Source organism: Gossypium arboreum, chromosome 7 (genome assembly GCF_025698485.1).
Source record: "Gossypium arboreum isolate Shixiya-1 chromosome 7, ASM2569848v2, whole genome shotgun sequence".
NCBI lineage: Eukaryota > Viridiplantae > Streptophyta > Magnoliopsida > Malvales > Malvaceae > Gossypium > Gossypium arboreum.
Genome location: NC_069076.1, coordinates 16,422,228 through 16,494,316, shown reverse-complemented (window position 1 = coordinate 16,494,316; position 72,089 = coordinate 16,422,228). Strand labels below are relative to the sequence as shown.

The 72,089-nt window shown below is 33.5% G+C and overlaps 2 protein-coding genes and 1 non-coding gene across 3 annotated transcripts; all 3 read left to right on the top strand.

Annotated features, from left to right (window-relative positions):
• The first annotated feature begins 12,693 nt into the window (after positions 1-12,693).
• LOC108484882 (cytochrome P450 714C2-like) lies at positions 12,694-15,180 on the top strand. Its single transcript, XM_017788770.2, has 5 exons — positions 12,694-13,316; positions 13,445-13,671; positions 13,788-14,035; positions 14,105-14,462; positions 14,571-15,180. Exons 1-5 carry the CDS (start codon positions 13,025-13,027, stop codon positions 14,994-14,996), a joined length of 1,551 nt encoding a protein of 516 aa, XP_017644259.1. The 5' UTR covers positions 12,694-13,024; the 3' UTR covers positions 14,997-15,180.
• A 39,334-nt stretch (positions 15,181-54,514) lies between these two features.
• On the top strand, positions 54,515-58,232 carry LOC108473118 (cytochrome P450 714C2-like). The gene is made up of 4 exons (XM_053030482.1): positions 54,515-55,169; positions 56,944-57,185; positions 57,255-57,612; positions 57,721-58,232. Exons 1-4 carry the CDS (start codon positions 55,161-55,163, stop codon positions 58,144-58,146), a joined length of 1,035 nt encoding a protein of 344 aa, XP_052886442.1. The 5' UTR covers positions 54,515-55,160; the 3' UTR covers positions 58,147-58,232.
• A 9,432-nt stretch (positions 58,233-67,664) lies between these two features.
• LOC128295742 (small nucleolar RNA R71) lies at positions 67,665-67,771 on the top strand. Its single transcript, XR_008286300.1, has one exon. It is a non-coding gene; the product is annotated as a small nucleolar RNA R71 (small nucleolar RNA).
• Positions 67,772-72,089: the final 4,318 nt, after the last annotated feature.

Genomic DNA, 72,089 nt, shown 5'->3' with positions numbered 1-72,089 from the left:
ATCGGGCCATAAAATTTCATTCAATTTAAAACCATTCATACACATGCATATCATCCCTATTATGGGCCTACGGGAACCAAAACATACATTGGAAACGGATCGGGACTAAACCGAGAACTCTCAGAACTTTTGCAACACTTAGAAAAATTTCTTGTTTTGGAGGGTCACATGTCCGTGTGGGTAGGCCGTGTGATCACACACGCCCATGTGGCTTGGGACACACCTGTGTCCTCAGCCCGTGTAACTTTCTGTTTATGATGTCATCAACAAAATAAGGTCACATGACCAAGTCATACGCCTATGTGCTTAGGCCGTGTGGCGAATTAAATTCCAAAAATCAGGTGCAAACTTCACACGGCCTGGGTACACGCCCATGTCCTGAGGCCATGTCCTTCACACGGCTGAGACACACGGCCATGTCTCTGCCCATGTGTTTAATACTGAGCATTCTGTTTTACCTAATTAGGGTGCAGAGGATACACAACCAGAACACACGCCCTTGGGGCAAGCCGTATGTCACACATGGTCTAGACACACACCTATTTGTCTACTGTATGGACAACTTTGAGGCTATTTTCCAAGCCTTTTGTCACCCTCGTTAACACATGCACACTTACACATCTCAATGACATACTACAAGGCATAAATGAGCACTTACACATTCATAAACATGGCTCATACATGTCAACTTCTTATCAATTTATACTTGCTTAAGACTCCATATTTTGTTTAGACCAAGCTTACCAAATCTCATGCAATATGTAACATCAATTTACTTCTATTTTATACATTCATGTCTTAGTTGTTATAATGCCATTTACTCACATTTCCATTATCAAACATCCATGATCATATCCACAATTCATCCATGCCAAATGAATTTAACCATATCATGAGTGACCTTAGCACATGCATGCATATATGAATAGGATTACATCCCCATAATTAATATGAGCCATATCTCATTGCCATATACAAAATTAATCATCAAATCATTATAAGCCAGCACATTTGGCTAAACTAGTATGACATATAACAAAAATACCAAGTCTCTATACATGTCATACTCAAAATGTTGAGACTAACTATACCCAAATGTCCAATTGATAGTGTGATCGAGTCTCCGACATCCTTCGATCCCTGAGCTAGGTTGGCGATACTATAAGAAAATGGAAAAGAAAAGAGAGTAAGCATAAAGTCTTAGTAAGTTTTCATGTAAATAATTAAAAACATTAACCATGCAATATTATACACATAACATAATAATATTTATCACAATGTCATCAAGTATCATAGGTACACTTTAAGTCATGTCATTTACATAATGTGCATTAAAACTCATGATCATAATTCATTCATTCACTTCTTACCGAGGTCTCATGGATTCATAATCTCAATATTTATGAGCTTTGTGCACATACCTGTACCCTTTCAATATGATCATACTTTATCATCTCTTTGACATAATCTTTCAATTACCAGTTGAACCACTTGGAATACTAAAGGATACTCGGGAATTCTCATGCACATAGTATGATGCCAATGCCATATCCCAGATATGGTCTTACATGAGATCATAGATCGAAGCTGATAGTCCAGCTATGGTCTTACATGGGATCACATATCGATGCCAAAGCCATGTCCCAGACATGGTCTTACATGGGATCACATATCGATACCAATGTCATGTCCTAGACATGGTCTTACATGGGATCACATATAACCCTAATGTCATGACATTCGTATCATAGTTATTCCTAAGATTCAATCGGGATTTCGAGATATCGATTTTTCACCGAATTGTTATCGAGTCATCATTAATCAAATCCATAGAGATAGATATACATTTTAGGCAATATCAAAATATCAAATACATAATAACATGATGTTGAATTATTTACACACGAACTTACCTTGGTACCAAAATATGGCTAATTTTTTGATTTAGTCCACAACCTTGTTCTTTCCTCGGTTTAGGTCTGGACTCCATTTTTCTCAATTATCAAGCTTGAAAGTTGAACAAAACCCTAGCTATGGCTTATTGAGATTTTTAGCTAAGGTAGGAGAAGATGGATAAGATTTTTGCTTCATTTTTCCCTTTTTATTCTTTCAATAACCAAATAATAAAAATACCCTTAAAGTCTTTCTTTCAAAATTTTCCTATTCATGCCCATTTTTGTCTATAAATATAAAAATTGGCCAAATTGCTATTTAAGGACCTCTAATTAATAATCCATGGAAATTTCATGCTTAAAGCTTCTAGAACTCACATTTTGCAACTTTTGCAATTTAGTCTTAAATGTCAAATTGGACACTTTATCAATAAAATTTCTTCATGAAATTTTCACACAAGCATAGAATCATATCATGGACTCATAAAAATCATAAAATAATTATTTATACTTCAAATTTTTGGTCTTGAAATGACTATTCTGACTAGACCCTAATTCGGGATGTTACATTTAAAGTGAACACGACTGCAACTAACTCAATGTAATGCGTTAAATAATTTCTTTCATGTGATTTCAACTGGCGAGAGGCATTAGCTACCATTTTTTCGTCCTACATAAGCACATAACCCAGCCTGTTCAACGAGGCATCGCTAAAAACTGTAAATTCATTTTCGGATTCAGAATGAGTCAACACTAGAGTTTCGGTTAACATCTTTTTCAAATGATTGAAACTTTGTTGGCATTTATCAATACAGACAAACTGAACATCTTTCTAGAGTAATTTCATCATCGGTAAAGCAATAATAAAAAATTCTTTCATAAAGCATCGATAATAACTTGCTAAACCTAGAAAACTACGTACCTCGATAACATTTCATAGAGGTTTCCAATTCACAATGGCATAAATTTTATGCGGATCAACTTGAATACCGTCTTAGAAATCACATGCCCTAGAAATCAAATCTTAGGTAACCAAAACTCACATTTGTTAAATTTTGCATACAACTGCTTTTCATGCAGAGTCTGCAACACAACTCTCAAATGTTGATCATGTTCGATTTCATTCTTTGAGTAAATCAACATATTATCAATAAACATGACCATAAATCGATCTAGGTGTGGCTGAAATGCTCTATTCATCAAATCCATGAACGCGAAAGGGATATTCGTTAAACCAAACTACATAACAAGAAACCCATAATGGCTATACTGAGTTCTAAATGTTGTTTTCAGAATATTTGGTTCTTTAACTTGCAACTAATAATAACTCAATCGTAAATTAATCTTTAAAAATACAATTGCTCCTTTCAACTAGTCAAACAAATCATCAATTTGTGGTAGCGAATATTTATTCTTTATCGTCACTTTATTCAACTAGTGATAGTTATTACATAACCACAGACTGTCATCTTTCTTTCTAACAAATAAAACAAGGGATCCCCAATGTGATACACTTGGTCAAATGAATCCCCAATCTATCAATTCTTGCTACTAGGTTTTTAGCTTTTTTAATTCTGTTGGTGTCATTTTGTATGACGCTATAGATATCATAGTAGTTCCTAGTATAAGGTCAATTACAGATTCAACTTTTCTATTTGGCGATAATCCAGGTAATTCTTCAGGAAAAACATCGCAAATTCACATATTGTTGGACCCTAATCTATTTTCGATTCAGATGCTCGAGTATCGAAAATGTATGCCAAATAAGCTTTAGCACCTTTTTGTATCAATTTCTAAGCAGTAAGAGTTGACACTATGCTAGTAACATGATGCAATTGTAAACCAACTAAAAATCTAGCTAAGGCAAGTGCACCTATCAATTAATAATATAGCTACGGTGAGCAAATATATCGTTTCCATGAAGACTAAAAGTACTAATAATTATTGTATTTCTATTATTTAATCGATAAATTAGAGTGATTAATTAAAATTAAAATTAACTAAATTAATTAACTATGAACATAACAAAAAACAATTCAGGAAAATAAATGATTAACACTAAGAAGCAAAACAATACCCAGGAAAAAATTCGCCTAGATTTCATCTATCATTATCAATCTAAATTATGCAATTTCTTCACTTAGTATCTTGATTTGTAGAAATCCCTAAATTATACTAATATCTCTCTTCAAGAATAAGAGCAACTGACTCTAGGTTGATTAATTAAAATTTGTTTCTAATTAAAACCCTTATTATCGCATTAGCTCGATCTATGGATTCCCCTATTAGATTGACTCTAATCCGATAGATTTATGTCATCCTATTTCTAGGATTGTATGCAACTCCACTCGATTACTCCAGATCTACTCTTAAATAGGGTTTATTCCTCCTCTGATTTAAGCACATCAAACATGGATCAATAGTCTAAAAATATCAAATCAATAATTAAGCACACATAGTTGAGAACAAGAACTAAGTTTTTATTGCATAAAATAAAAATCAAAAGATAGAATTCATCATAGGGTTCATCTCCCCTAGGTATTTAGAAAATTAGTTTATACTTGAAAATAAAAAAATCCTAGAGATAGTATAATCGAAAGAAATAAAGAAATTCATGATAATCTCCTGAGAAATCAAATTGGAATCTTCAATCTTGACGAAAATTTACTTCAGAATTGACTTTAATGGTGTTTTTTGAGTTGTTTTTCTTGAATATTTTATGACGGCTCACTCCTATCTTCTTATTTTTGTCATATATAGGTCTCATAATGTCCAAAAAACCCTAAAAATTGCATTTTTCCTATTGTTCAGAATACAATTGGCGAAATCGACACGACCTACCACATGGCCATGTGGCAACCCAAGTGGCTCACACGATTGTGTCCAGGTCATGTGGCCCTTGTACCTTGCTCTAATTTTTTTTATTTTTGCTCATTTTTCTCCCAAATACTCTCCTAAGTATAAAAACATTAATTTAAAGGATTAGAAGCATAAATTTACCATTAACATTGAATAATCACCCAAAAACACATTAAGAATGTGACTAAAATATGTTACTTTTAGCACCTATCATAACACAATAAAATATGGTAGTTTCAATGCTAATCAATTCACCGCTCGGACATTTCAAAACAATCTATTTTTGTTTGCAACTAACAACTATATCATGAACTGTTAGCTAATCCATACCTAGAATAATATTGAATTTATCAAATGACAACAATATCAAATTAACGGGAAATTCATAACACTAAATTTTCAGTAAACAATTTTTATAGTCTTTACTAACTATCACACTCTAACCTATTAGATTTGACACCCTAATATCAAATTCAGTCAACTCTACTGGTAAATTATTTTTTGTAGCTAAAGTTGTGTGTGTATAAGAATGTGTTGATCTATGATCAATCAATGTGGTAACAGTAACATTAGAAAGAGTAAAAATACTAGCAATGACGTTTGGTGTCGTAGGTTCTTCTCTAGCTCAAATCGCATAGCTCTAGTTAGAGATTGACCTTCAGATTTAATAGTTGTATCATGCCCTTTATTGCAACCAACTCTGAAGCATTTCTAGGCCTTAATTTCTTACCCCTTTGAGAAGTAGTCACTAATCTGCCAGTTTGTTCGAAACCCGTTTAAGCTTTATTTAGACGATCTTTCCCAAAATGTTCTACTGAACCACATCAGAAACAAGCTCCTCTTTTTGATATACAAGCACCAAAATGAGTTTTTCCACAAAGTTCGCAGGCAAATATGTTTGCATTTCGAACGTTACGAGCACTCGCAATCGAAGTAGCTTGAGTTTTTTACAGAGCTTGTTTAAACATACTTTTTCTCGTATTCCCAGTAGTAGGAATAGACTAACTTTTGAACTCTCTCTCGATTTATTAGGTGGAGGAGTCGAGAAATTTATAGACATACTCTACTTGCTCGAACTTTCATTCTTAGCTTTTGCTTTTTTCTTTTCATTCCAGATCACTTACATCTTCTGAGCATGCTCAAATAGTACCACAAATTCTTTAATATCTAGTACTCCCACCATTCTCGAATGTTTTCATTTAATCCCCATTCAAATTTGGAATATATCTCAACTTTTGAAGATATTTGTTCTCGAGCATATTTACTTAAATTCACAAATTTACACTCATATTCAACAATCGACATGTTTCCCTGTTTCAGATCCATGAACTCACGTTTCTTGCCTTCCCGATACAATTTGTAGACATATTTATTTCTGAACTCAGCTCAAAAGAAGTCCCAAGATACTCGATCCCTTGGAACTACCGTTGTTAAGGTAACCTACCATTGGTAAGCATCTTCTTTCAAAAACGAAATAGCACATTTTAAACTATCTTCAAGTGAGCAATTCAATTCATTGAAAACTCGTGTATTTTCTAGCCAATACTTAGTTTTGGCTGGGTCATCATTATACAATTCTCAGAATTCTTCAGCTCCATATTTATGGATTTTATCTGTAGGAGATCAATGAATAGTTACTTGATTTATGTTCTAAAGACAAACAGATGCCGGAGAAGGCACGAGATGCGGTGGAGGTTATGAAGCCATGAGATTTTCTTGCATAAATAGTACGAACCATTCATTCATCAATTGGAAGAAGCACTACAATCATCACTTCTCGATAATAAAAATCTAGATATACTCTGACTTGGTCCTTGAATGGAAGCTGGAGCATGACTTTCAACGTCATCATATTCAACACGATTAGATTCATTTGACATCGTAAATCTATAAGAGAAAACATAGTTAGATCGGTTTAGAAGCATAACACAAAAATACATGTTATTGTCGCATGTATTTCTAGACTCAATACACACTAAGTTTAGTCCTAGAATTGACTAAATTGTAACTCTGATACCACTAAATGTAACACCCTATAACCGGTCCAGTCGTGCTACCTAAGTTATAAGATGTTATGACAATAAACTTTGAACAACTTTCAATAAAGCATTTAATAACGATCAAATAATTCATTATAAATCATTTTAATGCTAATCAATCAATTTAGGGCCTAAATCAAACTTGCGGAACATTTAAAACAAACTGGGATCAATTGTGGGTTAAATTGAAACTTCTAAAAAAATTAAGTAAAATGTACAAATAGGAGTCACACGGCCATGTGAAAGAGACCAACTCGTGTGGCTACTAAAATACCAAAACATGATTTTTAGCTTGCACATAAACATTCTATATACATGCCACAAGTAACCCAACTATAAAAATTTAAAAATCTACTGAATCAAGTGATTGTAGGTGTAAGCTCCTTGTTGATTTGATCAACACTTCTCGAATGTCCATAATCTACAAAAAAATTAATATACGAAATACTTAGTAAGCTCATACAATTTAAATATCACTTGCCTCTAATCCTATCATTTACAAAACTCAAATTGGGATACAATTTAACCTATCAAAATTCAATCCACATCATTAAAATAAGCAACATGCTTGAGCTCAATCATATGAACATCTATAATAATTTTCAATTCCAAGTAAATCAACTATAATACCATAATCAAATCATATAAATTCTTTAATCAATTTCACAGATAAGTCTCCAAGACTTTAAAGGCAACCTTCCTGATGAAATTTCGTAAAATACCTCAATATACAAATGAAAACAGTAGTGTCTGGTTACCTAATAGAGTCAACCTATACAATAATTTGCCTGGCTAATGTTTAATATTTTGTATTCTCCAGTTCGCAACAAATGTAGTAGTTAGAAGCCTAAATTAGTATTCTCCAATCCACAACATATAAAGGAGCTGGTAACCTAAATCTATATTCTCCAATCTACAACATATGCAGGAGTTGGGAACCTGAGCAAAAATCACAAGTCTGTATACGAGCATTTACTAATTTCGTCGGGACATACTGAGGTACATTATAAATTCAAACCAAAAGCAATAAATATCAATAATCTTAGTATAAAAAATAAAAATAAATGAGTAGCTTCATAATATATGAACTTACTTCTCAAACTGGTAACGATTCAACTATCAGGGACTAATTGACAAAATTTCATTTCCTTCATACATCATTCGATCGCTGTTATTCTTGATCTAAAATATAATTTAGTTTAGTTAACCAATCCAAGAAACATAAAACAATATTTAAATCTCATGTCCCAATTTAATTTCATTTATACTAATATCTCTCAACTTTTACATTTACCACAATTTAGTCCCTAAAACCAATACTATTATAATTCTCACATTTGAGTTTCAATTTCAAAATCAACCTCAATTTAGTCCTCCAGTAGTCCATTAATACACAAAAATTTAGAATTTTCCTACACATTTTGAACTTATTGCATTTTAGTCCCTATGTTCAAAACTAACAACTTTTATTTTACAAACGAGTCCATTAACATATCTAAGCTTCAAAACTAACCAAATAACCACAAAAGCTTTAAGAAAACATCAATGGAAACTTTAACAAACTTAAAAACTTCACAAAATAGTCCTTGGGTTAGCTGAATCAAGTTCCCTAGATTCCAAAAACATAAAACTTACAAGAAATGTGCTTAAATTCACTTACCAATTGAAGAAACAAAGCTGAAAATAAAACCCTAAGCTTCCCCTTAACATATGGCCATGGAAGAAAAGAAAGATGATGACAATTTGTTTTTCTTAAAACAATTATAGCATTAACTAAGTTTAATCATCCTTAACAAATAGATAATGTCATCATCCATTAACTAATGTAATTACAATGGCCCATTTGCTTAATGAAACCCTTAAACACTAAAAAAATCTATAATAGTTCACTTTTGTTAAGTTTACAATTTAACCCATTTTTCTTAGTTAACTATCTAAATATAAAAATTATCGGACCAAATTTTAATATGACACTAATATAACTCCGTAGATATTAAATAAATAATATTTTGTAACTCATACAATTGTGGTCTCGAAATCCTCATTGTATGAATGGCCTTATCCTTCTTTATAATAGTCACTTTGATGATGAATCATTCAACCAAAGGCCTATGCACTTTTCTAACTAGCTTAACATAGGAATAATCTTCACTAAGAGCAATGCTTGATTTGTTATGTCACATAATTTTGCACAGAAATTAGACAAAGATTTGTTCTTTGGTATCCTCGAGGTTTCAAGCTTTGCTAACAACATTTGTAGCTTGGACTGCTTGATAATCTTGGTTCCTTTATGAGCAGTCTCAAGGACAATCCAAGCTTATTTAAAAGTAGTACACTTGAAGACATATTGAACTATTAGAGGTCTACTTCATTAAAGATCATATTGAGGGCTTTAGCTTTTTCATTGGCCAGCTTGTCCACATTACCAGTTCACATGACTTCAAGCTTTGGGGTCTTCACACAACTCATGTCAGTTCTTAGAGGCTCCTAACTGGTTAATATTAATTGCCAAAGTCTCTCATCCATGAACTCAATGAACATCCTCATTTTTTCCTTCAAGTATGAATAATTCATGCCATCCAATGTTGGGGTTTTTGATTGATGCTCTTTCCATCTTTTCAGTAAATCAACGATTGGATCTTTACTTAGTTGATTAAGTGGATAGCTCTAATACTATTTGAGAGTTTGCTGAATTTGCCTTCTAGTTGCACATTCAGTTGCAACTGGCCTTACTAACTAACAAAATAAAAATGTGAGATGGACATAAAAGTTGGTTACATATTTCAAAAATGTCCTATGTTTATGGGGTTTTATCGAAAGAGTAATCCATTATTAATCTATAGTACAATATGTGATCTAAGTTCAACTCACTCACCAAGTTGTAACCACACTCCTATACATCAACTAGATCACTCTCCCCATTAAGAATTTTCCCTTGAAAGCTTAGTTTTTAACAGAGCAATTAGAGCAATTTGTTTAAAATAATTTGCACTAAAATAAGTTTCTACAACTAAAAATGATAAGCGCTCTCAATCTCGTATATTACGTAATAAACAAGATTTTTTATATAGACATATATTGGCTTCTCAAAATTAGAATAAATGTGAATGTCAATCTCTTTTAATTTATCTTAATCCAATCTTCAATATAGAATCAAATAAAAAAATATGTTCTAGGAATAAACTTCTTAAGAAAACAAATCTCTAAATAAGAAAAATCAATCACATTGAAAATCTTGAAAAGTACTTGCTTGATTTGATTATTTTTTTTCATATTTTAACGTAATAAAATGATACAAAAATTCTCCATATATATGCATTAAAATATTGAAAATATTTTATCAAAAGATATCAATTAAGTTGCGTAGTCATTCAAATACAATTTAAGTTGCAACCGGAGTTATATCTTACAAGTGTAAGTGACATAAACACTTTAGAATTGAATAAAACATTCATGTTGTAGTGTTCATTTCGTTATTTATAATCGTAACTTTTTTCCTCATTGAAAATAAATGGCAATTCAAATTTCTGGAAATGAAATTATTCGGCTCTTCAATTTTCTTCAGCCACTTCACCTTAAGTTTTCTGCTTCGTTTCTTCAAACATGAAAACGAAAATAAAGGAAAATATCCGGATTTAAAATTAATTATACACTTTTTATATTTTTTATACGATTAATATTTTAACGATTTAAGTATTCAATAAATATTAATGTATACATATTTTAAATTGATGATAGAAATATAAAATTGATTGAAAAATTTACATACATTATAAATATATTTATATTGGTATATTCGACTATTGAATCTCACTCTTTTTTTTTATCGTTGTTTTCATTTAGATGGAAATTTTCTCATATTTATATACGCAAAAAAAAAACTGAATTAAAAATATGAAGTAAAACTCAATTCGAAAGATGGAAAAATGAAGAAATAGAAAAATAAAAAAGATGAAAATATAAAATTTCATTGTGTGCTTGGCAGAAAAGATCAATTCATTGTTTAGTAGAGTTGAAAATAAAAGTAAAGAAAATAAGATCATTAAAAATTCATAATTTTGAAATACCATACACATTTTTTAATTTTTCTTCTTTTACCATTCAAATATAAAAGATTAATTCTTATGCTTTATGATAAAAATAATCATCTCTCATACTTTATTTCTTCTTCTTTTTTTTTTCTTATCACACTTAAAATTTATTTTCTTCTCACATTTTACTTTCACTTTTCATCTCATCTCAAGTACAGATAACCTGACCTAAGAAAATTGAAGAGCCTGATAAATTCATTTCCAGATATTTGATTTGGCATTAGAAGCATGCTAATTAAATCGACTTTGATCCCAAAAGGAAAAAAACGCAAATTAATTAATGTATACTTAATTAAGTTAATTTGTCACCACCTTAGCTTTTAACCTTCTAAGTTCAAACATTACCAAATATAATTAAAAATAAAAGAAAAAATAGGTAAGTGTTTTACCATCTGCAAATGCAACCTAAACAACTACGATATTATGCACAGTTTATATAAATCAATTACTTATATTATGAATTTTCATTATAAACATTTAAAATTAATTTATTTATCAAATTACTGTAAAAGATAAAATTAGGAAATAAAAGGATGTATTTAAAAGCTTAAATTTTATTTGTTAAGATTTAAAAAATAACTAATAGAAGCAGTAGTTAAGTTTTAGGATAAATATAAGCTATACATTAACTTTAATTTAATACGCAATTTGATATTTAAATTTTGATTCGTGTAATTATACACATTAAACTTTGATTTTGGTTCAAATGTGTGCATAAAATTTTTATTTTAATTCAATTATATACATTTCAAAAAATTATTATATCGATTTATTTTATATTAGATAAATATAATTATTTGTACCTATAATATGCAAACATTTAATTGTGTTATACTGATAATAATATTAGGAATTTGTGTAAATTAAATTAAATCAAAATGCCATGTATAAAATTACACAAATTTAAAATTTATATATAGCATTGTACATTAAACCAAAAGTCTGGTAAAATTTTAAGATTTATCCTTAAATTTTTTATTATTTCAAAACTAGGTTATCATCCCTTTTCCAATTTATACTAGTATGATTGTTCTCATTCACACTTGCTTGAGTTAAATATATATATATATATATATATATATATATATATATTGCTAATTATTGAGTAAAAATTAAAGGTTACAATATGTTCTAAATTTTTTATCATTTATATATTTAGAGTTTAGTTTTTATATTTTTATTTTTAGAAATTTAGTTCCTCTATTTTTGAGTTTTAAAATGTAAATTTATTTGTTAATATTGTTAAAATTTATTTGTTAAAATTGTTGGTGTGACAATTGAAAATTAAAAAAAATATAAGAAAATGACATTATAATAGACCTAAATTGAATAGAATATTTTAACAATATTAACAATTTTTAAAACTCATATCAATATTTTAATTAAAATAAAATATTTAAACTAATTAATAATATTATAAAAATTGAGTTATCAAATTATTTCAAAATTGAAGTATGGAGTTTAAATCTTAAATTTGAATCATTGAAATATAATCCATAATGTTAAAAAAATAAACCACGTACAAAGCAATGATGGGAGTTTAAGCTTTAAGGTCGACATTGTTGACTACGGCTCGACCTTTTTAAACAGCCATTAGTCATTTAGCACTTGGTAGTGGCAGAAATAAAGGAAATAACCCCGAACTTAGTGCTCTGTTTTTTGTCTTTTGTTTAAAAATGAAATTAAGTGAGAAAAGAAAAAGAAATATCTACGAGACCCCATTGCAGTTACATTAAAAGTTAAGTAATTTTCCTCCCGTTAAAAGAAAAGTTAAGTAATCTTCCAAATTCCAACAAATAATTAATATTAGTTTTTTATACACTACAAGACTTTTAGACCTTGAATCCCAATAGCTCGTAACCACTTCTTTTTTGTGTTGTTGGCAACAAATAATTAAGCAAAACTTCTCACCTTCAATATGGATCTTAGAAAGCTTCAAAACCATGCTGCCTTTCATGTTACTGTCCCTTAGAAAAATGGTTTTCTCAATACATTGACCACAAATACCATACATTAGAAGTCTTACATACAGTTCTTTCTTTATGTTTTTTGGCCACCAAACCTTCCTACTCCTTTCCTTAATTTCCCTGTATATAATTCCCTTCGTGTCTAAACAACCTCCAAAGCTATCACCACTTCCAACATGGGACTTACAGAGTATTATGTCAACATTTTTGTTTCTCTTGTGCTGCTTGCTTTCCTTGGATTGATCCTACGTTTGTATCATGAGTTGGTGGTGAAGCCAATGAAGCTCCGAGCAAGATTACTCAAGCAAGGCATCAAAGGACCGCCTCCGAGTCTGCTAATCGGAAACATAAGAGAGATAAAGAAGGCACAATCCAGCATTGTTAAGGTTCCTAGCATGCATCCCCCTGCCACTCACAACTGCGGTGCGCTACTCTTTCCATTCTTTGAGCAATGGAGGAAACAATATGGTATGTATAATAATGTATTGCATACCTCTTAATTCTATGCGTGTCGGTGTCTATAATGAAATTTAGGAGTATTCATTTACCAAAATAGTTATCACTGATAGTGGTGGAGTAATTTCATTAAATTTCAGGTCAAGTATTTGTGTTTTCTCTTGGTAACACTCAAATATTGTTCGTGAATCAACCTGATGCTGTGAAAGAGATTACTACATGCACGTCCTTAGCCTTGGGGAAGCCTTCCTATCAACAAAAGGATCGTGGTCCTTTGCTTGGTCAGGGAATTCTAACTTCAAATGGGGCAATATGGGCTCATCAGAGAAAAATTCTTGCTCCCGAATTATACATGGACAAGGTTAAGGTAAAAATATATATTAACATATGATTCACTAAATACATCAAAATGATTATGATTACAGATCTACATACAGTACTAGGTGTATATAAACATTAATACAAAGATAAAACCTCTTGTAGGGAATGATGAACCTGATTGTCGAATCTACATTTACGCTAGTAGACTCTTGGAAGACCAGAATAGAGGTCGAGGGTGGACTTGCTCACATCAAAATTGACGAGTATATGCGAAGCTTCTCTGGAGATGTCATCTCAAGAGCCTGCTTCGGAAGTAATTATTGTAAAGGAGAAGAAATCTTCTTGAAGCTAAGAGCTCTACAGGAGGCCATGTCCAAGAAAGGTTTATCCACTGGCGTGCCTGGAATGAGGTGAGCATTCTTTCGCAATTTCAAAGTCCTATGGAAGCAATTTGTTTTAAAATTTTTGGGTTATTACAGATATCTTCCCATCAAAAGCAACAGAGAAGCTTGGGCACTTGAAAAGGAGGTGCGTGATTTGATATTGCATGTGGTAAAAGAGAGAAAGGGGGCAGCAACATACGAGAAGGACTTACTGCAAATGGTGGTTGAGGGAGCTAAAAGCAGTGACCTGAGTCAAGAAGCCACCGAGAGGTTTGTAGTTGATAACTGCAAGAACATATACTTGGCTGGATATGAGACTACTGCCGTTTCTGCCACCTGGTGCCTCATGCTTCTAGCTGCCAATCAAGAATGGCAGGATAATGTGCGGACAGAGGTGGTTGAAATTTGTGGGGGTCGTACTCCGGATGCTGGCATGCTTCGTAAGATGAAACTGGTATACGTATATATGTCCAAATAATTAATTATTAGATTGAGAGTTATTATGGATATTTATATAAATAACTATTAATCTTGAAATCCTTGTTTTGCATGTGTGATGCAGCTTACTAAGGTAATTCAGGAATCATTGAGACTTTATCCGCCAGTAGCTGTGGTGTCGAGGGAAGCCTTGGAAGATATGAACTTCGGAGAGATTTTTGCTCCCAAGGGTGTAAATATTTGGATGATGGTGTTGGCATTGCACACTGATCCTGAAATTTGGGGTGAAGATGCCTATAAATTCAACCCGAATAGATTTGCAAAAGGGATAAAAGGTGCATGTAAGCTGCCACAAGTGTACATGCCATTCGGGGTTGGCCCCCGGGTGTGCCTTGGACAGAACTTGGCCATGGTTGAACTGAAACTACTAATGTCTCTCCTTTTGTCTAACTTCTCCTTCTCCCTTTCTCCCAACTACACACATTCGCCTGTTCTAAGATTGGTAATAGAGCCAGAAAATGGCGTCCATCTCTTGGTAAAGAAGCTGTGATTCGAGAGCTTTTAGACAATTAAATGAACTCCGCCAAGCATTTCCATTTCATTTGAAACAAAATAAGAGAGTTAGGCGGAACCCAATGTATGATGTAAACAATCTATATTATTGTTTTCATTTTCTTCTTCAGTACCCTTTAGTTGGTCTATATGCCTATGGCAAAAGAGATGAATTATATAAATCTTTAGTTGGTCTATAGGCCTATGGTCATCTTATTCAATTGTTAATAATCAATAAACATCTACATCATTCAATCCTTCTTCTCAAATAAAACCAGTGCACCTCATCGAGATACACTAAGTGTAATAAACCCTCTATCTTGTAACTGAATCTTTAACTCTTTAAGTTCATTTGGTGCCATGTGATAAGGCGCAACAAACACAGATGGAATATCAAGATAAAGTCCAATTCCAAACTCCACTTCTTGATCCGGCGGTATCAAGATAGCCCATGTCCTAGGTCGTGTTCACTTAAAATAATTTAAGAAACTAGTCATTTTCTCAACCATTCCTTTGGACCCAAGTCAAACCATTTCCAACCATTTTTACCTATTCAAAACACATTTAAACATGCCAAAATATACCAGTTCAAATACAACCTATGTGCCTAACCAATGTGTCACATATGACACCACAATTCAATGGGAAACATAAACCATTCATGTAATTCATTCAAACACCAGCAATTACCATAACTTATACTTACCTAAAAACATAATAAGCTAACCAAAACTTGACCGACGTTCTAACATTTAATACATCTAAGTTTCATACAATCTCATTCACAGCCAAAATACCAAACATGATTTTTAGCTTGCACATAAACATTCTATATACATGCCACAAGTAACCCAACTATAAAACTTCAAAAATCAACCGAATCAGGTGACGGTAGGTGCGAGCTCCTTGTTGATCCGACCGACACGTCTCGAATGTCCACAATCTACAAAAAAATTAGAATACGGATAAGTATATCAAATATTTAGTAAGCTCGTACAATTTAAATATCACTTACCTGTAATCTTATAATATCCAAAACTCAAATTGAGATACAATTTAACCTATCAAAATTCAATCCACATCATTAAAATAGGCAACATACTTGGGCTCAATCATACGAACATCTATAATTATTTTCAATACCAAGTAAACCAACTATACTCCTATAATCAAATCATATAAATTCTTTAATCAATTTCACAGATAAGTTTCCAAGACTTTAAAGGCAACCTTCCCGATGAAATTTTGTAAAATACCTCAGTATACAAATAAAAACAGTAGTGCCTGGTTACGTAATAGAGTCAACCTACACAATAATTTGCGTGGAAAATGCTTAATATTCTATATTCTCCAGTTCGTAACATATGTAGGAGTTGGGAACCTAAATCAGTATTCTCCAGTTCGCAATATATGCAGGAGTTGGGAACCTGGACAAAATTCACAAGTTTGTATACGAGCATTTACTAATTTCGTCGGGACATACTGAGGTACATTATAAATCCAGACCAACAAAAATAAATATCAATAATCTTAGTATAAAAAATAAAAACTAATGAGTAGCTTCATAATATATGAACTTACTTCTCAAACTGGTAACGATTCAACTATTAGGGACGAATCGACAAAATTTCTTTTTCCTCGTACGTCCGTTGAGATTCTTGATGTAAAATATAATTTAGTTTAACTAACTAATCCAAGCCCAAGCAACATAAGTCAACATTTAAATCACATGTCCCAATTCAAGTTTATTTATACTAAAATCTCTCAACTTTTACATTTATCACAATTTAGTCCCTAAAACCAATACTATTATAATTCTACATTTGAGTTTCAATTTCAAAATCAACCTCAATTTAGTTCTCCAGCTGTCCATTAATACACAAAAAATTAGAATTTTCCTACACATTTTGAACTTATTGTATTTTAGTCCTTATGTTCAAAACTAACAACTTTTATTTTACAAACGAGTCTATTAACATATCTAAGATCAAAAACTAACCAAATAACCAAAAAAGCTTCAAGAAAAGATCAATGGCAACTTTAACAAACTTAAACAGTTTCGCAAAATAGTCCCTGGGATAGCTAAATCAAGCTCCTGAAATTCCAAAAATATAAAAATTACATGAAACAGGCTTGAATGCACTTACCAATTGAAGAAACAAAGTTGAAAATAAAACTCTAAGCTTCCCTCTAACATATGGCCATGGAAGAAAAGAAAGATGATGAAAATTTGTTTTTCTTAAAATAATTATACCATGAACTAAGTTTAATCATCCTTAAAAAATAAACAATGTCATCATCCATTAACTAATGTGATAACAATGACCCATTTGCTTAATTAAACCCTTAAACACTAAAAAATTCTATAATAGTTCCCTTTTGTTTAGTTTACGATTTAACCTTTTTTTTTCTTAGTTAAATATCTAAATATCAAAATTATCAGAAAAAATTTTAATATGACATTCATATAACTTCGTAGATATTAAATAAATAATATTTTCTACCTCACACATCAAAATTGTGGTCCTGAAATCATTGTTTTTGATACCACTGAAAAATGGGTTGTTCCAAAGTTCCTAAATCCTCATTGTATACATTAATTTTAATTTTAAAAAATAAGTAATGTAGAAGCCCAAATTGCCCGGGCCCGATTTCATCAAAACCCAACCAAACCTCTAAACCCACTAAAACCCTTAACTCATGACCCATTTACATCTACCCAAACCCATTACAAAACCTAAACATTAAACCCAATTCAAAAGCCCATTAAGCCCCCCAAAAAAACCAAACCCAAGAAAAAAAAAAGAAAAAGAAAAACCTACCCCAAAAAAACCTAACCCAAAAAAAAAGAAGAAAAAAGAAAAACCTAACCAAAAAAAAAAAGATAAAAAAACCTAGCCACCTAACCACTTTCCCATTTGCCCAATTTTTCCTCCCATTGTCTACCACCACCACCTACAAAATAGAAAAAAAAATAGAAAATCATGTAAAAGATGGCTATAAAAAGCCATTCAAAAATCATGTAAAGAAAGAGGAGGGATTTTGAAAAGATTGAAAAAAAAAAGAGGAGACAAACACAAAAATCCCTTCAAATTTTGAACACAAAAGAAACATCAATAAAAAGGTTGCATTTTTTCTTTTTTTCCTCTTCTTTCGAATCTTTTTTCTTTCTTTTTTTGTGTTGTTTTTTTCTTTCTTTATATATACATATATTGTTAAAAAATTACCTTTTCCGCCACTGCAGGTGCGGTGGTTGTGATGACGGCGGCGACCGACGATCGACCGTGACCGACCCCCCCTTGGCCGGATTTCCTTTCCCCTCCCTCTCTCTTCTTTCCCCTTTTTTTAGGTATTTTATATATATTATGTATATATTTTTAATGCCATTAGTTATATATTTCTTATGTATATATTCTTAAATACTATATATATATATATATATATATATATATATATTTTTTTAAATACCATATTGTGTATATATTATTATTACAAATTATTACTATTGCTAGTATTATTATAACTATTATTATATTAATGTATATTTTATGTACATATGTATATATATATATACATATATATATATATTTGTACATATCATTATTTTATATTATTGTTGTATATTTTTATGTATATATTTTTTATATACGTTTCCTAATATTTTCTTTTATTGTAGATATTATTATTATTATTATTACATACTTTTATTATATGCATATATATATATATATGTATTTTATGTAATATTATTATTTTATATTATTATTACCAAATATATCATTTTTCCTATTTTATTATTAGTACATGATTTGTTTTTATTTTGTAAATATCATTATTATTGTTATTCTAATATTCTAGTATTCCATGTTAATATTTTTCATTAATGATATCATTTTTTTTGCGTCCTTTATCTATTTTTAATTTCTCACTTTAGGAATATTTTTTCTCATGTTTTAATTAATTTCAAAAATAAGGCAATGTACCGATTTAATATTAAGCTATCGATTTCATCGCTATGTTGGGTGAAATTCGTCGGCTTGTGTTAAAAAACGGGACACCCTTTCTAAAAAAATCGAAAACTAAAAATTCTCATTTTTCAATCGGATCACGATTAAATATTATATTGAACTCGTATTTTTGAAAATCAAGTCAACACATGTTTATGAGATACCAATTTTGGGCGTCACGAGGGTGCTAATACCTTCCTCGCGCGTAACTGACTCCCGAACCCCAATTTTTCTCTGGACTTTTGACGTAGACCTAAATTCGGCCCTCATTTTTGTACAATAATAAGTTTTCTTTTTCTAAAAAAGGATGGTTTATTAGGTGTCCGGTCACACCTAGAAAAAAAGATCGGTGGCGACTCCCTTTGTTAATAAAATCGAAAGTTGGTTTTCAAGTATTTAATAAATCGCCACATTTAGCGACCCCAAACCAAAACGAATTTTTTACGTCGCTACAGCTGGCGACTCCGCTGGGGACGCTTTTTGAGAGTCGAGTCGAATTAAACTCACGTTGTCAAAATTTTCAAAGTTCCTTGTTCAAATTAACATTTAGTCGTGATCCTCAAATTTTTTGTTTTCAAAGAAATCATGCATTTGCATCGTGTTGTATATATTCTAACTTGTTTTATCCGGTTGTTTTTCAGCTTTAAATTTTTGTGATTTTAGTTTTGGTTTAGTTTTTTAAATAAAACGTAAAGGTTTGCAAGTTTCTCCCCACACACCGTGCACGTGCATTTTTGTTGCATAACATGAGCTCTCTACCCGGGCTCCGTCCGTTTAAGTGAAAGTAAACGCTACGCCTTCGTGAGTTAACTCGTCCCTCCGCACAGGCTAGTGAATACTTTCGGGTTACATATGACTTATGCTTTCGTGAGTTAACTTGTCCCTCCGCATAGGCATAAGTAAATGTAATCCCTCGAATTGAACTCGTGAGCCTGTGATAGACTATGACCGAGGCTCCGTGCTAATCTTAGCAGATGATAGTACGGGCAATTCGAGTACCTATCTAGAACCAAAACCGCATATAATGAACCATACGAGCCACCTAACTAGAGCCATGCCGAACCTCTGTCCGTTTAGTAGTCCCCAAAATAAGTGCACGGGAGGAATGCCTCTTGCCTTTTGCATTTTCACTTTCTATATAAGAGGATCGGGTGCATTTAATAAACTAGGTCGGGTAGTTCGATTTGTTGAAGTTCTCTATGTTTTTTGCTGTATTAAATTACTAATCAAGTTTGTTTGCCTTTGCTTTATTGTTTTCATCATGCATTATAGGCATCATATTAGGAAGGTGTTGATTAAAGATTGGTTGCCAAAACGGGTTTCTAATAGAGGAGTCAATTATACGAGTGACCAAACGTTGTGTAATACTCTTTTGATTAAGGAAATGCCTAAACAGGGCTATCTTGAAATTAACACCAAATTTTTGCATATTCATTCATGATCGACATCCATTTGACATTCATGCATTCATTCATGCATTCATTCATACATTGCATATCCCATACTCGGTCATTGAAGATAAAATATATAATTCGCAGCTTGTAATACCACAAGATCGGAACCACGTCATCCGTATAAAACTCGCCGACAAGCTAGAGTAATGGAGGTGAATTCAATGAGAAAATTGAAAGATTGAAAAGGTCGAGAACCGAATGGGAGCCTATGGAATTCCTCCTTTGTCAAGAACATTTACGTCTGCGGGAATGATATACCCGAGCGGGACAATGCACAAGGCACAATGTTAATGATCGAAAAGGGTTTTGAACATCAAGATAAATTTCATTGACAAAGGAGTGACACAAGTAAAGATGTCTCAAGGATACGCCTTTGTCCCCCTGGTTTCATGTTGAATAATTGGACTGCTGAGAACCTTCTTGTAGTTTATAAGTCTTCAGAGTAATGCTCAAACATTAACATTCTATTATGTCCTTAGATATAATAGAATTCTTTTGTAAGAGCTTGCATTCGCTCTTTATCATTCAAATGAATATCAATGACGATGCATTTTGTCATGATCTTTCGCATTATCACTAATTTCATAATCATTTTCTCATTTCATAGCCTGTCCTTACATTTGCCTCATGCCATGCCATAACATTTCGTTTGTTGGTTCCAATACTTGGATGCCCCTCTATAGTCTCTTTTTTTCATTCAACTTTCAGGTGCTCAGATGTCAACAGCATGAACAAACCCGTTACGAGTCTTGAAATCGATTTTGAGAAGGCTGTTTGTTTAGGAGAATTTGAAGCCGAAGAAAATGCTGAATACTATGTCTCGTCTCCTGACTTGCTAAGAATGGTGGAACAAGAGGGTAAACAGATTTTGCCTCATTAAGAATCCGTTGAAACAATAAATCTGGGAACTGAAGAAAGGAAACAAAAAGTGAAGATTGGGACTTCTATTTCAGGGGGCACCAGGCATAATTTGATTGCTTTGCTCCTCGAGTACAAAGATGTATTCGCATAGTCATATCAGGACATGCCAGGATTGGATGAAGATGTAGCGGTCCATAAGCTCCCATTAAAGCCAGAATGCAAGCCCATTCAACAAAAGCTAAGACGGATGAGGCCTGAGATGTTGTTGAAGATAAAAGAGGAAGTCAAGAAGCAATTTGATGCTGGTTTCCTACAAGCCTCCGAATATCCAGAATGGGTGGCTAACATAGTCCCGGTGCCAAAGAAAGACGGCAAAGTACGAATGTGCATGGATTATCGTGACCTGAATCGAGCAAGTCCTAAAGATAATTTTCCCTTACCACACATTGATACGTTGGTGGATAACACAAGAAAACATTCATTGTTTTCTTTCATGGACGGATTCTCGGGTATAATCGGATCAAGATGGCCCCGAGGATATGGAGAAAACTACCTTCGTAACAATGTGGGGAACATTCGCTACAAGGTGATGCCATTTGGGTTAAAGAATCTTTGGGGCAACATATCGAAGGCTATGGTGACGTTATTCCATGACATGATGCATAAAGAAATAGAGGTCTACGTCGACGATATGATTCTTGAATCCAGGGAAGAAGAGCATGTAGTGAATCTCAAGAAGTTGTTCGACAGTGAGAAAGTTCGATTAAAGCTCAATCCACCAAATGTACGTTTGGGGCTACCTCGGGGAAGTTGCTAGGCTTCATTGTCGATGAAAGAGGTATCGAGGTTGATCCGGATAAAATAAAATCCATTCAAGAGTTACCATCTCGCGCGCAAAAGGAAGTTAGAGGATTTTAGGAGATTAAACTACATCTCCGATTCATTGCTCAACTTACCAACCAATGCGACCCAATCTTCGGCTTCTTCAAAAACATAACCCGGAGATTGGAATGAGGAATGTCGGTGGCCTTTGATAAGATAAAGCAATATTTGTCTAGTCCTCCGGTGCTAGTACCGGCAACTCCGGGGAGACCATTGATATTGTATTTGACCGTGTTCGAAAATTCAATGGGTTGCGTACTGGGGCAACACGACGAGTCAGGAAAGAAAGAAAAGGCGATCTACTACCTCAGTAAAAAAGTTCTCTAAATATGAGGCAAAATATTCGTCCATTGAGAAATATTGTTGCGCTCTGGTTTGGGTAGCTCAGAGACTCAGACAATATATGTTGTATCACACGACATGGCTAATTTCAAAGCTGGACCCAATAAAATACATGATGGAATCGCCGGTACTATCAAAAAGAATAGCACGATGGCAGATCCTCCTTTCGGAATATGACATTGCCTATGTAAGTCAGAAGTCGATAAAAGGGAGCGCAATAGCTGATTTCTTAGCAACTCGAACGACAAAGGAATATGAGCCTTTAAGATTCGATTTTCCAGACAAAGATTTAATGTGCATCACAAAAATAGAATCCGAGTCATCAAAAGAGAAGTTATGGAAGATGTGCTTTGATGGTGCGTCAAATGCTTTAGGGCATGGAATTGGAGCAATCCTGGTATCACCAGACGGGAATCATTATCCGTTCACTGCAAGACTGAACTTCTTCTGTACCAATAATATCGCAAAATATGAGGCCTGTATCATAGGGCTTCGTGCAGCTATCGAACGAAACATCGAGATCTTGGAGGTGTACGGGGACTCAGCCCCAATGATTTACCAAATCCGTGGAGAGTGGGAAGTGAGGGACTCAAAATTGATTAAGTACAGCAATTTAGTGGCTGGATTGATCAATGAATTCAATGAAATAACTTTTCATTACTTCCCACGAGAAGACAACCAACTGGCTGATGCCCTGGCCACTTTGGCTTCAATGTTCAAAGCAAGTAAAGAAGCAGAAATAATGCCCTCAAAATGAGCATATCGAGGTCCCCGCACCTTTGTTGTAGCATTGAGAAAGAGGCGGATGGATGACCATGGTTCCATGATATCTTAGAATATATCAAGAATCAAAGCTATCCGAACAAGCGAATGAGAACAACAAAAGAACAATCGGAAGAATGGCGCGGATTTGTTCTTGATGGGGATATCCTGTATAAAAGAGGAAAGGATCAAGTACTTTTGAGATGCGTGGATGATGTTGAAGCCAGAAAGATACTTGAAGATGTCCATGAAGGAATCTGTGGGACACACGCCAATGGTTTCAGCATGGCCAGAAAGATTATGAGACTCGGTTACTACTGGTTGACGATGGAAAGCGACTGCATTAGTTTTGCCAGAAAATTCCACAAATGTCAAATCTACAGCGATAAAATTCATGTAGCCCCTTCGTCCCTTCACGTCATGACTTCTCCGTGGCCTTTTTCTATGTGGGGCATAGATGTCATAGGGCCTATTTTCTCGAAACCTTCTAATAGACATCGATTCATTTTTGTGGTCATTGATTACTTCACAAAATGGATAGAAGCCGCTTTGTTTGCCAATGTGACCAAGACTGCAGTTTGCAGATTTTTGAAGAAGGAAATCATTTGTCGATATGATTTGCCTGAAAGAATCATTTCAGATAACGCCATGAATCTGAATAACAAGATGATGAAGGAAGTATGCGAGCAATTCCAAATAAAGCATCATAACTTGTAACACCCCTTACCCGTTACCGTCGCCGGAACAGGATACAAGGTATTACCAGAATATAACACATACCATTAAACATAACCGAGATATAAATATGTCATCCAATTTGATAGTGCATCGTATAACATATGTCTTGAACAATATTAGCCAACTTTAATGGCTTGTACAAAGTAGCTGGTCGAGTACTGTAACTAATATTTTAAAACTAGACAAATATGACACGTAACAAAATAATTAAGCCTACTATACATGCCATAATTCAAAACGTTTAGTTCAAATACCCTAAAGTATGATAGTGCGGGTAGATCTTTACGATCCTTAACTCCTGAGCAAGCCGAAGGACACTATAAGACAAAAGAGAGAAACAAAGTAAGCTTATAGCTTAGTAAGTAAGTATGTAAATACTAATTAAAGAATCTAACATGTTTACACAACAATTCAAGTATATCATATTTTTAATTTTATTGTATACTCCAATTTGATCAAGCTGTCCCTCCTGCATCATGATCACTAAATAAATCATAACTCAAGTTACGAAACTCGAAATTCAAATCTGTAAAATTTCCCTGAATCTAGACTCATAAAAATTTTTACTAATTTTTTTATATAATTTTTAGTTCAGCCAATTAGTACAGTTTATTAGTTAAAGTTTCCCCTGTTACACAGCTCAACTGATCTGACCTCTGTTCATTACGAATTTAATTTCTCTTAATACACAATTCAAATAACCATGAAACCTGTTTCATTTAAAACTAGACTCAATAAGTAATTTATGAATATAAACTATATTTCTTAATTTGTTTTGTACAATTTTTAATGATTTTTAAAAGTTGAAACAGGGGATCACATAGTCATCCTGAACAGGTGTCACACAATTGTAAATATCTTGAAATATAGAATTCCTTTTCTTTCTATATTTCTTTTATATGAAAATAGACTCATTAAGCTTTAATTTAACATCTCATTCAACCTCTAATTAGATTCCTTCTATTTTTGGTGAATTTTCAAAATCACGTCACTGCTACTGTCCAAAACAGTTTCAATGCTAATTTCACTCTTTCACACATTTTTTATACTAACCTCATTTTAATTTACATATATATATACCACAAATCATTTTGACCACATTTCATGCATCACAAGTGTAGGTCCACGACTACAATGTCACCACAAAACCATCCCGTTGAACAATTCGGATTAATCCTCGATACTTGATGGTTTCAGCACACAGCCCCACCATAATATTTCATTTAATTCGGCTCTCTTGTACACATGGTGAACACTTAGTACCACTCATGCGACCTAGCCGATTTGTCTCGTAGCTCTCTTGTCTACATGGTGTCCTTCACTTGGAATCACGCATGCGACCTAGCTACATTTATCTCTCACGTAGCTCTCTTGTCTACATGGGATACATCCCGTATCACACATGTGACCTAGCTACTATATAGTATCTCGTAGCCTTCTTGTACACATGATGTGCACTCGGCACCATACATGTGACCTAGCTACGTACCATCTATTTTATTCGATTTTTTTTTTCCGAATGTTCAACCGGGATCTCTCTCTCTCTATTATTTATTTCCATTCTTTCAATAGTCTATTTATACTTCAACATCAGCTAATATATATAAAATAGGCTGAAATATAAAAATATAAATGAAATTTATGTATTATTTACATACAAACTTACCTCGGTGCAAAATATGGAAATTTTGCAATTTAGTTCAAAACTTTCTCCTTTCCCCGTTCGAGGTCGATTCCACGCCTTTCTTGATCTATATCAACATATTTAGCTCATTTAACACTCAAACTATTTATTTTAATCCAAAAATCACATTCTACAAAAATTACATTTTTGCCACCTAACTTTACAAAATTACAATTTTTCCCCAAGGCTCGGAAATTTAATTTCAGCCCTTATTCTTATGTTTAATGACCTACTGATCATTTTCTCTTCTATGGCAACATCAAATTCTCACTCTAACACATAGTTATGCACAATAGATATTTTTATCGATTATCTTGTTTTGCTCGTTTTCATTAAAATCGCTTAGAAAAGATCGTTCCCTAACTTCAAACATTCATATTCTACCATAAAACAAAAAATACATGCCTATCATTCATGGGTAAATTTTAAACATAAACTTAATTCGAACTAATGGTAGAAATAAGTAAACCGAAGCTACGAGGATTTTAAAATGTGAAGAACATTAAAAGCGGGCTTGAATTCACTTACTATGAAGCTTGAAAGTTGAAGAAACCCTAGCTATGGAGGAGAGAAATTTTCAGCAGCAACTAATGAAGATGATAACCAATTTTGTGTTATTTTTCCCATTTTATTTCATTTAATATACAAATGACCAAAATGCCCTTACTACTAAACTTTCAAAAAATTCCCTCAATGTCCAACTTTTGTCCATAACTTAAGAATGGGTCAAATTGCTATTTAAGACCTCCTAATTAATATCCCAAAGCAATTTCATACTAAAAACTTCTAAAACACGAGTTTTACAATTTATTCGATTTAGTCCCAATTCTCAACTTAAGCGCGAAATGCACAGAATTTCATCACGAAATTTTCATGAAATCATGAAATCATATCATAAACCCCAAAATAATTATAAAACAATTATTTCTATCTCGAATTTGTGGTCACAAAACCACTATTCCGATTAGGCCCTAATTCGGGTTGTCACAATCCTTCCCCCCTTTAGAGATTTTCGTCCCCGAAAATCTTACCGGTAAAGAGGTTCGGGTACTGTTTCCTCATAGCTTCCTCGAGTTCCCACGTAGCCTCTTCTATCCCATGTCTGTGCCACAATACTTTCACTAAGGCTATACTTTTATTTCTTAACTGTTTAATTTCTTGAGCCAAAATCTTTATTGGTTTCTCCTCATAGGTCATATCCGGTCGAATCTCAATTTCTGTTGGAGAAATCACATGTGAAGGATCAGAACGATAACGTCGCAACATTGATACATGAAACACGTTATGAATTCTTTCTAATTCTGCCGGTAAGGCCAACCGATATGCCACTGGCCTAATCCTCTCAGTAATCTCGTACGGCCCAATAAAACGCGGACTCAACTTGCCTTTTCGGCTGAATCTCAGAATCTTTTTCCATGGTGACACCTTCAAGAACACTTTATCACCCACGAAATTCAATCTCTTTTCTTTTAAATCGCATATGACTTTTGTCGATCTGAAGCAGCTTTCAAGCAATCCCGAATTACTTTTATTTTCTCTTTGGTTTCTTTAACTAGATCAACTCCGTGAATCTGTTTCTCACTAAGTTCGGTCCAATATAAAGGAGTCCGACACTTACGACCATACAAGGCTTTGTACGGTGCCATTTGTATACTTGACTGATAACTGTTATTGTAGGCAAATTCAATCAAAGATAGATATTTCTCTCAACTACCTCCAAATTCTAAGACACAGCATCTAAGCATATCCTCGAGTACCTGGATTACTCTTTCCGATTGACCATCTATTTGTGGATGAAACGCGGTACTAAAGTTCAATTTTGTACCCAAAGCTTCTTGTAACTTTTTCCAAAATCTCGAGGTAAATCTCGGATCTCTATCTGATATTATAGACATAGGTACTCCGTGTAACCTCACAATTTCAGCAATATATAATTCGGCTAATTTATCAAGTGAGAAATCGGTACGTCTTGGTATAAAGTGGGTGACTTTGTTAATCTATCAACTACTACCCGATAAACATCCTTCTTTTTAGGAGTTAAAGGCAAACCGGTTACAAAATCCATGGTAATCTTGTCCCATTTCCACTCGAGCACCATTATCGGTTGAAGTAATCTGAAGGCACTTGATGTTCACTTTTACTTGTTGATGATCAAACACTTGGTTACAAATTCAGAAATGCCCTTTTCATACCGCCACCAATACAACTTTTTAAATCATTATACATTTTGTGCTACGGGGTGAATCGATAAATGACCACTATCGCCTCATGTAATATTTTATGAATCAATTCATCATTTTTTGGTACACATATCCTGTCTCGAAACATCAAACAATCATCTGGTCCAACTCGAAAATCTGAGTCATAACCTGATTCGCATTGAGTTCTCTTGGTTCGCAACTCACTATCATTCTTTTGAGCATCACAAATCAACTGGAGAAATAACGGTTTAACCCTCATCTCTGCTAAGATTGACCCATCATCAGACAATGCTAACCCCGTATTCATGGCTCTCAAAGTAAAAAGAAATTTCCTGCTCAAGGCGTCAGCAACCACATTTACTTTTCCCGGATGATAATCAATCACTAGATCATAATCCTTTAATAATTCAAGCCATCTCCTCTGTCGCAGATTCAAATCCTTTTGATTCATCAAATACTTCAAACTTTTGTGATCAGTAAAAATTCGACATTTTTCACCATACAAATAATGTCGCCAAATCTTCAAGGCAAAGACAATAGCGGCCAATTCCAAATCATGTGTAGGATAGTTCTTCTCATGCGGTTTTAAGCGTCTCAAGCATAAGCTACCACTTTACCCTCTTGCATCAACACACATCCAAGGCACATCAATGATGCATTACTATAAATTACGAACTCCTTTCCGGCTCAGTTGTACTAAAATTGGTGCTTCATCAATCGTGCTTTCAACTTTTCAAAACTCTGCTGACATTTATCAGTCCATTCAAACTTAACATTATTTTCCAACAACTTAGTCATAGGAGAGGCAATCATCGAAAATCCCTCAACAAAACGTCTATAATACCCGGCTAAGCCTAAAAAGCTTCTAACCTCGGATACATTCTTGGGCGGTTTCCAATCAATGATCGCAGAAATCTTGCTTGGATCCACCCGAATACCATCACCTGAGACTATATGTCCCAAAAATCCGACTTCACGAAGCCAGAACTCACTTTTACTGAACTTAGCAAACAATTTCTTTTCTCTCAAGATCTGCAATATGGTTCTCAAGTGTTCGGCATGTTCAGACTCATCTCGAGAATAAACTAGAATGTCATCTATAAACACTACTACAAACTTATCCAAATATGGCCGAAAGATCCGATTCATTAAGTCCATAAATATAGCTAGAGCATTTGTTAAGCCGAAAGGCATCACAAGAAACTCATAATGTCCATACCTTGTCCTAAAGGCAGTTTTCGGCACATCCGACTCCTTAACTCTCAACTGGTAGTAACCAGACCTCAAATAGATCTTTGAAAACACTGTGGCCCCCTTTAACTGATCGAATAAATCATCAATCCTTGGCAATGGGTACTTGTACTTTATAGTCACCTTATTAAGCTGACGGTAATCAATGCAAAGTCTCATTGAACCATCCTTCTTCTTTACGAACAATACAGGAGCACCCCAAGGAGAGAAACTCGGTCTCACAAATCCCTTGTCTATTAACTCCTGCAACTGAGCCTTCAATTCTTTTAATTCAGTCGGAGCCATTCTATATGGAGCAATCGAAATCGGTGCGATGCGGCAACAAATCAATGGCAAACTCTATCTCTCGTTCGGAGGCAACCCGGGCAATTCCTCCGAAATACATCCGAAACTCACAGACTATCGGTATTGATTCAAACTTGATTGAGGCAACTCAAGATTCATTACATAAGCTAGATAAGCTTCACACCCTTTCCTCATGTATTTACGTGCGGACATGTGCGAAATCACCATAGGCAATTTATTTGATTCATCTGTTTCAACCCACAAAATTTCTCCATTTTCACATTTCAACTCTAGTGTTTTTTGTTTACAATCTACCTTGGCACCATACAATGTCAACCAGTCCATTCCCAAGATAACGTCAAACTCGTCAAATGGTAGCAGCATCAAATTAGCCGGAAAACAGTAACCTTGAATCATTAATGGGCAATTCTTGCAAACCTTGTCAACTAGCACATATTGGCCTAAGGGGTTCAACACTTTAATCGTAAACTCAGTAAACTCAACAGGCAACTTTTTATTAGATACTAAGTTCATGCAAATATAGGAATGAGTGGACCCAGGATCAATCAATGCAATAACAATAGTATCATAAAGAGAAAATGTACCAGTAATAACATCGGGAGATGATGCATCTTCTCGGGCACGTATAGCATAAGCTCTAGCAAGTGCTCTAGTTTCTGATCTTGCCGTTGAATCTTTCATCGTAGTTTTACTGCTAGTCCCACCTCCAATATTTCTCGGTGGTCTACCTCTACTAGCGGTGGTATTCTGTCTAACACTCTGAAATCTTTCTTCTTTAACTTTCTCCGGACAATCTCTAATAAAATGCTCGCGAGAACCGCACCTAAAACAAGCTCGCTCGGTTCCCCAACACTCACCATAATGTTGCCTGCCACACTGCTGACACTCTGGCTTTCTAGGTTGCACATTACCCACACTTGCCACCGAAGTAGCTTGAGTTTTAGACCCCGAATATGCCCTACCATGACCTCTGTGTGAATCCCCAGTTGAAACTGTCATTCGAGGGTTTGTCTCTTTAGACCTCTTTGATTGAGATTGAAATGGCTTGCTTATCGGCCTTTTTCTGGCATCTCAAGCCTCAATAGCAGCTTTTCTTCTTTCTTTGTTCAATTCTTCGGCTTTAAGAGCTCGATCAACCAATACTACAAATTCTTTCAACTCCAAAATTCCTACAAGCACTTTAATGTCCTCATTCAGCCCATCTTCAAATCTTCTACACATAATGGCCTCGGTGGACACACATTCTGGGCATACTTGTTGAGTCTTACAAATTCGCGTTCATACTCTGCTCTGAGACATTTTCCCTGCTTCAATTCAAGGAACTCCTTCCGTTTTGATCAATAAATTGTCGACTTATGTATTTCTTTCTAAATTCTTCCGGAAGAAATCCCAAGTAACTTTTTCTTTTGGCACCACTGCAACCAAAGTCTTCCACCAATGGTAAGTCGAATCTCTCAAAAGTGATACAAGACACTTTAAGCATTCCTCGGTGTACATGAGAGCTCATCAAATACACGGGTAGAATTTTCAAGCCGAATTCCGCTTTCTCGGGATCATCATCGACCTTTGCTCTAAACTCTTGCCCCTTGTTTTCGAATCTTGTCAACGAAGGCTTGTTCATTCTTACCAAATCTATACCTTGAGCATTCTGAGAATCGCCCGAGGTATAGGAGGGGTGGAGGAGGTTGAGCATTTGGATTTGCTCGAATAAATTCAAGATACCAATTGTTCATCATTTGGAGAAAGGCATCCCGAGCCTCATCTCCTTGTCTCAATGTCTCGGTCTACTTTCCACAGTAGCGGTCCCTTGTGCGGAGCCGGCGCATTACTAGCAAGACATCATCACCGCAGTTCCTTGTAATCCATTACTATATTAAAACAAAACAGCTTTAGAATAATCGAGTCACCACACTATCACAATATTTTTATGGCATGTATAACTAGACTTTTACACACACTTTATTAATCCGAGAACCGACTAAACCATAGCTCTGATACCACTAAATGTAACACCCCTTACCCGTTACCGTCGCTGGAACATGATACAAGGTATTACCAGAATATAACACATACCATTAAACATAACCGAGATATAAATATGTCATCCAATTTGATAGTGCATCGTATAACATATGTCTTGAACAATATTAGCCAACTTTAATGGCTTGTACAAAGTAGATGGTCGAGTACTGTAACTAATATTTTAAAACTAGACAAATATGACACGTAACAAAATAATTAAGCCTACTATACATGCCATAATTCAAAACGTTTAGTTCAAATACCCTAAAGTATGATAGTGCGGGTAGATCTTCACGATCCTTAACTCCTGAGCAAGCCGAAGGACACTATAAGACAAAAGAGAGAAACAAAGTAAGCTTATAGCTTAGTAAGTAAGTATGTAAATACTAATTAAAGAATCTAACATGTTTACACAACAATTCAAGTATATCATATTTTTAATTTTATTGTATACTCCAATTTGATCAAGCTATCCCTCCTGCGTCATGATCACTAAATAAATCATAACTCAAGTTACGAAACTCGAAATTCAAATCCGTAAAATTTCCCTGAATCTAAACTCATAAAAATTTTTACTAATTTTTTTATATAATTTTTAGTTCAGCCAATTAGTACAGTTTATTAGTTAAAGTTTCCCCTGTTACACAGCTCAACTGATCTGACCTCTGTTCATTACGAATTTAATTTCTCTTAATACACAATTCAAATAACCATGAAACCTGTTTCATTTAAAACTAGACTCAATAAGTAATTTATGCATATAAACTATATTTCTTAATTTGTTTTGTACAATTTTTAATGATTTTTAAAAGTTGAAACAGGGGATCACATAGTCATCCTGAACAGGTGTCACACAATTGTAAATATCTTGAAATATAGAATTCCTTTTCTTTCTATATTTCTTTTATATGAAAATAGACTCATTAAGCTTTAATTTAACATCTCATTCAACCTCTAATTAAATTCCTTCTATTTTTGGTGAATTTTCAAAATCACGTCACTGCTACTGTCCAAAACAGTTTCAATGCTAATTTCACTCTTTCACACATTCTTTATACTAACCTCATTTTAATTTACATATATATATACCACAAATCATTTTGACCACATTTCATGCATCACAAGCGTAGGTCCACGACTACAATGTCACCACAAAACCATCCCGTTGAACAATTCGGATTAATCCTCGATACTTGATGGTTTCAGCACACAGCCCCACCATAATATTTCATTTAATTCGGCTCTCTTGTACACATGGTGAACACTTAGTACCACTCATGCGACCTAGCCGATTTGTCTCGTAGCTCTCTTGTCTACATGGTGTCCTTCACTTGGAATCACGCATGCGACCTAGCTACATTTATCTCTCACGTAGCTCTCTTGTCTACATGGGATACATCCCGTATCACACATGTGACCTAGCTACTATATAGTATCTCGTAGCCTTCTTGTACACATGATGTGCACTCGGCACCATACATGTGACCTAGCTACGCACCATCTATTTTATTCGATTTTTTTTCCGAATGTTCAACCGGATCTCTCTCTCTATTATTTATTTCCATTCTTTCAATAGTCTATTTATACTTCAACACTAATATATATAAAATAGGCTGAAATATAAAATATAAATGAAATTTATGTATTATTTGAGACAAACTTACCTCGGTGCAAAATATGGAAATTTTACAATTTAGTTCAAAACTTTCTCCTTTCCCCGTTCGAGGTCGATTCCACGCCTTTCTTGATCTATATCAACATATTTAGCTCATTTAACACTCAAACTATTTATTTTAATCCAAAAATCACATTCTACAAAAATTACATTTTTGCCACCTAACTTTTACAAAATTACAATTTTTCCCCAAGGCTCGGAAATTTAATTTCAGCCCTTATTCTTATGTTTAATGACCTACTGATCATTTTTCTCTTCTATGGCAACATCAAATTCTCACTCTAACACATAGTTATGCACAATAGATATTTTTATCGATTATGCCGTTTTGCTCGTTTTCATTAAAAATCGCTTAGAAAAGATCGTTCCCCTAACTTCAAACATTCATATTCTACCATCAAACAAAAAAATACATGCCTATCATTCATGGGTAAATTTTTAAACATAAACTTAATTCGAACTAATGGTAGAAATAAGTAAACCGAGCTACGAGGATTTTAAAAATGTGAAGAACATTAAAAACGGGGCTTGAATTCACTTACTATGAAGCTTGAAAGTTGAAGAAACCCTAGCTATGGAGGAGAGAAATTTTCAGCAGCAACTAATGAAGATGATAACCAATTTTGTGTTATTTTTCCCATTTTATTTCATTTAATATACAAATGACCAAAATGCCCTTACTACTAAACTTTCAAAAAATTCCCTCAATGTCCAACTTTTGTCCATAACTTAAGAATGGGTCAAATTGCTATTTAAGACCTCCTAATTAATATCCCAAAGCAATTTCATACTAAAAACTTCTAAAACACGAGTTTTACAATTTATTCGATTTAGTCCCAATTCTCAACTTAAGCGCGAAATGCACAGAATTTCATCACGAAATTTTCATGAAATCATGAAATCATATCATAAACCCCAAAATAATTATAAAACAATTATTTCTATCTCGAATTTGTGGTCACGAAACCACTATTCCGATTAGGCCCTAATTCGGGTTGTCACATAACTCCTCGCCCTATCGCCCAAAGATGAACGGGGCTGTTGAAGCAGCCAATAAAAATATTAAGAGGATCATTGGGAAAATGACTGAGACGTTTAAAGATTGGCACGAGAGGCTTCCATTTGCTTTGTTTGCATATCGTACATCTGTATGAACATCTACGGGAGCAACTCCTTTCTCTCTGGTTTATGGAATGGAAGCTGTGCTACATATCAAAGTTGAGATCCCTTCTCTACGAATCTTAATGGAATCAAAGTTAGAAGAAGCAGAATGGGTACAAGCTCGATATGATCAGCTGAACCTCATTGAAGAAAAGCGTCTCAGGGCAATTTGTCATGGACAAATGTACCAGAAAAGAATGATCACAGCCCATGACAAGAAGGTACGGCCAAGAGAATTCCATGAAGGAGAACTCGTGCTGAGGAAAATTCCCCCAATACAAAAAGACCTGCGAGGAAAATGGGCACCAAATTGGGAAGGATCATATGTCGTAAAAAAGGCATTCTCAGGAGGAGCTTTGATCCTTACCGAGATGGATGGGAAAGAGTTGTCAAATCCAGTGAACTCAGATGCTGTGAAGAAATATTATGCTTAAGATGAAAACCCGAAAAGGGCGTCTTAAAAAAAAAAGGATCAAGGCAAAAACCTGAAAAGGGCGTCTTGATTAGTACAAAAAGATTAGGATGAAAACCCGAGAGGGCGTCCTAATGAAACAAACCTGGCGGTCGAACGATAGGTCAAGCAGTGAGGCTACAGTATTTGAAGCATTTCTGAAAGCTCGAAATCTTCTACGCAAGAAGCCGCGCTCGAAAAGATTTTTGATTGAGGAACGAGGAAGAGTTCATGTGTTGAATATCTAGAGCATTTGTATCCGTTGAATACGATCCTTTCTTTCTTTTTGACATTTTTTACTCTCATTGGTTAACTTGCTTTGTTTGCCACATTTGAAATAGATGAATATGAAATATCATTTTTGTCCCTATCTGACCTTTTTCATGCATCTTATTATATGTTTATTTACATGATAAATGGTGAAATGACATACTCTAAACAAAAGAAATGTTAAGCATTACCTGGATGAAAATTTGATAAGCACAAGAGTCTCAAAGTAAGAACAAAGTTTAATCGGGGGCAGAAGAGTGATATCTGAGAAATGTCGATTACTCGTGAAGCTTGAAGACAGGTATAAGGCCTGAAGAGAAAGTCGAGAATCAAAGCAATGAACACAGATCCTCAACAATCGTGGCTAAATGGACATCCGACAAACATGCTTAAGGAGCGCTGCATAATCATGTAGGCATAAAAGCATTTAAGACAAACATGTGCATATCATGATAACATCATACATGGCATATACATGTACCCCAGCAGAGCAAGAAATCTTGAATGAGAGTCACACTGAATCAAAGCAAAAGACACCCGAGTTCTACCAAAGGACAGGTTTTGGTATTTTGATGTTTTTAATTCATGCTTTTCAAGGGAAATCAACTCATATTGCGAGAGATGAGTTGAGCCTCAAGACACATTGAGGTATTTTTAATTTTTGTTTTCAAAATCAACTCATATTGCGAGAAGTGAATTGAGCCTCGGGGCACGCTGAGGTATTTTTAGTTTATGTTTTAAATTGACTCATATTAAGAGAGGTGAGTTAAGCCTTTTAATTTTGTTTTCAAAATCAACTCATATTGCTAGAGGTGAGTTGAGCCTCGAGGGCACTGTTGAGGTATTTTCAATTTTGTGTTTTAATTTCAACTCATATTAAGAGAGGTGAGTTGAACCTTTAATTTCTACTTTTTCAAAATCAGCTCATATTGCGAGAGGTGAGTTGAACCTCGAGTCACTGTTGAGGTATTTTCAATTTATGTTTTCAATTTACGTTGTTCAAGAATCAACTCATATTGCGAGAAGTGGGTTGAACCTTTTAATTTCTACCTTTTCAAAATCAGCTCATATTGCGAGAGGTGAGTTGAGCCTCAGGTCATGCTAAGGTATTTTCAATTTCTGTTTTCAATTTATGTTGTTCAAGAATCAACTCATATTGCGAGAGGTGGGTTAACCTTTTAATTTCTACTTTTTCAAAATCAGCTCATATTGCGAGAGGAGAGTTGAGCCTCGGTTCACATGCTGAGGTATTTTCAATTTCTGTCTTTCAAAAAAAAAAAATTCAACTCATATTGCGAGAAATGAGTTGAGCCTCAAGACACGTTGAGGTAATTTCAATTTCTGTTTCCAAAATTCAACTCATATTGCGAGAAATGAGTTGAGCCTCAAGACACGTTGAGGTAATTTCAATTTCTGTTCAAAATGAGTTGAGCCTCAAGACACGCTGAGGTAATTTCAATTTCTGTTTTCAAAATTCAACTCATATTGCGAGAGGTGAGTTGAGCCTCGGGACACGCTGAGGTAATTTCAATTTCTGTTTTCAAAATTCAACTCATATTGCGAGAAATGAGTTGAGCCTCAAGACACGTTGAGGTATTTTCAATTTTTGTTTTCAAAACAAAAAAAAATCAACTCATATTGTGAGAGGTGAGTTGAGCTTCAGATCACACACTGTGGTATTTTTTTAAATTTATATTGCGAAAGGTGAGTTGAGCTTGTAATTTCTGCGAGAGGTGAGTTGAGCCTCGAGTCACATGTCGAGGTATTTTCAAAATCTGCTTTTCAAGATAAGTTTCAAAAATCAACTCATATTGTGAGAGGATCACATGTCGAGAAGAGAATAAAGATTGAAGCTGATTGAAGACGTCAGATTCTGTCTCCTTAAAGTTGCAGTGGAGTTGATTGAGGGCATCAGATCTTGCCTTTCTGAAGTCGCAGAAGAAAAGACCACAAACCTTATCTCACTGAAGCAATAGAAGAGCATATTGAAGTTGTAGATCTTATCTTTCTGAAGTTACAGTGAAGCGGATCGAAGCCACAAATCTCATATCCTTGAAGTTACATTGGAACAGATTGAAGCTACAAGGCATATCTCCGAATTTGCGATGGATTGAACCAAAGCTACAAGATGCGGTGGTGAAAAGGGACTAACTAAACAAGAAGAGTTCCAAAGCAAGTCAAGACCTAGCAAGACCGGGCAAGTTTGGTCTTCCTTGAAAGTCTTTGCTCTATTATCGTTGCACGACAATGAGCAAAGAGGGGCAGCTGTAGAAGCCCAAATTGCCCGGGCCCGATTTCATCAAAACCCAACCAAACCTCTAAACCCACTAAAACCCTTAACTCATGACCCATTTACATCTACCCAAACCCATTACAAAACCTAAACATTAAACCCAATTCAAAAGCCCATTAAGCCCCTCCAAAAAACCAAACCCAAGAAAAAAAAAAAGAAAGAAAAACCTACCCCAAAAAAACCTAACCCCAAAAAAAAAAGAAGAAAAAAGAAAAACCTAACAAAAAAAAAAAGATAAAAAAACCTAGCCACCTAACCACTTTCCCATTTGCCCCATTTTTCCTCCCATTGTCTACCACCACCACCTACAAAATAGAAAAAAAAATAGAAAATCATGTAAAAGATGACTATAAAAAGCCATTCAAAAATCATGTAAAGAAAGAGGAGGGATTTTGAAAAGATTGAAAAAAAAAAGAGGAGACAAACACAAAAATCCCTTCAAATTTTGAACACAAAAGAAACATCAATAAAAGGTTGCATTTTTCTTTTTTCCTCTTCTTTGAATCTTTTTCTTTCTTTTTTGTGTTATTTTTTCTTTCTTTATATATACATATATTGTTAAAAAATTACCTTTTTCCGCCACTGTAGTGCGTGTTTATGCTGACAACAATGACACGAACGATCGACCGATGACCGCCCCCTTGGCCGGATTTCCTTTCCCCCTCCTTCTCTCTTCTTTCCCCTTTTTTAGGTATTTTATATATATTATGTATATATTTTTAATGCCATTAGTTATATATTTCTTATGTATATATTCTTAAATACTATATATATATATATATATATATATATATATATTTTTTTTTTTAAATACCATATTGTGTATATATTATTATTACAAATTATTACTATTGCTAGTATTATTATAACTATTATTATATTAATGTATATTTTATGTACATATGTATATATATATATATACATATATATATATTTGTACATATCATTATTTTATATTATTGTTGTATATTTTTATGTATATATTTTTTTATGTACGTTTTCTAATATTTTCTTTTATTGTAGATATTATTATTATTATTATTATTACATACTTTTATTATATGCATATATATATATATGTATTTTTATGTACATATTATTATTTTATATTATTATTACCAAATATATCATTTTTCCTATTTTATTATTAGTACATGATTTGTTTTTATTTTGTAAATATCATTATTATTGTTATTCTAATATTCTAGTATTCCATGTTAATATTTTTCATTAATGATATCATTTTTTTTTCGTCCTTTATCTATTTTTAATTTCTCACTTTAGGAATATTTTTCTCATGTTTTAATTAATTTCAAAAATAAGGCAATGTACCGATTTAATATTAAGCTATCGATTTCATCGCTATGTTGGGTGAAATTAAACGGCTTGTGTTAAAAAGCAGGACACCCTTTCTAAAAAATCGAAAACTAAAATTCTCATTTTCAATCGGATCACGATTAAATATTATATTGAACTCGTATTTTTGAAAATCAAGTCAACACATGTTTATGAGATACCAATTTTGGGCGTCGCGAGGGTGGTAATACCTTCCTCGCGCGTAACTGACTCCCGAACCCCAATTTTTCTCTGGACTTTTGACGTAGATCTAAATTCGGCCCTCATTTTTGTACAATAATAAGTTTTCTTTTTCTAAAAAAGGATGGTTTATTAGGTGTCCGGTCACACCTAGAAAAAAAGATCGGTGGCGACTCCCTTTGTTAATAAAATCGAAAGTTGGTTTTCAAGTGTTTAATAAATCGCCACATTTAGCGACCCCAAACCAAAACGAATTTTTTACGTCGCTACAAGTAATAGAAGCCGTAGTCAAGTTTTAGGATAAATATAAGCTATACATTAATTTTAATTTAATATGCAATTTGATATATAAATTTTGATTTTGTGTAATTATACACGTTAAACTTTGATTTTGGTTCAAATGTGTGCATAAAATTTTTAATTTAATTCAATTATCGCATTTCAAACAATTATTATATCGATTTATTTTGATATTAGATAAATATAACTATTGTGCCTGTAATATGTAAACATGAAATTGTGTTATATCGATAATAATATTAGGAATTTGTGAGAATTAAATCAAATCAAAATGTCATGTATAAAATTGCACAAATTTAAAATTTATATATAGCATTGTACATATTAAACTAAAAATTCTTATAAAATTTTAAGATTTATCCCTTAGATTTTTTATTATTTCAAAACTAAGTTACCATCCCTTTTCCAATTTATACTAGTGTGATCGTTCTCATTTACACTTCACGTTGGATTAAATATATATATTGCTAATTATTGAGTAAAATTAAAGTTTGCAAAATGCTATAAATTCTTGTACTATTCATATATTTGGTGTTTAGTCTTCATACTTTTATTTTTAGAAATTTAGTCCTCTATTTTTGAGTTTTAAAACGAGATTTATTTGTTAATATTGTTAAAATTCATTTGTTAAAGTTGTTGGAGTGACAATTGAAACTAAAAAAGAAATGCTCACTGGGTGTTCATATAAGAAATGACATTGTAATAAACCTAAATTGAATAGAGCATTTTAACAGTATTAACAATTCTTAAAAACTCATACCAACATTTTAATTGAAATAAAATATTTAGACTAATTAATAACATTATAAGAGTTGAAATATTAAATTATTTTAAAATTAAAGTATAAAATTTAAATCTTAAATTTGAGTGAAATATAAGAATAAAAATTGAGAATTAACTACTCTTATATAATCTATAATGTTAAAAAAGAAAATTGGTGGTAAGGACTTCCTTGGATGTATAATAGAATGAAATGTGCACTCCTTTTTTTAAAGTTTTAATGAGACCCACTAATCTAGTGGATGTCCATCACGAAGACTTGGAAAAGTCTTATTTCCTGAATTTTTTCTTAAATACATGTCTAAGTCAAGTGGTATAATTTGAAAATTATATTAAATAACCACGTACAAAGCATTGATAGGACTTTAAGCTTTAAGGTCCACATTGTTTAATATGGCTGGACCTGTTTAAATCAAACTTTATCTTGGAGAAGCCATTGGTCATTTAACACTAGGTAGTGGCAGACATAAAGGAAATAACCCCAAACTTAGTGCTTTTTTTTTTTTTATCTTTTATTTAAAAAATTAAATAAAGTGAGAAACACAAGACCCATTGTAGTTACAGAGGAGGGATGGTATAAAATTATAATTCAATATTGTCTTTTATCTTTTTTCAATATTTTCAGTTTTTTTATTGTTATTTTCTCATTAAAAAGAATAGAGATAATGTGGAATCACAATTTTATACCATCCTTTCTCTCTATGCAGTGTGAAAAAAAATAGAATGTCGGTAATAACAATATATTGCAAAGAAAAGAGAAATAAAATAAATAACAAACAGATTTTAAGTAGAAACACTTTCGGGAAAAAACTACGGGCAAATGAGAAGAAAATTCACTCAATTTTTTTTTTAAATACAAGAGGATTAGACTATGTCTATTTATAGGCTTGTAAAGCCATATTCAAATAGGAGTGTAGTAAGATTGAAACACCTTATTCTAATCAATATAAAATAGATGGTGTTTAATAAGGTTTAAAAAAACCTTATTCTAAAATAAAATAAAAGAAGTGTAGTTCTATATGGATTTTACTTTTATTTTATTTTACCACTATATTTTATTTAAATAAGGATTCGGGTTACTTAATTCTAACAATCTCTACCTTGACACAAATTCTCAATGAACAAGTTCTTCATCGCGAGCTCTCAACAAACAAGTTCTCTACCTCTTCCATAAAACCCCTTAAGGGTTTAACTTCAACAATGAACACCAACTAAGTCTAAGCAATGCTCAAACTTGGTTATAGGAAGTGACTTAGTCATCATATCTGCAGGATTTTCATGAGTACTAATTTTGCTCACAACAATATCACCACGAGCAATAATATTATGAACAAAATGACACCGAACATCAATGTGTTTTGTTCTCTCATGAAACATTTGATCTTTTGTAAGAAAGATTGCACTCTGACTGTCACAAAATACTGTACTAATTTGAAGGTCTTCATTGAGTTCACTAAAGAGTCTCTTCAACCAAATAGCTTCTTTACAAGCCTTAGTAATCACCATGTACTCAGCTTTAGTGGTAGACAACGCGACTGTAGTTTGCAAAGTGGCTTTCCAACTGATTGCACAACCTCTGATTGTAAAGACATAACCTGTAAGAGATCTTCTTCTATCAGGGTCTCCAGAAAAATCAACATCAACATACCCAATGACTCCATATTTAGTTCTTCCAAACTATAAGCAAACATCAGCAGTACCTTGTAAGTATCTTAAAATCCACTGAACTGCTTTCCAATGTTCTTTACTGGGATTCATAACTGCACTGAATGCATATGATAAATCTGAATGTGAACAAACCATAGCATACATGAGAGATCCCACTGCAAAAAGTATGGAACATGTGACATGTACTCAATCTCATTATCTGATTGCGGAGACAAAGCCGATGAAAGTTTGAAATGGGCTGCTAAAGGAGTACTAACAGGCTTAGCACTCTGCATATTGAACTTGCTAAGAACTTTTTCAATGTACCCCTTCTGACTTAGGTACAATTTACTTGCTTTTCTATCTCTGAGAATCTCCATGCCAAGTATCTTCTTTGCTGGTCCCAAATCTTTCATCTCAAATTCTTTACTTAGTTGGGCTTTGACCTTTCTTATCTCTCCTTTATATTTTGCTGCTATCAATATGTCATCAACATAAAGAAGTAGATATACAAAAGAACTATCACTATTTTTCTTAAAGTAAACACAACTGTCAAAACTACTTCTTTTGAAATCATGAGATGTCATAAAGGAATCAAACCTCTTGTATAATTGTCTTGGTGACTGTTTCAAACCGTAAAGGGACTTTTTCAGCAATCAAACATAATCCTCTTTTTTTGAGACTGTAAAACCCTCTGGTTGTTGCATATAAATATCCTCCTCAAGTTCTCCATGCAAAAATACAGTTTTTACATCTAATTGCTCAAGCTCCAAATCATGCATGGCCATAATACCAAGCAAAGCTCAAATTGAACTATGCTTCACAACTGGGGAGAACACATCTATGAAGTCCGCTCCTGGAATTTGATTGTAACCCTTTGTAACAAGCCTTGCTTTATATTTGGGTTCTTCAACTCCTGAAGTCCCTTCTTTCTTTTCAAACACCCATTTACAACGAACAACCTTTTTACTTTTAGGAAGTTTCACAATATCCCATGTTCTGTTTTTGTGGAGTTATTCCATCTCCTCTTACATAGCAAACATCCACTTTTCTGAGTCTTCACAGCTATCCACCTTAGAATAATTAGATGGCTCTTAGTTTGCATTTATATCTTCAGACACATTTAAAGCATAAGCAACTAGATCAGCCTTGGCATACTTCTTTGGAGGTTTAATTTCTCTTCTAGTTCTATTTTTGGCGATAGAGTATTGTGGTGAAGAAGTAACTCTATTTTCAATTTTTGTATTAGCTTGAGGAGTCGACTTTGTTGTAGATTCTGTATTAAACTGATGCTCCAAATACTTTTGATTTTATTTATTGGAAGAGTCTTTAAGAGATAAGTTAGGTAGCATAGCAGTTTCATAAAAAAAACAACATCTCTGCTAATCACAACTTTTCTATTTTCAGGATACCATAACTTATACCCTTTTACACCAGCTTTATAACCAATAAAAACACATTTAATGGATCTCAGTTCCAATTTTCCATTATCAACATGAGTATACGTAGGACACCCAAAGATCTTTAAATCAGAATAGTCAGCAGGATAATGAGACCATACCTCTTGTGGAGTCTTTTTCTTAATGGCAACGGATGAAGATCGGTTGATAAAAAAAATACAGTAGAGGCTGCTTCGGCCCAAAACGAATTTGGTAAGTTGGCATCTGACAACATACATCAAACCTTCTCCACGATCGTTTTGTTCATTCGTTTTGTAACGCCGTTTTGCTGTGGAGTATGACGAACTGTCAAGTGTTTCACGATCTTTTCTAACTTGCACAGTTTATTAAACTCATTAGAACAGAACTCTAAGCCATTACCTGTGCGGAGGTATTTTATTTGTTTTCCCGTCTGGTTTTCAATCATAGTTTTCCAAGACTTAAATGTAGAAAACACGTCGCTTTTCTACATCAAGAAGAACGCCCAAACTTTTCTAGAAAAATCATCAATAAAAGTTAGCATATAATTAGCTTCACCTCTCAAATACACTATGGATGGGCTCCACAGATTAGAATGAATACACTCCAATGTTCCCTTTGTGTTATGGATTCCTCTAGTGAATCGAACTCTCTTTTGCTTCCCAAAAATACAGTGCTCACAAAACTTCAGTTTGAAAATTCCTTGCCCATCAAGAAGTCCTCTTTTGCTTAATTCTGCCATTCCATTCTCACTCATATGCCCTAGGTGCATATGCTAAAGTTTAGTAATATCATCATTTGACAAGGAAGAGGAAGTGACAATTGCATCACTAGTACAAGTAGAACCCTACAAAACATATAACTTGGCAGTCTTTCTCTGCCCTTTCATCACAACACGGGAACCTTTGAAAATCTTTAAAACCCCACTTTCAGCTATGTATCTGTACCCTTTTAGATCAAGAGTACCCAACGAAATTAAATTTTTCTTCAATTCTGGAACATGTCGTATGTCATTAAGTGTTCTGACAACTCCATTAAACATATTAACTTTAATTGTTCCAACACCTGTGATTTTACACGAAACATTATTTCCCATCAAAACAACACCTTCAAACACTGTTTCGTAATTTGTAAACCAATCCCGATTGAGACTCATGTAGAAGGTGCAGCCTGAATCAAGTATCCACTCCTCACTCACTTTAGAATTGTTGACAGAAGCAACTATAAGTTCACCGTCATTGTAGTCTTCTACAACATCAGCTTCACCAGAATTTTCTGGTTGTTTTCCCTTTTGATTCGTAACCTCTCTTTTAATCTTGTTCTGTAGCTTATAGCACTCAGATTTAATGTGCCTTTTCTTCTTGTAGAAGTTACAAGTTTTACCTCTATTTGAAGACTTCGATCTACCCTTAGATTTACCGCGAGGATTCCGTTCCTGTGTCCTTCCACGATCATCATCAGTATTCCGATCTTGTCTCTCATGAATAATGAGACCCTCTTTCTAAGAGTCGAGTTTAACCACATGATGCTTCATCTTATCATACGGGGTCAAAGAATCATAAACCTTATCAACTGTGAGAGACTTTGGGCTATATAAAATCATGTCTCTAAAGGTTGAATAAGACAGGGGCAACGAACAAAGTAGAATCAACCCTATATCTTCCTTATCATACTAAACCTCCATGCCTCCAAGTTTGAGAGAATTTCTTTAAACATTGTTAAGTGTTCGTGTACAGACGCACCTTCCTCCAAATAATGAGCATAAAGACGTTGCTTCATATGCAACTTGCTTGTTAGAGTTTTCGACATACATATTTGTTCCAGCCTCTTCTATAATGCAACGATGGTATTCTCCTTCATCACATCCTGTAAAATTTTGTTGCACAAATGCAGATGTAATTGCGTTAATGCCTTTCGATCCTTATGCTTCTTCTCTTCATCTGTTAATGTCAAAGGCATCTTATCTATCCCTAGCAGGGCATCCTTGTACCACCCCTAACCGTATCCGTTGCCGGAATAAGGTTAAAGGAGTTACTAGACATATCGAAACATTCACATATACTTAAGCATTACATAATCAAAACATATAATAATCATACACAATTGTCTCTCATATAGGTCTACGAGACCTTAAACATGCTTCAGAAAGGGGTGGGGACTAAACCGAGCCTATACAAAAATTTTCGAAACTTAAACATTTTTCAAAGTTATAAAGGCCACACGCCCTTGTGAGTAGGCCGTGTGCCTCACACTGCATTAGACACGTCCGTGTGTCTAGGCCGTGGCAAAACAGAGCATATATACTGACTCATCCACACTGCCACATGACACGCCCATGTGCCTTGGCCATGCTCGAGACTGACTTGGGACACACGGCTAGCCATACGCCCGTGTGCCTTGGCCATTCCCGAGACTGACTTTAAATTGTAGGACTACCCTAGGAGACACACGAAAGTGTAACATGACCATGTGTCATACACGACTGAGACACACATACATGTCCCTACCCGTGTGGACAAAAATAGGCCATTTGAAAAGCCAATTTACCACCCATTTTGAGTCATACCTACAAGCATATAACTAAGCATATTTCATACTAATTTCCAACCAATTCATACACGAAAACATACACCATTCATGCCATATCATAAACAACCAAATCCATACTTATAACCATACCAAAATCATGCCAGATCATCATTCAAAGTCATACCATGAACTTACCAATTCTTCAAATAAACACTTATCATAAACTTATCAAATTGACCATTACTATAGACCATTCAAAAACATATTACATTGGCAATATTGCATCACATAATTCATACCAAAAACTCATTCATATACACAACAAAAACCAAGCCATATCACATGGCTAGATATACACATTACAAAACATAATCACATACTTCTAACCTATACATGCCATACTCCAATATTTACACTTTCAAAATGTACCAAAATAGAGTTTGATAGTGTGGTGATAATCCTCGACGATCCCCAAACTCCCAATAGCTTTGATATCTATAAAACAATTGAAAAACACATAGAGTTAGCTTTCAAAAGCTTAGTAATCCATATACAAATAAACTTATCATTCAAAACATGAAAGCATCATCAAATTACATATACTCCATGACTAAATTCTATCTCAAACCACATAGTTCATATGCATTTCACATATTGCCAATTCATTTACATATATAACATATTTTCTCATACTTATAACACATATCATCACTTGTACATATACTTACCTTTTATTCTCAAATATAGTATACATTTCGAACGTACTTGAATCGGATACACATTTTATATAATCATTCATTTCTTGGAATGCCCGTTGAACCGTTCAGAATCATAAGGATACGCAGATAACTCAGAAAGCTCGTACAATGCCAACTTCCTAGATGTGGTTTTACATGTAATCAAATATCGATGCCACTGTCCCAGATAGGGTCTTACACAAAATCAAATACGATGCCAATGTTCCAGACATGGTCTTACACATAAATCATAAGTCGATGCCAACGTCCTAGATGTGGTCTTACACGAAAACACATATCAGATCCTATGTCATGACATACGTATCCTAACTATTCCTATAGTTCATACGGGGCTTTTCAGACGTCAAAACTTTGTCGATGCTTCCTCGGATATTACATATTGAGTTCTTATATAACCACTCATCACAATTCAATGTCATATAAACATAAGTAAATCAACTTAAACACGTTTATTTGTATATTAACTTACCTTGTATGGATTTGAAAGAACAGAGTCGACTATTTAACAACTTTCGACTTTCTCCTGTTTAATTCCATTTTCTTTGTTTCTTGATCTATATAAATTCAAATTTAATCACTAATTCATTCAAATTAATCTACAAACACACATTTAAGGCAATTTACAAATTAGCCCTCACATTTTCACATTTTAACACTTTAGTCCTTAATTCACAAAATCACAAAATACACACAATTTTCATGTAACCATGTTAGGTCGAATTCTCATAGTATTCATATAAGTCCATATGTTCCATTTATTTCATATTTTAGTCCCTCAAAATCTCCTTTGTCTAAATTACTCAAATTCATCAAAAATTCAAAGACAAAACTTAGTAATCTAACATATATCTTCCATTTACTAATATCAAACTTCATAAAACTCACATTATCAACAATGACACATCTTAAAATCATAATCACTTTTAGAAATTGAGGGATGGGCTTGATAGAATACAAAGCAACGATCACAAAAACGTAGAACTTATAAAAAATGATAAAAAATCATACCTCAATTGGACTTTAACATAGCCGAACCCTAAACTTGAGTCTTCTTTCTTTTTCTTTCCTAATTTCAGCTAACATGGATGATAAATGACTTGATTTTCATGCTTTTATTTATTTTAATTAACATTAATATACATTTTACCATTTTACCATTGAATTAAAACATTAATAAACCATTATATTAAGGCCATTAATGCCCACTCATATGTTAAATGGTAAAATAACAACTTAAAGACCTCTAAATTATAAAGACATAGCGAATAGGCACTTTAGCAAATAGAACACATCTTTTACATTTTATGCAATTAGGTCCTTTTATCAAATTAAGCATACAAACGATTAAATTTTCATACGAAATTTTCACACATACTAATTCACATATAAATAGCAAAAAAAATATATTTAAAATATTTTTTGACTCGAATCTATGGTCCCGAAACCACTATTTTGGCTAGGGTCTAAACTGGGCTGTTACAATCATCCAGATCCATCTGCGCAAGAACTGCTTGCATCTTAATCTGCCACAACACAAATCTGGTGTTGCGGTCCAACAACAGAATTTCATACTTTAAAGACTCTATTACCATGATCGAGATGAACAATTCGGAAGCTCGGATACCAATTTGATAAAAAATAGAATGTCGGTAATGACAATATATCGCAAAGAAAATAGAAATAAAATAAAGAACACACAGATTTTACGTGGAAACCATTTTGAGAAAAAAACCACGGGCAGAGGAGAAGAAAATTCATTATGTCGAATTTGAATTTTTTTTTAAATACAAGAGGAATAAACTATGTCTATTTATAGGCTTGTAGAGCCATATTCTAATAGGAGTGTAGTAAGATTGAAACACCTTCTTCTAATCAATATAAAATAGATGGAGTTTAGTAGTGTTTAAAAAAACCTTATCATAAAATAAAATAAAAAAAGTGTAGTTCTATATGAATTTTACTTTTATTTTATTTTACCACTGTATTTTATTTAAATAAGGATTCGGGTCACTTAATTCTAACATGCAGTTACATTAACTTGTTAAGTAATTTTCCTCCCATTAAAATCCAAATTCCAACAAATAATTAATATTAGTTTTTTATACACTACAAGGCTTTTAAACCTTGAATCGCAATATCTCTTAACCACTTCTTTTTTTGTGTTGTTGCACAAAAAATAATTAAACAAAACTTCTCACGTTTAATATGGATCTTAGAAAGCTTCAAAACCATGTTGCCTTTCATGTTACTGTCCCTTAGAAAAAAGGTTTTCACACTTCATTGACCACAAATACCATACATTAGAAGTCTTACATACAGTTCTTTCTTTATTTTTATTTTTTTTGCCACCAAACCTTTCTACTCCCTTCCTTAATTTCCCTATTTGTGTCTAAACAACCTCCAAAACCATAACCACTTCTGACATGGGATTTACAGAGTATTATGTCAACATTTTTGTTTCTCTTGTGCTGTTTGCTTTTCTTGGATTGATCCTAAGTTTGTTTCATGAGTTGGTGGTGAAGCCAATGAAGCTCCAAGCAATATCACTCAAGCAAGGCATCAAAGGACCTCCTCTGAGTTTGCTAATCAAAAACATAAGAGAGATAAAGAAGGCACAATCCAGCATTGTTAAGGTTCCTAGCACGCACCCCCTGCCACTCACAACTGCGGTGCTATACTCTTTCCATTCTTTGAGCAATGGAGGAAACAATATGGTATGTATAATAATGTATTGCATACCTCTTAATCCAATGCGTGTCGGTGTCTGTAATGAGATTTAGGAGTATTAATTTACCAAAATAGTTATCACTGATAGTGATGGAGTAATTTCATTAAATTTCAGGTCAAGTATTTGTGTTTTCTCTTGGTACTACTCAAACATTACTCGTGAATCAACTTGATGCTGTGAAAGAGATTACTACATGCACGTCCTTAGCCTTAGGGAAGCCTTCCTATCAACAAAAGGATCGTGGTCCTTTGTTTGGTTGAGGAATTCTAACTTCAAATGGGGCAATATGGGCTCATTAGAGAAAAATTCTTGCTCCCGAATTATACATGGACAAGGTTAGGGTATAAATATATATTAACATATGATTCACTATATATATCAAAATGATTATGATTACAGATCTACATACAATACTAGGTGTATATAAACATTAATACATAGAGAAAACCTCTTGTAGGGAATGATGATGTTGAGAAGGGAAAACAGTTAGTTGGGTAGTTAAAGTAAGTTTGTGTAAGTTAGTTTGTTAGCAGAGTTTATAAATGTAGAATGTACTATCAGTTTTACAATACATGAATGAATTCTTAATCATTTTTAACATGGTATCAGAGCCATGAAAATCTTTGTTTACTGGTGGTTCATAATCACTGTTCATAATCGTCGATGTTCCTTGAGTCGCTCATGATTTGGCAGAATTGAACTGTTTTCAGGTTTTTCAGTTTACTTTGTTTTGCCACTTGTTTTGGCCTTTATCGACTAGTTGGTAAGTTTTTTTAGTTGGGTCATATTAGCCCAAGGCTGGCTATTGGGTGGTTTCTTGGTCATCATTCTAGGGCAATCTTCAATTGCTACTTTCTGGCTTTAATCAATGTTTCTCTTGAAGCTCCAACTTTGGGGATTTTGCGTCATGGGTACTGAATCATCCATTGATTTCAATCACACGCTTTACTTACGTCCTTCTGATACTCTAGGTACGCTATTAGTTTCGCACCAATTGACTGGAGTTGAAAACTATAATGTTTAGAGCCGGACCATGAAAATTGTGTTGCTGGCTAAAAATAAATTAGGATTGGTGGATGGTTCTTGTTCTAAGGAGTCGCTTCTGTAACAACCTGATTTAGATCCTAGTTCGAACGGTGGTTTTAGGACCACGAATCCGAGTCAAAAAAATTTTTAAAAATTATTTTCTGTGTTTATTTTTTGTGAATTTATGCCTGTGAAATTTTTGTAATTTAATTTGGACATTTGAATGTCTGATTAAGTAAAAGGATTTAATCGCGTAAATTGAAAACTTGATAGTTTATTTTATAAGGACCGAATTGTTAATGGCTTTGTAAGTTGAAGCATTTATGTTGCAAATAACCCTTTAGACTAAGTGATGGCCAAATTTACATTTATTATGCATGTTTTTGTTATTAATTTTAAAAGGTTAAATATGTAAATAGGTAAATAATATATATGATATAATATAACATAATTAAAAGTCATGTTCATATGTTCATATTTTGACTGAAAATAAAAAGAAAGAAAAGAAAAAAAAGCTTTGTGATATTTGGCCATTTCTCAAGGTTGAATCAAGGTTAGTTTGGTTTCAATTTTTCATGATTTTTACGTTTTTGAGATCGTTCCTTCGAGTACTATCTGACCCATGCTTGAATTTTTGATTTTGATGAATATTTTGAGTCATTCCATTGATGATGGATTGTGAATTTTGTTGTTTGATGATGAAATATGAAAGATATGTTTTAGATTAACAAGTTTTGTATTGGAGTTTTTGATGATTTTGAGTAATTAGGACTAAATTGCAAAAATAATAAATTGAGGGACTAAAATGTGAAATAAATGACAAATATGGATTGGTATGAACATTAGGAACATTCGGCCAAACATGGGTATTTTTAAATTTTGCATATTTTTTGTTTTGTGTAATAAGGACTAAATTGTAAAAAGTGTAAACGTTAGGGGTAAAATGGTAATTTGCCCATTTAAGTGTTTTTGGACTAAATTGAATAAAAAAATGTTTGAATGAGCTTAATTTGAATATGTTTAGATCAAGAACTAAGGAAATCAGATTTGGATCAGAAGAAAAAGAAAGTTGTCGACTAGCCGATCCGTACCAGTTTTTCATCGTCCGAGGTAAGTTTATAAGTAAATAAATGTTGTTAAATTTGAATAAATACTAGATTTATATGCTGAATTGAATTGTGTAAAAATATATATACGAAAGCCGAATTTGAATATATTTGGAAGTTATATGTACAAGCTCGATTTGATTAAGTTACAACGACGAAAGCCTCGTTTGAACCATAGGATTCTAATATGTGTTTCTGAGTAAGACCACGTCTGGGACGTTGGCATCGATATATGTGTTTTCATGTAAGACTACGTCTGGGACGTTGGCATCGATTTATGTGGTTACGTGTAAGACCATGTCTGGGACATCGACATTGTATTTGATTCGAGTAAGACCCTATCTCGAACAGTGGCATTGATATGAGATAGCATGTAAGACCACGCCTGGGACGTTGGCATTGTATGATATATGTGATTATCCGAGTATCTTATTCAAATCCGAATGGTTCATCAGGCAAGGATAAGTTGTGTTTGAGAAAGTAAAATGAGCTAAAAGGCCTGGTATGATTTATCTTGTTATCTATGTGAGATAAGGCAAGTAAGTACTTTGAATATTTGTGTTAAATTATGTATGATAGAAATGAAAATATATATATATATATATAAGATTAGTATGTGTATTCGACCTTATGATTAAATAATTTGAATATTAATGAAATGATTCTTCACTATGTGTATATGTGTGACCATGTATATTCAGCCATATAGGTAATAAGCATATGTGAGGTTATATATAATCTTGTGTATTCGGTCAAATATGTGATGTATGTATATGAAGTTAAATATTATTTTTGGTGAGCTTGTGTAAATGTATGGTTTATGGAATGTATAAGTTGAAATAAAGTATAGTATTAACTAAATAAATTAGTTTAGTTTAAAGTTAAGGAGTTAACTATATCGATGAATTGTATATTTGCTTATGACTTACTAAGCTATGATAGCTTACTTTGTGTATTATTTGTTTACTCTATTTTATAGATTTTGGATTCAAGTTATGAGCTCGAGAATCGTCAACAAAGTTCATCACACTATCTACAGCTTCAGTATTTAATTATTTGAACTCAAACTATGGCATGTATAGGTTGGAGTGTGTGTTCAGTAAAGTTGAATTTTTGGAAATATATGCTTATTAGCCATGCAAAAATGGCTTAACTATTTTGCTTGAATTTAGTTTTGGTTTGGATATGATTTAAGTTCATTTTGGCCAATACGCTATGTGCTACGAATAAATATAAATATGTTACCTAAGTATATGTCTTTTAAGTTATGGTTTATAAGTGTGGTATGTATTGATAATGGTTGTGTGAACTTGGTTGTGATCTAAGCATGTTTCGAAAGTAATATGCATTTTATGTATATATGACATGTTTGAGTTATGTTTGATATTGTGATCTTAAGTTGTGAATTAAATAATTAAGTAAGATGTTTGATGTATTATAAATAAAGTAATGATTGGATTTGGTTTACATGATGTAAGTATAAATGATGGTTTTGGTTTATATGCTTCAGCAATGTGAAGTTCTAGGAACGATATTATAATATGTGAAATAGATGTGACATGATTTAGTATTTGTATTTATATAATAAGATGAATTGGCTTGATTTCATGACTGTTTCCTGGAGAATTAGGAACCCAGTGGGAGAGGTGTAATGTTATTGTTTTATCTTGGATATTAAATACGGTCAGCAAAGAGCTTTCGACAGGGATTGTTGTTGCTTCAAGTGTAGCAATAGTATGGAGTGATCTTGGTGAACGATTCCATAAAGTGGATGGTTCAAGAATTTTTTTTTTCTGCATCATGAAATTGCCTCACAGCTTCAAGGTACTGCTTCCATATCTTTGTATTTTACTAAGTTGCGATTGCTTTGGGATGAATATGATGCGATTGTGCCCTCTTTTTCTTGTGGATGTGTCTAATCTAGACAGAGAGTTGCACATGTTTTGCAACAACATTTGTTCTAGTTTCTCATGGGGTTGAATAAGACGTATAATACGGTGCGTAGTCAAATTCTGTTGATGAATCCATTACCGTCTGTCAACAACGCATACCCAATGCTTATGCAAGAAGAGTCCTAGAGACAACATAGCTCCAGTGCTGTTGGGATTGATTCGGTTTCTTTTTCTTCAGTTCAGATGGTACAAAAAAATGATTTACTGGAATTTGTGATCATTTCAAGGTTAAAGGGCATAAAAGAGAGAATTGCTATAGGATAATTGGTTATCCTGTATATTTTAAGTTTACCAAGAAAAAGGCGAACAATGGTTCCGGATCCACAGTGAATTATGCTTCTGCTACTGCTCCTGCACTTGATAATGAAGTGATTGATTCTATTAGTTCTCGTCCACAGGCACCAATATTTACTCAGGGACAATATCATCAAATTTTGAGTTTGTTTAACAAGGAACCTACAGTTGAGGCTACTACCAGTCTAGCAGGTATGATTGATGTTGGTCATAATTGGATTCTGGATACTAGGTATATACTTTCTGATTTTCAATTTTTAGAATCTCCTGTTGCCTGTGCATCGGTTTCACCTTATGTTCGACTCCCAAATGGTTCCTCCATTTCCGCTACTCATGTCGGCATTTGTACCATTTTACCTGGCCTTCAACTTACTAAAGTCCTTTATGTTCCAAATTTTCATTATAATCTTCTTTCTATTTCAAAACTGACTACTGATCTTAATTGTGTTGTCTCATTTTACCCTCATTTTTGCCTTATCCAAGATCTCTCTAGTGAAAAGATGAGAGGGATTGGTAAGGCACACGGTGGTCTTTACATCCTCAATCCAGCCCGACAGGCTCGTGTGGTTTTGCCCCCATCCGTTACCGCCGTTGCTTCTGTTGATTCATCCTTTTTTTGGCACACTAAACTTGGCCATGCTTCAGTTTCAAGATTGAATAAGGTGTCTAACCTTCCCTATACAGCCTCCACTATTGATAGTATAAACCAATGTCCTATATGTCCTCTTGCTAAACAAACTAAGCGTCCATTTCCTGTCCATATGCCTCGTGTTGATGTTGCTTTTTCCCTTATTCATATTGACTTGTGGGGACCTTATCAGATTTCTACTCACCATGGCCATAGATTTTTCTTAACAATTGTTGATGATTACACAAGGATGACATGGGTGCATTTGTTACGGTATAAAAGTGATGCGTTTGTTTGTCTTAAACAATGTTTTACCTTGGTTAAGATTTAATTTTCCACTAGTATTAAAATTTTTCGAAGTGATTATGGGCATGAATTCTTTAAGAATGAGTGCAATGATTTTTTTAGGATGTTTGGCATTATACATCAAAGCTCATGTGTTTACACTCCTCAGCAAAATGGAGTTGCTAAACGAAAACATAGACATTTGCTTGAATTGGCCAGATCACTAAAATTTTAGTCTCATGTGCCTAGTAAATTTTGGGGTGAATGTGTGTTAACTGCTTGTTTTTTGATAAATCGTCTCCCTACTCCTCTCTTGGATTGGAAATGTCCTTTTAAACTATTATATCATACACCTCCAGATTTTTCTTGTTTGAAAGTCTTTGGCTGTCTTGCTTATGCTACCACCCCCAACTATCATGATAAATTTTCTCCTAAAGCTATTCCGTCTATGTTTATGGGTTATTCTCTTGTGCAGAAAGATTACTTATTGTTCAATCTTGAAACCAAAACTTTCTTTGTTAACCGTGATGTTGTTTTTCATGAAACAATATTTTCTTTTGCTTTTCCTACCAAACATTTTTTGTCTTTCCCTCTCACTGATAGTACCAAATTTCTTCATCTTGAATCTTTTCCTTCCATTCCTACTTCTTCCTCTTCACATGTTCCTCCCTCTTCACCTATTTTATCCGTACCTTCTGTTCCCTAACCAACCTCCTCTGCGCCATTTGTTTCCCTTTTACGCCGCACCACACGGTGTGTTAGGTCACCTGCTTGGATGAAAGACAACGTCTGCTCCAACCACTCTTCCGCTTCTTATGCCACAGGTTTCTTTCCTATTTCTCATGTTTACTCCTCTTTGCATTTACCTATTCACTCTCAGTTCTTTGCAGCCCATATCTCTTCTTTAACTGAACCCAAAACCTATGCTGAGGCTGTCTCGGATCCAAGATGGGTCGAGGCTATGCAACAGGAGATTCGAGCTTCGGAAGCCAATTGTACATAGGAGGTTGTTCCTTTACTTGCTGGTGTGGTTCCTATTGGTTGTAAGTGGGTTTATAAAATCAAGTATAATTCCGATGGTTTGGTGGAACGGTTTAAAGCCCGAATGGTTGGGAAAGGATACAATCAACAGGTTGATATTGATTTTCAAGAGATATTTTCCTCTGTTGTTAAGCATGTTACTGTCATTCATAACTGGCCTCTTTTCCAAATAGATGTCTACAATGCATTTTTGCCAGGTGACTTGTGTGAAGAAGTTTATATGGACATTCAGGATGGTTTTCACAGACAGGGGGAGTCTAGGGTGTGCCGTCTGTATAAGTCATTATATGGTCTGAAGCAAGCCTCTCGGTAGTGGAATTTAAAGCTTACTGAGGCCTTAATGCAAGGAGGCTATGCACAAAGCAAGTACAATTATTCCCTGTTTACCAAAAGAAAAGGAGATGACATAGTCATCTTACTCATTTATGTTGATGATCTGTTAATTACAGGGAGTAACGTTAGTATGATAGATGAACTGAAACAAATATTGCACCAGAATTTTAAGATGAAAGATTTAGGTGCATTAACGTATTTTCTTAGAATAGAGGTGATGCGATCGAGTGAAGGGATTGTGTTGAACCAACAAAAGTATGCATTGGAATTGATAGTTGATCTGGGATTAGGAGAAGCGAAGTCAGTGTGTACGCCTCTTGAACAGAATCAAAAACTCACCTCGGTTGAATATGATGAATTGGTACAAACAAAAGTTGATGGGGACGATTTAATTTGAGGATATTGTAATATATCAACAACTATTGGGAAGGTTGTTATAACTGACCAATACACGACCAGGCATAATGTTTACGGTTCAATAGTTAAGCCAGTTTATGCACAAACCAAAAAAATCACATTTGGAGGCTGCCTTTCGGGTGGTACGATATAAGGAAAAATCCTGGCCAAGGTATTTTATTGTCTGCAGCTAGTAAAACGCAGATCGTTACCTTCTGTGATTCTGATTGGGCTTCTTGTCCTATTTCTAGGCGATCACTTACTGGTTTCTGTGTTAAACTTGGAAAGTCTCTCGTTTCATGGAAGTAAAAAAAACAAAGCACTATTTCTCGATCATCAGCATAGGCTGAATATAGAAGTATGGCAGCAGTAGTAGCAGAGGTTATTTGGTTGGATGGATTGTTAAAAGAAATCAGTCTTAATCAATCTGATAAGTCTATACTTTTTTCAGATAGTAGGGCAACTCTACAAATTGTAGCCAACCCTGTTTTTCATGAACGAACTAAGCATATAGAAATTGACTGTCATTTCGTACGAGATACAGTTAGAGAAGGATTGATTCAGATGCAGCATGTTGGAACAACTGAACAGCTTGCCGACTTAATGACAAAAGCTCTAGGAATTAAGCAGCATGAGTATTTAGTATGCAAGTTGGGCGTTAAAGATATATACCACCCCTCAACTTGAAGGGGAGTGTTGAGAACGGAAAACAGTTAGTTGGGTAGTTAGAGTTAGTTTGTGTAAGTTAGTTTGTTAACAGAGTTTATAAATGTAGAATGTATTATCAGTTTTACAACACATGAATGAATTCTTGATCATTTTCAACAGATGAACCTGATTGTCGAATCTACATTTACGCTAGTAGACTCTTGGAAGACCAGAATAGAGGTCGAGAGTGGAATTGCTGACATCAAAATTGACGAGTATATGCGAAGCTTCTCTGGAGATGTCATCTCAAGAGCCTGTTTCGGAAGTAATTATTGTAAAGGAGAAGAAATCTTCTTAAAGCTAAGAGCTCTACGGGAGGCCATGTCCAAGAAAGGCTTATCCACTGGCGTGCCTAGAATGAGGTGAGCATTCTTTCGCAATTTCAAAGTCCTATGGAAGCAATTTGTATTAAAATTTTTGGGTTATTACAGATATCTTCCCATCAGAAGCAACAGAGAAGCTTGGGAACTTGAAAAGGAGGTACGTGATTTGATATTGCATGTGGTAAAAGAGAGAAAGGGGGCAGCAACATACGAGAAGGACTTACTGCAAATGGTGGTTGAGGGAGCTAAAAACAGTGACCTGAGTCAAGAAGCCACCAAGAGGTTTGTAGTTGATAACTGCAAGAACATATACTTGGCTGGATATGAAACTACTGCCGTTTCTGCCACCTGGTGCCTCATGCTTCTAGCTGCCAATCAAGAATGGCAGGATAATGTGCGGACAGAGGTGGTTGAAATTTGTGGGGGTCGTACTCCGGATGCTGGCATGCTTCGTAAGATGAAACTGGTATACATATATATGTCCAAATAATTAATTATTAGATTGAGAGTTATTGTGGATATTTATATAAATAACTATTAATCTTGAAATCCTTGTCTTGCATGTGTGATGCAGCTTACTAAGGTAATTCAGGAATCATTGAGACTTTATCTGCCAGTAGGTGTGGTGTCTAGGGAAGCCTTGGAAGATATGAAATTCGGAGAGATTTTTGTTCCCAAGGGTGTAAATATTTGGATGATGGTGTTGGCATTGCACACTGACCCTGAAATTTGGGGTGAAGATGCCTATAGATTCAACCCGGATAGATTTTCAAATGGGATAAAAGGTGCATGTAAGCTGCCACAAGTGTACATGCCATTCGGGGTCGGCCCCCGGGTGTGCCTTGGACAGAACTTGGCCATGGTTGAACTGAAACTACTAATGTCTCTCCTTTTGTCTAACTTCTCCTTCTGCCTTTCTCCCAACTACACACATTCGCCTGTTCTAAGATTGGTAATAGAGCCAGAAAATGGCGTCCATATCTTGGTAAAGAAGCTGTGATTCGAGAGCTTTTAGACAATTATATGAACTCAGCCAAGCATTTCCATTTCATTTGAAACAAAATAAGAGAGTTAGGCATTAGAAAATTGAAGAACCTGAAAAATTCACTTCCAGAAATTTGAATTGGCATTAGAAACATGCTAAATCGACTTTGATCCATAAAGGAAAAAACGCAAATTAATTAATGTATACTTAATTAAGTTATTTTGTCACCAGCTCAGCTTTTAACCTTCTAAGTTCAAACATTACCAAATATATATCAAAAAGAAAAGAAAAAATTGTTAAGTGTCTTACTTACCAAATTGATCAAATTACTTTAAAATATAAAATTAGGAAATAAAAGGATTTATTTAATAACTTAAATTTTATTTGTTTAAAATTTAAAAGAATTGCTAATCAAAGCAGTACTTAAGTTGTAAGATAAATATAAAAATATACATGAATTTTAATTTAATTTAATGTACAATTTAATATAAAATATTTATTTTGTGTAGTTGTACACGTTAAATTTTTATTTTGGTTCAAATATGTATATCAAGTTTTTATTTTAATTCAATTATACACATTAAAAAATTAATATATCAATTTATTTTTATATCAGATAAATATAATTATTTGAGTCTATAATACGTAAATATGTATTATATCAATAATAATATTAAAATTTTATCAAAATTAAATCAAATAAAATTGAAATATATAAAATTGCACAAACTTAAAAATTTATTAATAGTATTGGACGTTAAAATTAATTATTTTATATAATCTATAAAAATAGGGAATTAGAATTAGAATTTAATATTATATTATTATTTTAAGAAATGGAAATGGGTAGGTGGCAAGGCCTTGCTTCTATATATAATAGTCTAGTTTGTGCACTCATTTTTTTTTTTTTTCTTTTCTGAAGAATCGATATTTTAAAGTTTTGGTGAGAGATGATTATAGTGTTGAGCCGGACCCACATTTAGGAGTATTATTTTCAAGAAAATTTCCATGAAGAAATTTTCTGAGGGACTCGTCCACTAATCTAGTGGATGTCGGCCACGAAGACTTGGAAAAGTCTTATTTCCTGATTTTTTTTTTCTTAAAAAAATTAATTTCATAAGCTAAGTCAATTGGTATAATTTGAAAATTATATTAAATAAAAATTTTAAATTAACACGTATTCCAGAATTCATACCCTAAAAAACCCACATACAAAGCATTGTAGGAATTTATGCTTTAAGTGGCGTAAAAATTGATGGGATCGAAGTTGTTATATTATTAATTTTCGTGTTTGAATCCTTTATATTATTAATTTTCGGGTTTGGATCCTAAGTAGGTTAAAATTTTTTTAAAGTTGAGATGAAGTTGAGTTGGAGAATGGCAATAAAGCATTGAGCCAGGTTGGGGTGGATAAAAAATTACCTTGCCTCACTCTTTTCTCATCAGTAGTTAGTCGATGAGTTATAAGAAATTAAAATATTTTTAATATATTTTTAAAATTTTTAGAGTTAAGATTAAATTAAAAATTTTATAAATCTTGAAGATCAAATTTATTAATTCTTTAGAATTAGAACTAAAATAACAAATTTTGTAAAGAGCGCTAAATTTATTGAATTTTTTATAATTAAGATCAAATTTATAGAATGCGTAAACATTAGAGAGCTAATTTTGTTATTAGATCATTAAAAAAAAAGCCCACATCAGCTCAGGGTGACTAAAATATTTAATTTCGAAAAGTTTAATGACTAAATCGAAAGAAATAATAGTTAGATGACCAAAATAGAATGAAACACATAGTTGGGTGTCAATTTTTATAGTTTACCCATAAAAAATAAATTTCAGCATGTTCTACATCATTATTTAACAGAAAATTTTAACGGATAGGCTAATTTGCACATTTTAAAAAGTATAAAAGTTAATTTTGTAACACCCCTTGCTCGACTCGATCGTCTGGTCCGAGCTGCAGGATGTCACATCTGTTGCCATAATTACTATCAAATAATCCGTAAATAAATCATTTAAGCATTCAATCATGTCATAAACACATTCACATTATCATATACAATTAATTTCAAGCCTTAATCGAGCTTACAAAAGATCTTTTTTTGACCTGAGCATGAAATAGGATCAAATTGTAAAGTTTCAAAATTTCGTGTTGACGTCGTGAAGTTGCCAAACAGTTTGTCATGTTGTGACCTCAAGTCGCTTGACGTCATGACGTGACTCACTCTTGGCTGACATTGCGACGAGGAAACTTACTCGTTAGGACGTGGACTTTGATTTTGGTAAAATTTAGGCCATTTGGTACCTACTTCTTGGTTACCTCACAAATTGCACATTTGGTGCATATTTGCCTAACGTTTCTTTCATAAAAATGTTCTAAACACATACCAAAACATTGCATTTAACCATTTCAAATCAACCACTCCAATATACCTCAATGTGGTATCAAAACATATCAATTCAACTTATTCAAATTCAACTTATTCAATCATTCACTTCATCGTACAATATCACCTTTTTAACTTTGTTAGTTCATACTCAAACAGACCATTTTAAGTGTCATTCATAATATCACAACATGTTACCAAAACATACATATACATATGAACAGTGGCCTTCCCAAATCAAACATTAGATAGGGTTCAAACTAAAGCTATCATCCCAAGTTAACATATATAAACTGTTGGAAAATAATGGATATTTTGGAACTTTGAGGCATTTTATTTTATTGATAAAATTGAAGGTTTAGATTTGTATTCTATATAATATGATCAAAAATTTTGAGTGATGAATGATAAATTGATGCTCAAATTATACACTAGTTCTGTCTCTCGATGAACAATTGTATCTCTTGGTGAACAGATTCATTGCTTTTGGTTTAATATTGTATCTTTTCATTCACTGTGTTTGTTCACTTATATATATGAACTTTTCAACAAAACTCTTCCTGAATCAGTCTAAATCTCTTCATTCATTTCCTTTCCTCTATATAAAGCCAAGTTAGGGGACTTCCAAAACACATCATCAAAAACCATCAATATAAAAATTTCCTTCTAAATTCATTCCTCATAGCAATAGAGAAAGGAAAGATTGTGTTCGATTGATCACTGTTGTTGTGCTAGTACTATGATCGTTTGTTATTGTATCTTGGGAGACAGACGTCTAACGTTACTCAAAGCACCGAGGGGAGGTCGATTCTATCTTAAGGAAATTGTTCATATAGGCCTCAACAATATTCTTCTTCTAATTTTCAACTTTGTCTGATTACAAGTATTCTGTTAAGTTACTGCTACTGTGTTGTATTGCATTATTATTGTTACTAATAATACTACATACGAAATTATATTTTCTTACATAAACACCTATGTACACGCCACATAACCAGACTTTAAAAATTTGAATGACTATTGAATCAATAACGGGATAGTGTGAGCTTCTTGTAGATCTATTCAACATGTTCCGCAAGTGACAATTTACAAGGAAAAAGAAAATAATGGGGTAAGCATATCAAATGCTTAATAAGTTCAAAGGTATTAAATAGAAAAAATTACCTTATTATTCAATTAGGTACAATAAGCTATAAACTTGATATAATTAACTAGACATGGCAAAACACAAAATAACAAGGTGAGTTTTGGCACATAACCAAATCATGTAATATTCCAAGTATATAACATACCATTCTATATCATATTAATTAACCAATTCAATCTCATTCCATTCATGAAGACAACAATAACAAACATATATCAAAGCTTTATATTCAAAATTTTCACTAATACTTCACTTGAAAATTAATACATTTTATGTCATTTCAAATTCTAATTTAATATCTTCTATATCACCAGATGAAACTTAGTAGATGGACTGGAATACACATATACTAAATCGCATCAATTGCTCATTCAAGCTGAGCATATTTGTGTCAGGTACTAGTCCAGGCTAAACCTTTAATGACACATTCAATTGCTTGGCCAAGTTGAAAATATACATGTTAGGTTACCTATCTGGGCTAAACCTTTAAAACGACATCAGGTTACCAATCTAGGCTAAAACTATGTCACATGTATCTTCGAGTCCTCAAAAGATGTTGGATCTCAGTAATCATCGTTAGTCAATCAGTATCAGTGTGCACAAGACCTTTACCAAGTTCATCTAGCCATTTTCAACACATATATACATTTATTTACACTTTAGTCCAAATCTCACTTTTATACCAATTCACAAACCAAACACAAATATACTCACAAATAAAATACACAATAACTTAAACAAATTTATACCATATGAACTTACCTGGTCAAATCAGCAAACAAGTTGAATTTATAAAGACTAATCTATAATTTTGCCTTTTCCCCTAGTTATCCTTTATTTGGTTCAATTCCTGATCTATACAATAATTCGATTCAATTGATCAATTTTAAACATTTTATAGCATTATATTATATGCATGAATCATTTTGATTTCTTTTTTTGGATGCCCCAAAAATTTTACATTTTATTCAATTTAGTCCCTAAAATCAAAAATGATATAACTTTCAAATTTGAGCTTCAATTTCAAAATCAATCTCAATTATATCCTTTTATGACCCTCTACTATCAATAATTACTGAAAATTCACATAAATTTTGAAATCTATCCACTTTAGTCCTGATGTTAAAAACTAGCAATTAAACTTTATAGTCTAATCCTTTTCCACTTCTAAGCTCAAAATATTACAATTTAATACCAATTTACTCAAGAAACCATCAATGACAACTTTTAGAAACTTTAACAGTTTTGCAAGTTGGTACATGGTCTAGATAAATCAAGATCACATGACCTTAAAAACATAAAGATTAAAAGAATCTCCAACCCCAAGGTTGATTCTCCAACCCTTTGGCTATGGTGATTTCAATGGTGAAGGAGAATGAATAAGATGTTTCTTTTATTTTTATGTTTTATACATATTTTATTTTAATTATAAACTTACTATTATTTATATCAAATATCTTACCTATGAAACACCCCAAAACCCAACCTAGAAGTTTCGTCCGAGTTTCAGAGGTTACATTGGCCACCGAAATGACTAAAAACAAAACACTGATTTAAAAACAAAAATTCTTTTCGAAATTCTTTTTCTCTTGCGACTTACTTAAAACGAAAACAAAATTTTACAAAATGCTTTGTAAACGTTGAACTTATTTTCGCTTAAAACTTTGCTTGGAACCAATTCACATTTAATGATAAATTTGCAACCAAAGTAGATTTGAAAGTTTTGATAAACGAACTTAAATTTAGAAGATTACATTGGGAAAAACAATTTGTTATATTTTTGGAAAATCGTATTCAGATACGAAAACTCATGCATAGTATCACAAATTTAATTTAAAAACCATAAACTCAAACTTAATGATAGTTTGAAGGCAAATTTCAAACCAAAGTCCTTACGAAATTTAATTACAGTTCCAATAAAAACATATTATCAATCTTTATAAAATTTATTTTAAAGCTTAAATCGAAACTCGAAATTCTAAGACCTCTGCTTTGCTGATTTCGACACCTAACTCCACTGATTACCTGAAAGGGAGAAACTAAGGGAATGAGCTACACGAGCTTAGTGTGAGTCCGAAACATAAGCAAATAGCAAAAGGAAAAATAACAAAACAAGTATTTCAGAAAAAATACATATACAGATAACATTCGAAAAACACAAACCAGTAATCTGATACATGAAATGTTTCCATTAACAAACATAATAGAATTATATTATTTCTAACCATCATGTTGCTTAATCACGATAGACTATTCAAAGTATTTCATAAACGACCTAACATCCATACAAACAGATCGAAATTCAGATGCGTAAAATATGCAACAAGCAAAAATCTCACCCCACCAGCCAAAACACCACTTCGACCACCCTACACACCACAATTGGGCTACGGTAGGCCCATCCACCTTGCACACCAAAAAGGACTATGGTAGCCCATCGACCCTACACACCACGATAGTGGATCTAAGCCACTCAAATAGAAATATGCAAATAAGTTGACATATATAATAGTGTGGTAAAATCGCTGTAACAGAATATCGTAGTTAAACTGCCAAATCAGACTTCCTTCTTTTCAAACATAACCCAATCCCAAATGCAGACGCAAATAGTTTATAGAAACACCTATCTAATTAACAAACACCACATTTAAGCATTTTTGTAATTAACATAATTAAATCAAATGAGTTCACATACAGAACTAAAATCATATAGTAATACATCCTTACTAGACCTACCTCGATTAGTAATGGTATCCCAAACACATTTAAAGAAGCTTAAAAAAATGTTGGACTACACAGGAACCAAAACAGGTTAGTTACAAATAAGATTTAAAATCTGCAAAATCAGGGCCATGCGACTATGTGGCCAGGCCATGTGGAAGGGGCTAGACCGTTTGACAGAGGTACACGGTCGTATGCCTGAGTTACTTGGTCGTATGGCCAGAACGTGTAACTCATAGTGCCGTGTGATAAAATTAACACATTTAGAAAGCACAGTAGACATGACTGTGTGGCTAAATCACACGTTCGTGTAGTTGAAACACACGCTCGTGTGACTAAAAGTTCACATTAATGAAGCAAGGAAGACACGACCGTGTGATTGAAGCACACGTTCATGTGGCTGAGAAACATGGATGTGTGGTTGAGGCACACGCCCATTGAAAAATGACAAATTCCCCAAACAAAGGTCACACGACCGTGTGGTTAGCTCGTGACCCACTTCAGAGCGTGCAAAATGAAAGTAACCTAATTCCTACAGAGACACATGATCGTGTGGACTGCCTGTGTGTGACACACGCCTATGTGGCTGCTCGTGTGGCCTTGAAACCACACCAAAATTTACTGAGAATCATGAAATTCATCAACAACTCGATCCCTAACTATAGCAGTTTCGAAAACACACCTTAAATCGAGATCTTAAGCACCAAGAACTAACTGATTTGCCCTAAAAAAAGTTATGTTTCAGTGTTTAAACAAATGAACATACAATTCCTCTAATGAAATGACTAAAATGAAGGCTTTAATGCATGACCCAAAAGACACAATTTACCAAATATTGATATTCTAATAGAGATGAACGATTAATCAAGAACAAAAAGCTTATAGGCATAAAGAAAACACAATGGCCCAGAAAAAAGAACAAAAATTGAAACTGAAAGAAGAAGAAAAAGAGACCAACGTGCGAGAAAAGGAGAGAAAAATATACTAACGTGAGCAAAACATTTAGGGATTTCCCCTCTTTTTTTAAAATCTAATAATATAACTCAAAATAAGCAAATAAAAATTATAAATTAATTAATCATTAAAACCAATCGATTAATTTATTATTACTATTAAAATAAATTTCAAAACAAAACAAAATAAACCATATCAAATTTGTCAAAACCCTTAAATTTTAATTAACAATATTTTAAAGAATTAAAACCAAAATACTTAAAAAAATCTTTAAAGACATACTAGACATGCCAAAAAATTAAAATAAATAAAAAAATCAATACTCGGGTTGCCTCCCAATAAGTGTTTATTTAAAGTTAAAGCTCGACTTCCCTTCTCAACCTTACGATTATGTCAGATCTTGGAGCCGGAGCTCCCCTCTTTCTCTATCAATATTGCCACCAAAATAAAGTTTGAGTCGATGACTGTTTACCTTGAATGTGTCGTAATTAAAGTGTGTTACCTTAATTGTTCCGCATGGGAATACGTTATGTACTACAAATGAGTTTGACCATCTTGACTTAAGCTCTGTAAGGAACATTCGTGGTTCTAAATTGTCTAACAACACTTTGTCTCCAACTCTGAATTGGTTTGTCCTCTTTAAATGCACACCATGACACTTTTTTTGTTACTTCTTTGAATATTCTCGGTTTCTCATAAGCCTTTGGTCGCCATTCATCTATTTCATCAAGTTGCACTTCATTCTCCACTCGTCCCTTGGTTTCTATCACCTTAACAAGGACACAATTTTAACACATATTCGTGAGTGATTCCCTACAAAGAATTTTGAGTTGAATGATTACTAACATTATCATAACAACGAGTATCATTTCACTCACTAGAAACTCTCACAACATCACGTGCTTGAAGAGTAATCTCTTCATCACCTACTTTCAGCACAAGTTCACCATTATCCACATCAATAATAGTTCTAGCAGTGGCTAAAAATTGTCGACTGAATATGATGGGTACCTCAATATCCCTATCCGTGTCCAATATAATGAAATCAATAGGGAATATAAATTTATCTACTTTAACAAGTGCATCCTCAATAATACACCTAAGATACTTAATTGATCTGTCAGCTAATTGTATACTCATCCTAGTGGGCTTTGGTTCCTCGAGACCAAGTTGTTTAAATAATTTATAAGGCATCAAATTTATACTAGCACCCAAATTAGCCAAAGCTATTTCAACATTTAAGTTACCAATGAAACAAATGATAGTAAAACTCACTAGATCTTTAAGCTTTGTGGGTAGCTCATTTTGGAGAATGGTCGAACACTCATCATTGAGCTCTATAGTAGAAAATTCATCTAAATTCCTTTTATTTGTTAAAAACTCCTTTAAAAAGTTTAAAAAAGTTTCAAGAAATTTACCATATTGTTTGTTCATGCAGTCTTTCTTCACTTTTGCCGAATATGGAATTGGCGGTTCGTATTCTTTGATCACTGGCTTATGCTCTTTCTTACATTCCTCAATCCCGTCATTTTTCTCAATTTAGCTTCTTTTCTGGCTCAACTAATGCCCTTCCACTTCGTACAGAGATTGCATAGACTTGGTCTTTTAGGTTGGTTTCAGTGTTACTAGGTAATCTGTTTTGTTGTCTCTCTGAAACTAATTTAACAAGCTGATTAATCTGATTCTCGAGTCCCTGAATAGATGCTTGCTGATTCCTTAAATCTATCTCAGTATTCTGGAATCTAGTTTTTGATACTAAAATAAATTTCATTAAAATTTCTTCTAGATTCAGGTTATTTCTTTGCTGATAAGGTTGCTGAAAACCCAGAGGGGTTGTGACCTTTGATTTTTTTGACCACCCCAAGAGAAATTCAAACGATTCCTCCATCCTAGATTATAATTATTGCTATAGAGGTTATTCCGAGGTTTAGAATTATTACCTATAAAGTCTACTTGTTCATGCTCCATGTTAGAATTATAGGGCAAACATTCTGAATTGATCACCCTCGCTCCAGTCACATCACATTGCATTACCAAATTCATTTGCTTAGCCATACTCAAACCATCAATTTTTTTACTCATCACTTCCATTTGACTTGCCAACATAACAACTGCATCTATAGTTAAAAATACCAGCTACCTTAGTAGACTTTGTTCTCATAACTTGCCACTGATAGTTATTTAGTGTCATCTCCTTAATAAATTCTTGGGCTGCGTCAGATGTCTTATTATTTAGTGTTTCACCAACTGCTTTATCAATTATCTATCTAGTCGAGGGATTCAAACCATTATAAAATGTTTGGACTTGAAGCTAAAAAGGTAACTCATGATGAGGGCACCTTCTCAGAAGATCCTTAAATCTCTCTCATGCATCATACAATGTCTTAAGCTCAAGTTGAACAAAAGAAGAGATGTCATTCCTCAACTTAGCTATTTTGGCCAGAGGAAAATACTTCAATAGAAACTTCTCAGTTATCTGAGCCTAAGTCGTGATGGAACCCCGTAAAAGTGAATTCAACCACTGTTTCTGTAACACCCCGTACCCGAGACAGTTGCAGGATTCGAGCACGAGGTGTTAATAGACTTAATTCATTACTTAAACAGCTCATACAATTCATTTTAAAATTTCCAGACAAGCTGGCTAACTGCATCACAGTCGCTTTAAAAATCATATCTCGAGTTCCGAAACTCGAAATCCAATTCCGTAAATTTTTCCTAAAACTAGACTCATATATATATCTACTAATTTTTTTTCTAGAATTTTTGGTTGGGAAAATTAGTACAGTTTATTAGTTAAAGACTCCCCTGTTTCAGAGTTTGACTACTCTGACCTCTGTGTATTACGAATCCGATATCTCCCTGTACAGAGCTTCAATGACTATGTCGTTTGTCTCTAATAAAACTAGACTCAATAAGGAATCTGTACATATAAATTATGACTTCTAATTATATTTTAACAGATTATGGTAAATTTCCAAAGTCAGAACAGGGGATCCAGAAATCTCTCCGGCCCTATTTCACAAAAATTTAAACATCTCATAAAATATAGCTCATATACCTGTTTCGCTTCTTCCATATGAAAATAGACTCATCAAGCTTCGATTACATAACTTATTCATTATTTAATTCCACTTCTACTATTTTTAGTGATTTTTCAAATTCACATCACTACTATTGTCTGAATCTATTTTGTGGTAAATTTTACCTATTTCATGGTTTCTATGGATTAGCTAGCAATTTGACATACATAACACCAAATATGATCATGATTAGCCATTCCAATGGCTAATCATTACCAAGCATTTCCATACCACTCAATAACCATATCATAAGACCATATATACAAAATGATTATAATGCTATACATGCCATACTCAAAATATACAAGCCATTATGCCAAGATGGTATACGGATAGTGTGAGCGTGCCTCCGACCGTTTCCGATTTCCGAGCTGGCTTGTCAACACTACAAGGAATGAAAAGGAGGGAGTAAGCATAAATGCTTAGTAAGTTCACATGCAAATAGCAAGTAACATAACCATATAAGCAAACATAAAACATCATTTGCATAATCATCACCAAGACATTCATATCACATTTTCATTTATCATCTTACCATATTGTTGTTATATTGATTTTTCAACCCGAGGGTTAAGTACATACCTGTTCAAAGTACCCATTTCACAACACTTTCCAATACGTCCCTTTCATTTTGAGTATTCCTCCATTTCAGTAGAACTTTACCCGTTGAACACATCGAAATATAATTCGGATACATGGAAAGTTTGCACATAAGTGCCACATATGTAGCCAAGCTACCATGTAACCCGACCATAAGCGAACTCGGACTCAACTCAACGAGCTCGGGCGTTCGCATCCATAGGTGAACTCGGACTCAACTCAACGAGTTCGGACATTCGCATCCATAAGTGAACTCGGACTCAACTCAATGAGTTCGGATGCTCAACCATCCTAGTAACATGTCACTTGTATCCTAATCTATTCCTAAGGTTCAAACGGGATTTTCCTCGAACACATCTCCTTGCCATCTTCCATAAAATACCGAAACCAATACTCGGTAGTACTTTATATTTAACAATTAATACACATAATTTGCATTTTATTCGAAAATAACCACAAAGCATAATATTTCATGATAATAATCAGCATCATATCATATAAACAACATTAAATTGCTTAAAATGACAATTATGTTACTACATTTACACATGAACTTACCTCGTATGCTAAAATGGCTACTTTTACCATTTCGTCCACAACTTGGTATTTTCCCATTTTAGCCCGAATTTCAGCTTTTCCTTGCTAATCGAGCTTGGAAGCTTGAAAACCCTAGCCATGGTTTCTCCTTGCTATATTCGCCATGGGGTTGAAGATGAGCAAAATTGGCTTTTAATTTTGTATTTTAATTCATTTTACCCCTAAATGACCAAAATGCCCTTACTACTAAACTTTCCAAAATTCCATCCATGTCCAATTTGTTTCCATAGACTTAGAAATTGGTAAAATTGCTATTTAAGACCTCCTAATTAATATTTCAAAACAATTTCATACTAAAAACTTCTAGAATGCAAGTTTTGCAAATTATTCGATTTAGTCCCTAATTTCAATTTAAGCACTTTATGCATAAAATTTCTTCACGAAATTTTCACACAATCATGCAATCATATCATAGACCTTAAAATAATCATAAAATAATTATTTCTATCTCGGATTTTGTGGTCATGAAACCACTATTCCAAATTCCGACTAGGCCCAAAATCAGGATATTACAACTCTCCCCCCCCTTCAGGGATTTTCGTCCCCGAAAATCTTACCAGAAAAGTGGTCCTCACTTTTAATCTCATATTCGGTGCTGAAATACTTTCACTTAGGCTGTACCTCCAATACATCTATTTAATTTCTCATGTGATCTAAAAGCTTACAGTCTCAACTCTCAACTGTTCTTAAATTTTCAACCCTTCTCAGTTTCCCATGATATCATGACATAAAACCCAGATCTCAAATTGATTTAATGGAGACCGGAATTCCAAGAAATCCAACAATCAAAGAGACCTAAAATTCCATGAATCTGATGAGTAGGAATTCATTCAATACATATATGATTTATAGATCTCGCCAAACATTTAACAATAGGATACATCACATTTTCCTCTTTCCGCCATAGAAATAATTCTGATATGGCCTCAAGAATAATCCTTCTTATTTCCATCCCAATATCAACATTGACAAGGATAATTTTGATAGATCCCAATGCTCGGCTTTAACCCCTTTAACAACTCCGATTTTATGTAACATCGAATGCTCTAAACTATCACATTACCTCACTGTCTTGAAACACATCACAATTTATACAACAATATATTACTGAAAGTCAGGAAGTCTTTGCTCAATGTAGACAAGTCTAGTTCAGACGCTTCGGTTACCAATATTGTCATCTATCCGAACTCTGTCAACATGTAATAAACTTTTCAGCTTTCACAAGACGAAAACCTTATCATTCGTAGTGATTTTAACTAATATCCAACTCTTTCTAATAAATATACACTTCTCGTTCAGACTATTTACTCTTTTATCCCTACAAAATGAAATTCTATTATCAGACTTGGGAAAAATAATCCTGACATAATTGTCACATGAAATCTTTCAAATAAATAATTTACCATACCGATTGAAACTCGCACTTTTATCACCTATGCCTTTCTTCGATGTCAAATCCTTTACGAAATTAGAAAAATCCCAATACTAAAATTACCACATTACCAAGATCAAATTAGAAGTATAGTCATATTTGACATGATTATCACGAATGAAGAACCCACTTGAACATGAGTCGAATTGACAAATTATGGAACAAAGATAACAAGAAAACCGAATAAAGAAATCCAAGATAGAGAAACCCGAATCAATAAATCCGAATAAAGAGATCCAGGATAAAGAAACCCAAGATACGATACTATGCCGAGAATCGAAAACCAAACTCATAGAGAAAATATGAGAATACCCGATAATTCTTCAAAGAAAGAAAGTCCGAAGAAAACATCATTTAATCCCATGAAATCAAATATAACAAGATCAATATATCTTCTCATACATATATATCGATGAAGCATCAAGTAGAAGAAACAGAATCATAATATCATACGATTCTCTCATCAATTCTTATCGACGAAATGAAATAGAATACCCGATGAAATAGAGCAAGATAAATTATAAACCATCAGACTACCAATGCTTTCATCCAACACCGAATTACAAGACATTCCCATATAACAAGAATTTCTTCAAGATCAATAGCCATAGAAATATTTCTAAGAACGGGTAAACACATAGAACATCTCAAAAGAGATGCTAAATCATCCATCATAACTGTCACACTCAGATAGTTCACATTTCAATTATCATTTCCCCAACTAGTTCTGGTCACAAATTTCATATTAAACCATTCACTAAAGAAGGCTAGTTCTGAATAAATTTCGATTTACACTTTTCTCGACCTTGCACCTGAGTAATTCGGTTTACCAAGGAGAATTCCTTTTCTAACTGGGACAGTGCATAACTCCAATAATCTTTACGTCAATCCGATACTTTACTAGCTCTGACTTTACTTATCAGCTCATTTTCAATCTCTAATCATACTTATAATTATTCTATCATTGTACTCTTTGGGTTCTCAACCAGAAACTTATTCAATACAAATCTCATGAAATTCCATTATAAGTACCACTT

Excerpts from the sequence above, each read along its gene's own strand:
- LOC108484882 (XM_017788770.2), top strand. The coding sequence starts at position 13,025 with ATGGGACTTACAGAGTATTATGTCAACATTTTTGTTTCTCTTGTGCTG. Across the intron at positions 13,317-13,444 it reads GCAATGGAGGAAACAATATG|GTCAAGTATTTGTGTTTTCT; the intron begins GTATGTATAATA and ends ATTAAATTTCAG. Across the intron at positions 14,463-14,570 it reads TGCTTCGTAAGATGAAACTG|CTTACTAAGGTAATTCAGGA; the intron begins GTATACGTATAT and ends TGTGTGATGCAG.
- LOC108473118 (XM_053030482.1), top strand. Across the intron at positions 57,186-57,254 it reads ACTGGCGTGCCTAGAATGAG|ATATCTTCCCATCAGAAGCA; the intron begins GTGAGCATTCTT and ends GGGTTATTACAG. Across the intron at positions 57,613-57,720 it reads TGCTTCGTAAGATGAAACTG|CTTACTAAGGTAATTCAGGA; the intron begins GTATACATATAT and ends TGTGTGATGCAG.